The following is a 72,089-nucleotide window of genomic DNA, read 5'->3' on the forward strand; positions in this document are numbered from 1 at the left end:
CATGTCCCAAAAGTTCCTTTTCAAATTATTCTATGTACATTCGATGCACATTATATGCACGTCATGCACATGTCATGCTCATGAAATGTACATTTATCCAGAAATTCATAATTAATTATTGGGAAATTAGGGCTTTCAAATTAGAGTAAGTACATATACGGTAAATTAGGGCTTTCAAATTGCAAGCCTTGTCACATATATAGGGTTTAATTAATAATATAAAAATAGGGGTGTGTGTACATTAATGTACATGAACAACTACTAAACTTATTATTACCACAAAATGGCACAAACCAAAAGAAATAATTATAAAATAAAAAATAAAAAATAAAAACTAAACCATGCAAGCAACACCATCAGTCATAATTGCCCACCAAACCCTAGCATTGGGTTTAGCAAAATCTGACAACCCAACCGATGCACATTATATGCACATCATGCACGTCATGCGCACCATGCACATGGCTTGCACTTGATATGTACAATTTCTCCATAATTTTCTAATTAATTATCTTAACATAGGGCTTTTAAATTGGACTAACTAAAGTTTTGATATTTTGTTGTGCTATTTTGAGCGTAACTAAAAGCATATAGTCGGTGTTTGATCATGCATTTGTGGAGTGCGTACTGTCAAACGTGTGCTTTTAATAGGTGAAGTAATGCATGAGTGGCAAAAATGGCAACAGAAAGGACATGAGTGGGACTATCTGATGTGGGCTTAGGGAATCTCTTAAACACTTGGCGCCAAAATGACTTCATAAGATTTAGTGACAAGACAGGTAGAATAGTGTTTAGTGATAAGACAAGGTAGATATAGGTTCTCAATTATTTGATCGGATTTGATTTCCACACTTGCATGGTAATGATGACACCTTGGGTGCCGTCCATTACTACCATAAATTTTGGTTTTTTTGCAATTATGGCTAATTTTTTAGGGTCCTTAAAGGTTTTTTGCCAAAATGAAGAATAGAAAGGCCATATAATTAGGAAGAAAAATGTACATGAGAAAAGTAAAGGACAAGAAAAAGCTGTGTTGGAATTTAAGTGCTACTATTACAAGAAAATTAAATGAAAATAAACAAATTTGGTCTAGCTATCTTTACCACACAATTTATCACAAAATGTATTTACTTCGTGATATCATTTGCAGGAATTATAGTTACTGAATTTTTCATTGTCAAAGAAATCACAATGTGATCAAATTGTGAAAGGACTCTAAGGACTTCCCACAATCGCTACATGTTTTCATGACAACATTGTCATTGTGAAATTTTAGAATTTTAGCTTTTACTTCCCTATCTACTCAAAGACTCGACAAAGATCGAAGAGCCATCTCTCTACATTCCATTACGCTCAATCGTCCTGATTTGCGATGGTTGAGAGAATACGGAAGCTTGAGGCCTTCATGCTTTGAATTCCCCTCTGTGAAGTCAAGACTTTTAGGTTTGGCTTTCCTTGTCAAATATTGTAATTGAACCTCACACATGCTCAATCTAGCTTTAAGATATAATCTAAGTATGAGTTGTTGTTGCTGGAGTAAATGTTCAAGATATGGCACATTCCACCTTAAAAGGTTTGTTCATACATGTACATTTCATATCTTATTTGTATTGCATTGTATCTAGTTTGATTGTCTAGTCAGTTTATGCGCTAACTTCCAACTGTCTAGGCACACAAATTAAGACAGCCCATATGGGCTAACTGACACCTTTTTTATGGTGGTTAGTTTCTAGCCATTGATCTGCCTAGATCTCTTTTGCAGCTGACAAGCGTCTTTGGCATAAGTTGGCTGATGGAAATCAAATTTCCTTGGGTATATTTGTTCCCTAAGGTTTAGAAATTATTTTTAGAGTGAGAGAGTTACATTAAAAGCTTTGAGATTGCCTCGTCTTCATTTATGAAACCCTAACTGTCAAACCTTCTTCAAGCATTGAACACCAATAATTAAGAAGTAAGTTTGCATTGTTTTCATGGTCTTGCATTACGTTTCTAATCCTTATATAGACCTGTTTTAGGATTGTCATCAATTTCTTCCTTCAAATGTTTAACTGGAGAAACTGAATGATCATTGAATCCAAATTTCACATAACCATCATTGTCATATCATTTGCATTCGTTCTGTTGGTTCTCGATGCCAGAAGGTGATGAGCTCAAGAGGAGCTTCCACTTTGTGAAGACTGAAAGAGTTCATCCTGTGTAAGGTAAGGTTGCACAAAGGTAAAGCTGCTCCGTAGATAGGGATCTAGGAATTGAGCTTGTGGGATCTTTGTATGCACCTTTGTTTACACTAGTGGATTGGACTCAATGGTAAGTCCCCGATTTTTTAACCCAGAGGTGGTTTTTCGGTCAAAAACTCTTTGTGTTGATTATTGTTATTCTTGTTCACATATATTGTTAATTTGCGTGTAACCCATTGACTTTAAGGTTTGCAAATAGATATGTTCTTTCAACTAAGCTGAACCTTTGTTAACTAGGGTTAAGTTAGTAAACCATATATTATTGTGTATTCTTGGTTTTGGAAAACTGACAAATCTGATCTTAGTTCACTGGGAATGCTAACTAGTCAGTTAAGCATACATCGAATTTTACAATATAGAATTTTCTGCCTGAAACCATGATATACTGTTAAGTGTCACTCACAGTTTGTGGAAGCCTTAAAGGTGTATAATCACTAAAGGGAGAATTCAAAGTACGTTTCAATTCACAATCGATTTGAAGAATTCTGATCGCCCACTGCCTCGCTGAAAGGAACCTATCGGATCATACACCGAGTAAGGTAGAGATTGAAGAAATAACAGAGATAAGCAAGGATAATTAAATGGTTTAATTATTTATGGCAATGATTAATTAATATGATGATTAATCAAACGAATAAGTTTGTTTTAGACCTCGGGTTAGTTTTGGGCAGCAAAGCCCAATGGGAGTTGAATTGAAGGAAAAAAATTGTCTTAACTAAGAACATCTGAGAACGTTTGAACACATAAGTAAACTAATAACACTTTAAATTAGGCATGCATTCAAAAACAATTCTAAAACCCATGACTTTCAAAGACTAGTGAATGGTGAACCACAAAACTCTTTAACAACATTAAAGAGAATGAATGATTTTGAGATTCATTACCCTTGAAGCTCATCCTTGTTTACACAAAGGATTCACCCAAGTGGAGAGCCTTCAAGTCACCTCCTACCTCCTTAGATTTTCCTTGTGATTTTCTTCCTTTTGATTCTCCTTTGCTCCTTGAGGATGTGAGGAAAGGATCTCTAAGAACACCAAAGGTTTGGTGTCTCTAAGTCTCCACACCAAGGATAAGGTGTGAAGATGAAATGGATGACTTAGAGGAAGAAAGATTGCTAGCTATCCCTCCCCTAAGTGGCCAGCCTCTACAGAGAAAATGAGAGAAAATGTTTCTCTTCTTTGACCCAAGAAAACCCTACTGAGAGAATGGCTATAAAGTTGCCTTTATACCACCTCACATGTGAGTGGCAAACTTGCAATTAAGTCAAGTTTGCATCCACTCACCCTATGGCCGGTTTTTGACTTAGTTATTGGGCTAATTTCCATTTAGTTTTAGTTGTCACACAACTTAAACTCAATGGGCCTTGTGGACCAAAAATTCTTTTGGGCCCCAAAACCAAAACCAACTTAAAAGCCCAATACGAACCTTTCGTAACATTAATTAACTAATTAATTAATGACCATTATCAATTAAACTATTTAATTGCTTACCCATCTCATTTATATTTCTTCATTTTCATCCTTACTCAGTGTACGATCCATTAGGTTCCAGTTAGCGAGGCAATGGGCGATTGTTACTCTTAACAATCGATTGTGAATTGAAACTACATTTCAATTCTCCCTTTGATGAAGATTAGTGTTTGCTAATCCTCAGGGCTTCCACAAACCATGAGTGACACCTAGCAGTATGTCATGGCTACCCAAGCTAAGTAGAAGTGGTTGGAAAACCTATCCAATTACAATTACAACACAATACGGTCATTCTCTAATACAATACTCTTAATCACATTCTTTGAGTAATAGTTTGTTTCATGTCTACTATCCAATGTGATACTTCTCTATATGATTCAATTGAATATGATTTGGAACAAACTTCCTAAGTCATAATTGTATGTTTTGGCCAAAGACTCCCGAATCATATCTCAAAGTATTCTCCCTCCACCATGGAAGGTTAAATATCCCTTGTTATGCATTCATATGCCTACATGACTAGATAGCTTGACCCCAACAATGCTGTGGACACTCTCAATGGAATGCCTTTGACATCAAAGATCAAGGACCTAACCATTAGACATCTATGATGCCTCAGGTCAAAGGACTACTTTGCATATTGCAACTTATGAGTTCTTACATGACATGTATGTTCGAACTCCTTTTTTATCGTTATTCAGTGTACTCAATTACCTTTTGAGCACCAATGTGTTTGTCTCGATGTCCAACACTAAATGACTTAAGACTAGTCATACTCACGCTTGAGTTAACATAACACATACTAACTTTAGCGGATTGTCAATGCCCAATTAGCAATCCTATGGCTAGGAAGGTTTTAGGAATGAACATAAAAGAAAGGTCTCATTAATCTAACTTACTTAGATCACTTCTCTCTTAGAATAAATACATTCCTTGGATTCCCTTATTGCTTAAACACATAATACAATAAATAGTGATTAACAATAAGCTTTGCCCTTTATTAAACATATAATAGTTTAACACAATAAGTATTCCAAAAGCTACTGCATCAAATGAGTGGCTTTGTGGGTATACTTCCAACATGAATGTCAAGTCCAATAACTCAAGTTGTATGACAACTTGAAAACACAAAAGGCTTGAAAGCCCAATAAACCCTTAAGGCCAACCATATAGAGAAGGGTAGTAAACTTGCCTTAATTGCAAGTTTGCCACTCCATTGTGAGGTGGTATAAAGGCAACTTTATAGCCATTTCATCCATAGGGTTTTCTTTGGAGAAAAGATGAGAACAAAAGCTCTCTTGACTCTCTAAGAGGCCGGCCACCCTAGGGGAACTTAGCCAGCAATCTTCCTTCCTCTAGGTCACTCATCTCTTCATCAATGCTCTCCTTGGTGTGGAGACTTAGAGGTTCTCTATTTTGGGAACTTGGCAAATCCATTCATCCATCCTCCTCCAAGAAATCCATAGAGCTAAGAAGTAAGGAATGAAGGCCCTCTCTTTTGGGTGATTAGCCTTTGCTTATGCAAAGAGGAATCAACACAGGTATAACATTTCTCAACTAACTTTGTTTTGAGTTGAGTCTTGGTTCACCATAACTACTAGGCTTTGAATTTCATGGCTATAGTTTTATTTTTGAGTGCATACAAGCATGATTCCGCCTTTTAATTGTTAATAGCATGCATAGATGTTGCTCAAATGAACTAGTTTTCACGAATATTTCCTTCAGTTTTGTACAATGTATTTGCTAACTATTATATGATAATAAACGTTAGGACTATGTATCCTTGTTATCTTCAGCGCCTACCATGTCCTAAACTACCTTAATGCGAAAAGTATTAAATATGTAAAATATGCACCATATACACTACAACACATGACATGCACATGATTGTTCCTATGATCTCGATCTCTGTCTCTACCTCGATCTCGGTCTCAATCAAAATTGGAGGTGGTTACGGGCAATGCAACGTCAGATGAGGGCGTGAGAAGAGGGAGAGAGAAAGAAGAGGGAGAAAAAAAATAAGTGGGAGAGGGAAGGAAGGTGGGGCTGCTTGGAAGAAAGGAAAGGAGATAAAAAAAATTAAAAAAAATAAAAAACGGAGAGAAGATGCGGTTGAGGAAGAAAGAAGAAATGAGGGAGAAATTTGTAGCAAGAAGACTTTTTGTATTATGGGCTTGAAGTTTAGCTTTTAACATATTTGGGTTTGGAAACCCCTAGCCGTCTAGAGAAAAACCAAAGGGAAACTCTCTAGCTCTGGCTCTTGCCTTTGGCTTTGGAGTCGGCGACAATCTTCTTGAAAATCATTCTTCGTCTCTTCCTTATCACTTTTCGCTTACTTTATTTGGTGTTGAATTGTCACCATGAAACGTTGTAGTCACCATAATAGTTGTCATCTTTTGACTCACGCACACAGCTAACACAAGGATTTGGATCCAGTTATCTCCATCAATGTGGGGTTGAAAAGGGAAGCCATGGAAGATGTCGAATTGTGTTGGGATCGAGTTTAGTCAGTAAGACATTTTGGGTTCATCTGGTATAGTGATATGCCTTTCGGATGTCTGGAAGATGTGGAGCGACGACATGAGTTTATCCTTTTATTTTGTTGCTAATTAATAATTTCCAGGAATTGTCTTGGAGTTTGGTTTTTATAGGAGAGTGCTTGATTTTAAGTTTCGTTTTGGTGTGCTACGCCTTTTGGATCTATGTGTGAAGGGTAGAGCTATTTAATTTGTTGGATCTACTACTTATTTGGTGTCCTGGGATCATGGCAGTGGTTAGGTATTACAATAGATCCATGGGCATCACACTCTCTATCCCAATTTATGGTTTAAGATTTTTGTTCTCACATAATCTCTTTGTAACACAAAGTTTAATAATTCTATTGATCTGTGTAATCGTGCAGTTCTCGATGACATCAGACAAGTGATTGAATTCTACTTGTTGCTTTGCGATTAGTGTTGCTTTATTGTAATATTTTAGATCTAGTTTGTAAGGATCCTTTTGGGACTGAGTTCTTCATGATATGTATATGTAATGCCCTTTTATCCATGAATGAAATATTGTACTCTTCAAAACAAAACAAAACAAAAAATTGGGTTTATAAATTAGGCTTGAAATTGGGTTTAACAAATAAAAACCCAACATAAATAACTAAATAATAAAATGAATATGTATTCGGTTCAGTTCAGTTTAATTTCTAGCCCACTACGAAACGTAACCAAATGATTTCAGTTCACTTTGATTTTTCAACTCAATTCGATTTTTTTCGATTTTCAATTTCTTGAACCCACCCCACCCCTACTAATCAAAGTATAAAGTTTGATACTTCTACTAACAAGTCTAATATTTAGCTCAAGCTCGGCTCATTTTTCTTACAAACTCGAACTCAAATTGCATTGAGCCGATTTATAACCCTACACAATATTTAGCGAAATTCTAGTGGAAGAATGCCATCGATGCCTCTGGTACTTCAAGAATGACTTTGGTCAAATTTTCATTTCAAAGACCACAGAGCCTCTCGGTGGCAATTCAAGGACCAATTGTGATAAAAACTCAAATTTTTATATCTTTTAGACCATACAGATCATATCATTTCTGAACCTTTTATATTTCTACTGAAAATATCACGTGCTAGAAGGAGAGGTAACAGGAAGACAATCAAAAGCCGACTTGAAATCAAGAAGAATGAGAATGTAAAAACAAATAATAAAACCATATCCCACTAAATTAGGTTGACTATATAAATCCAAAAAACGCCACTGCGTTTGGTTTATGCCATGAAGAATTGAGAATGTACATATGTGAATTTTTTTTTTTTTTTCGGTAAATGTAATCTGAAGAATTTCTAAAGATACAAACCGAGAAGCCAGTCATTATTTCCCAGCGTCCTCTGGTGGTGTTTTTTTTTCCTTTTTTTCCCTTTTTCCTTCCCTTTGATGGTACATTATTTAACACGGTCGACAGAAAAGAGTCGTAACCCAAAAGAAAAGGTCAGGGGAGTAATGTACATGAGATGGGGGTGAGGGGTTTAAGATCTGCAATATAATGCAATTGCATAAATGAAATTACTTCCGGCCCAACCTTGCCAAATGCTGCTGATGTTTTGCTGCAGCTGCCTTATCAGCCGCTTCCTGTTTGAGTGCCCGCTTTGCACGCCTCCCGGTCTTATCCATTGCCGCCTCTTTCTTCCTAGGCTCACGAGATGAACTAGCACCCGAATCCTGGGTACTTGATCTGTGAACAGGCCTTGCTTCTTGACGCCCACTCCTCACATATCCATTATCACCCCATCTTCGATTACCAATCCGGATAACCGATGAACTGCTGAAGTAAGCGTCATCTAGATCATCCTCCTCTTCATCCTCGTAGGGATAATAATAACAATCTTCATGGCCTTCATACACCTCTTCACGCTCCTCCACAACTAATGGCTCAAACCATTTGGCTCTAAGGAGTAGGCACACACTCTCCTCGAACATGTAATCTTGAATGCTGTCAAGGCACAAAAATGAAGATATGCTTTCTTTTCTTAGGAATGTCAAAAACAGCGTCCTACCGGGAGGTTCTCTCCTAATTCATAACCATGTTTCTCCCTTTCTAAATATGCGCATAAAGAGAAACAAGAAGACATTAGATACCTGCCATCAAGAGAACGATGGACATTCAGGAATTCAAAAGGATGTTTACACTGAGGGCACGTGGGTTTTTGGCTGTATGTCACCCAACGAAGAATACAGGTTGCACTGCACACAGGGAAAATGAAAAATCATGAATCCGACAGCCCAGATTTAAAAATAAATAAACAGACTCCGTGAAGCTTTCTTCCTATTTTATTTTTCATGTGAGACAAAGTATAAAAGAAAAGACTACTCGTTTAACTAAAGCCTGTCTTTCCATAACTCCAAAATAGTGCAGAGTATATCTAGCGTTCTGAGTTCTCAAACGTCAGCATTTACAGAAAAGTAAACATTCAGAGATTAGAGAGCAAGAGAACTTAAAAAAGAAAAATAAAGAACAAAGAAACACATAAAGCAAATAAATACCAGATTCTTATCCTACTTGTGAAAAAGAGAACTTTATAAAAGCAGGGGAAAGAGAGAATCTACCATATCAGGAACTGGAAAAAAAAAACAAAGAAAGGGCTGAAAGAAGGTTGGTATAAGTTAAAAGATTCACTATCATACGGACACTCAGTCTCAATATCATTTTCGACTACCACCTAGATAGAAGGACCATTATAGCTCATAAACGCAGACAGCAAACCCCAATAGCATATCTTGCTAACATAGAAACATGCAATCACAGAAAACTAAGTTCCTGTTAGATAACCTTTTCATTTTTAGTTTTAGTTTTCACTTTTTTGTTAGAAATAGAGGGGAAATGCAAGGGAGAAGATGGATAAGCAAAGGTGGAGGAGTGTGGTAAGGAAGTGAACGGACGGATCTAGAACAGTACACAGAGAAACAACTAAAAACTGAATATGATTTTTAGTAAGCTTTCTTTTCTAGTTTATTGTTTCATACTTCCTACTTCATTTGTCCCTCCTCTATTCTCTTTCCTCCCTCTTATCTTTATTACAAAAGCTGAAAACAACAAAACCTAAAAACAAAATGGTTATGACATGAAGCAAACAAATTATTTTTCATTAAGTGACACGGGACAAACATATCTCTTCTAAAAATTTTACAAAGAAAAAGCAACCTGATCAGTAAAAGTTAAGAGTCTGGTCTCAAAATGCAACACAAAATCTATGGAATTTATGTAGTTACTTCGAACAGTGATGTGTGTGCATTAGGATATAAGAAACACACCATCCTTTAAACCAAAAAGGAAAATGACAAATATGTCAAGACAATTATAAAATCCATTCAGAACATGATAACAAGCCTATAAATTTTCTATAGAGGAAAGTGATCTTCATTAATAAAATCATCAATAGATGAGAAAATTTGAACATTAAATCTTGAAGGTCTTTACAGCATATCAAGCTTACTCATGCATATGCCAATGATAGCAGTAAATTTACATCCACTAATTTTCTGATCTAATGTCTATAAAACATCTAAAACACTTATTTCATTGGTTCAAAACTGTTATGATCTCCCACCTTCTAATCAATACATCACTATGATCTACTATTTCAGGAAATTATACCAAAGTGCTATACATACATACCCAACCAGAATTAAAGGAACTTTATATGTAGGCATCTTCTGTCTTTTTACACGCTAAACTACAAACTTGTATTGGCATGCACCTTAAACACATGGCTTTTAACCTTGCCCCACAGTACAACAGGTGCTAATTGATTTCACTGCGTTGTCTCGGCTCACAAGTGGTCCAAGGAAACGCCTTTAACGAGACTTGAGACAACAAATCATTGTATGAAATGTTTATGGCACCACTGAACTTTGAAATGTCAGAAGCCTGGTGAGCATACAGTACAACCCCAGACAAAAACAAGCCGACGAGTAGCACTTTTAAGAAAAGTGAATTAAGGGATACGTTCATACGCATATTGCCAATGAGGCTAAACGAGTTACCATGGAAGTTGTACAAAACCAATACCAAATGAGTAAACGACTAGAGCAACATTACAAATACACAAAACAGTTCCGGCATCAAATGCACAAACCACATCTATGGTACCAAGAAAAATGCAGCAGAGCAATACTTTATATTCCGAAAAAAGCAGAAGTGTAAATAGAAGGATAAAGAGACTGATTAGACAAACCAGTAGGCATGCTCGCAACCTTTTACCAGAGCAGTTTCTTGAAGCACAATCTCATCCAAGCATATTGCGCACACCCCACCATGATTCCCACATTTCTTTTCAATATTTTCCTCTTCCCTCCGCAATTCCGACTGAAAATTTTGATCATCCCCAAAATTAACAAATTTAACAAAACCCCAGAATCCAAACAAACCGGAAACATTAACCAATCTTTCCAATCAGACAACCAATTTCAAAAATATTAGCGTTTGGTAGCCAAGAAAATGCAAGAAAACACACAAGGACACAAATTTCAGAAATCCCAATTTTACCCCAATAAAATTTTCATTGACGCTTTTCAGTTTCTAGGTAAACAGCATCTGGGTTACGATAAAAATAAACGGATCGGAAAACGAAGTTAGATCTGGCCGGAAGAAGAAGTACCTGATGGTGATGTTGCAGGGTGGATAAATCGGTAAGATCGTCGGAGAGTAGCTGATCATGACCGTCCATGATGATGACTGAAGTTATGGTGATAGAATTGAAAAATATGTTCTAGTGATCTAGCTTAATTTCTACGCTGCCTGAAAAAATGAAGAAATTGTATATGTTGTATATCTATGATTATGTAGATGCTGGAGAATTATTCTGATTCTTCTATCCTACATGGTATATAATACTACAGGGAAAAGGTTAGAGCGAGAGAGAGAGAGAGAGAGAGAGAGAGGTGGAGAGAGAGCGGGGGAGGCCCTCTTTTGGGAATGAATCGCCCTAGGAAGAAGAAGAGGAGATGATGAAGGTTGTGGATGACATAAATTGTTAGTCCGATTAAAATTAAAACAAAAATAAAAATAAAAAATGATTTTTAATGTTCCGATGATTTGGGAATGTGGACTTGTCAGATGGGCTCGTGATGAATGTGGGAGTGTATTGTGTTTACACGTTTTGCCTTTCGATGTACTTTTCAACTTTTTCTCAGCCAATAAACCTTCTCGCGTTCAACGTTTTACATTTTCAGCTCTCCTTCCCGTTTTGCAATACCATGTTTAGAAAATTTGGCAAAAAATCAATAAAAACTTTACGAATGAACCACATATCTATAGTCAATTTTTATTTTAGAAATAATCAATGAAATATTTTTATTAATTAAGCATAGGTCAATAAGAAAAGTTAAATGGGTTTCAAGCCCATATAAATAGTCATAAAATTACTTTTTTGCTCCAATTTAAATCATAAAAAGATCCATGATTATTTTTCTCAAAAATCCTCTTTCTCCAACACATGAAGATAACTCGAATGCCTCTCTTCTCTCTCTGTCGTTGATGAATCAATACAAGCTATGAATCCATACCTAAAAGCCTAGTAATAAAAATCTCTTCAGTTGTTGTACTGGGCACAAAAATATCATCGTTGCCACTAAATTTGTCTGTCGACTATTATATCTCATCAATCCACCACTCAATGTCATCAATCCATGGCTAATCTCATCGATTCTTCGTTGGACAAACGGTTGTCAATCGAGTTCATAATAGAAATGAGAAGCGACAGAGGAAGGAGAAAGAATATAAAAATTCAAATCAGTTTATTTTCAATTTAGGCCTTGTTTTTGGATCGTGCAAGTTTATTTTTGTTGGGTTAGAGGTTTGGAATGGAGGACAAAAGACAGATTGGATTTCGACATGTTTTAATTAAATCTCAAATCAGATACTGCATAAAAAAATTATATAAAAAAAAAAAAAAAAAAAAACCAGGAAACGAACACTGTGTTACATTGTCCTGAATCAAAATGTCAACAAAAAAAAAATTAAAAAAAAACAGAATCAGGAAATGGACACTATATTGTAGTTCTAAATCCAAATGTAAAAGTAATATAAAAACAGAACCAAGAAACGTGTATCAAAATGTAAAAAAGAAAACATAACCAAGAAATGGACACTGCATTGTAGTGTTTAAATCCAAATATAAAAATAATGAAAAAACAGAACCAAAAAAACCATTCATCTCCTTGGAAAGGCATTCAGGGTGCCAAAGATATCATCTCCAAGGGTATGAGATGGGTAGTCAGTGATGGCAAGGACATTTTGTTCTTGACCCATAACTGGGTTTTTCCTCACCGCCTATAGTGACATTATTAGCAAAATATTTGAAATCCCTATCTCTCTCGCTAGCTCAAAATACACTGTTGTTTGGGGCCTAAGTAACAATGGCAAGTTCTCAGTTAAATCTGCAACATGGCTACAAATGGAGGATTTGGGTTCCTCTTCAACGTAAAGGCTTATGAATAAGATCTGGAAGTAAGTAATTCCTCCAAAGATTAAGCTGTTAGCCTGGAGTCTTGTAAAGGACAAATTACAAACTAGAAAGAGGCTTAGCAAGTTTACAACAACTTTGGACAACATATGTCCTTTATGTAATAGCCATGAGGAGGATCAGGATCACTTTTTTCTCCATTGCTCATATGCGAAACAGGTATGGAACTACTCAAATGATGCTTTATTATTAAATATTGATAGTAGCCTCACAGTTAGTGAATGGTTGTGTGGCTTACCACACAATGATAAGAGGATAATGAATAGTTTAAGTAAATCTCTAGCTATCTGCTGGCAAATTTGGAATGACAGAAATGCTAGTATTTTTAAGAATGAGAAGCCTTTTCATTATAGATCTTTTACTCGTGCCATGAATATGGTTAATAATTACTTCAAGGAGAATTCAGGTCATTCAGAGAAAGCGGATGCAGTTGCTAAAGACAATTTGATTAAGTGGCAATGCCCAATGTCCTCTCATTTTAAAATAAATTTTGATGGCTCGGTTGCAAACTTTGTGGTAGCAGGGGGATTCGTGGTTAGAAGTTGGGAGAACAAACATATCCTAGCAGGGGCAATGAACCTACGTTCTGTGACCGTCAACGCTGTCGAGACTCTAGCTTTACGGGAAGCATTGATCTGGGCTAGGAGGAGGAACTTGAATCATGTGATTGTGGAGGGTGACTCAAAGCTAGTTATTGATGCAGTCCGTAGTGTTGCAGATGTCATAGCGTCTGTTGGGCTTAAGAGAACTGAGCTATGTATTTGGGATGTTTGCCTCCCAATAGAAGCTAATATGGCCTTTCTTTTTTACTGTAATGGCCATGGTTGTGTAAGGGGTTTGATGCGAAATAGATAAGCACACAAATTAAACCCTCTTTTTGTCAAATTGTAGTAAAGATGTAAGTAGGGATCGTTCTAGACCGGGGATTAGGAGGGATTGCTAAACACTTGGAAACTGACTTAAAAACTCAAAAACACGGTTTAAAACACTAAACTCGACTCAAAGAATGCAAAACTAAAAGTTAAAACACTTAAACAAACCTAAAACCCAAAACAGCAACTAGAAGACTCAAAACTGCCTAAAAACCACTTTCTGGGCAGTTTTGAGCACCTACACTAATTTGGACGAAATTGGGTGAAAACTTGAATCAAAATACTTAGAAACACAAATCAAAACACTTTCTAACTAATCTAAGACTTCAAATTAAGGGGGATTTGTTTTGGACGAAAATTTAACATAAAACAGAAACTTTAAACTAAACAGATTGTAGAATGTTTTTGGATAAAAAGGATGGATAGAAGGCTAGTTAGGAGGTTCTTCTCCACACATGTCACACTTGCAAACAAAACGATTTTCAGTTGTTCTTCCAATAAATTATAAATACTCAACACCCCAGATTAACCGTGAATTGCACTAATTAACCCTCAGTTTTTCCACAAGTTATTAAGTTGGATGATTGCATACGACAACCCAAAACATTCCCTACAAGTTCCCTACATGAATTGCATAATAGAGATACAAGCAAAAATCATTAAGTTCTATGAAAAACATAAGCATTGACGAAGCATTCGTTACTATGAATTGCATGAAACTTATGCTAAGAATTCATTCAACGCGATCATTTTCAAGCGACCTTCACTACTTGTGATTATAAGATTATAACTATTAGGTGAAACTCCCTCATAATCTAGCATCATATTCATGCATGAAAACTAAGCGTGCACTCTCAATCAACATACACAAATAAGTTATCAATCAAATAGATGAACAAATTGAATCCACAACTTATGAAATAACAACTGAATGTAATCAAATCATATTGCAAGCATGTACATGGTTTCGAATTCCCCCCTAACCAAGGGGGTTTAGTTCCTCATACTCACAACACAAAGAATATCAAAATTAAACGTGGAATTCAACGGAAAGACAACACCTAAAATGTTCCAGCAATCCTCAATAGAATGGCATGAACGTCCCAAGCTTTTTCTCCTCCTCTTGTCTGCGGCACAAGAACTAGGACAGGTTCTAGGGGTTATTTAGATGGATGAGTAGGTAAGGAATGATATGGTAGTGTTTAGGGGATATGGGGGTTGCGGCAAAGTGTGAAAATATGGCAGATTGGTGGAGGAAGGCTGCGGCAAGGGGGCTGAATATATTTTGACGAATTTCTGATTTGTGGAGAGGGTCTTCTTTTGCGGCATGGTGGTAAAACACATATATATAGGCAGCCAAACCCTAAAGAAATCAGGTTAGACAAATGGGCTAGGGTTTGGGTGCGGCAAGAGGTTGGAAATCCACCAGAAAATAGGGTTTCTAGAACATTAGGTGCGGCATGGGCTTAGGGTAGATGGATTAGGGTTTAACTTGGCAGAAATTAAATGATTAGGCCCTAGGGTGCGGCTGATTAAGTGGGCTAGGATTAGGGTTTAGGTGCGGCATGGGCTTATGGTCCACAAGGAGTTAGGGTTTAGGTCATCTAAAAGCCCAAAGCCAAGAATAGAAACTCACGACAATGGAAACCTCCAAGAATAGAAACTTCCAACTTTAGAAACTTTGGTTGCCAATTCCGACTTCTTTGCTCATCACTTTCATTTCTTCATTTCTTAAGCTCCTTTGACCTTCAACCTCGTCCATTCCTCGTGCTCCATTTGCATACACCACATTCCAGCTCAGTTTTGCTCCAAAAGCTCCAAATTGCATCATTTCATGTAATATGTCCTTTAAACCTGAAAACACATGAAAGTAGCTTAAAAGACTACTTTAACGAAGAAAACATAACAAAAATGCATAAGAACTAGCTAACTAAGGCGCATAAATATGCTCCTATCAGGGTTCTTCTCTTTAATGCATTCATTTTACTATTAAAATAAAATAAAATAAAATAAAATAAAATAAAATAAAAAAGAAGCAAAAAACAGACACTATATTGCAGTGTCTAAATCCAAATGCAAAAATCAAGAGTCGCACGATGAGTGAGGTAAAAAAAATGAAACCAAGAAAATGACACGACAACGCAACATTTGACTCTAAATATAAAAAAACATAATCAGGAAATAGACACTAAATGCAGTGTCTGAATCCATATTAACCTATTTCAAAATATAAAATATGAGAAATAGTGTGTCAGTTGAAGTGAATGACTACTGTAGTGGTATATTGTGTATTTTAAATGAATTGAAGTATCATAATGTATGATTGATCAATTTATAATTAACATAAATATTGTTGATATATTGTCGATAATTGTACCTTTTTATTGATTTTATACAAATCACTCATATTGTTTTATGATCAAAACTGTCTATTTTTTTAGATCTCATGTAATGCAATTCTACAAAAATATCCACTAAATCAGCAATTGATAACTTATATATTTCATACATGTATACCGTCCATTTCTAGTCTCTTGGTGATGTTTTTTGAGTTAAACTGGTTGCATTTTACCCTATTTTGTGTTAATGTGCAGTTACATGTGATTTAGGATCAATTTGAAGTCAAAAGAAGTGAAAACATACCATTTCTTGGAATTGGCCCTTATTCAAATGTTGAAAGAAGTTTGGTGGCCTGTTTTGAAGCCCAAATAATAAATCCAAAGCAAATTTGGCTTGTTAGAAGACCAAGAGCATAATGGGAAAGGAGTTGGAATCTCTAGCCTGATTTGGATGAGCCAAATAAAGAAAAACATTCAAAACCTTGGCTTAATGGTTCGGACCACCTTGCAATCTATTGCAGATTCATTTAGTATATAAATACTACAGTTTCACATCACCTTAACACAAGCCCTTATTGGGGACAACCAGAGCTCTCTCCCCTCTCTTTCTTTGGCCTTTCTTCCAAAAACAAAACCCTATTTCCCTTCACCATTTGCTGCCACCGAAGAAACCATGTAGTCACGCTATGCTTGCAGAAGTTCAACACCAGAATTGCTTCAGGGGGTTTCTTCTATGAATTTAATTTCACTCATGCTGTTCTTCATATCTATATATTATATGAACATGTTGCGTAATTAAGTTCATAGCTGGGGATTTTGATGTAGCTGCAAAATTATACTATGTTATTAAGTAAAAGCATTCAATTCATCAATCTGTTTTCTTGTTTCATTCACTAATTTTATAGTTTAATTTGTTTGTTTATCTTAATGTTTGATTACCGTTAGGGTTTCCTACATATTATTTGATCAAGGTTATAGTACGCATCATGCTTAATCTTGGTGGACATGTGAATGAATGAAAAAACTGTTATGCAAACATCCTGCCATATGATTTCTTTCTTTCTTTGAAGTTTTCTTGTTCTTAATGGATTCTTAATTGGTAATCTAAATTGAATAGCACAACTAGGTTGCAGATTAGGAGTACTTGATAACAACCCCACATCAAATGGATGATCATAAATAAGTAAAATGAACCATAGTTGCAGATTGGAGAGTTAAATACGTTTTGACTTAATTTTCACGGAATTGGCTTGTGATGGTGAATTGGTATCCCTAGTCCCATCCCAATGTTAATCAATTAGTCATGTTTATCTTTTCTTGCATTTTTAAATTATTGTAGTTTTCAAAACAAAAATCCAAATTCAGTTTGTGTTCTCATTGTTTGGTTAGGGTTCCTCTAAAGCTAGTCATTTGTAGAGGTATAATTAGGCTGTGTGATTCGACACCCTTACTTGTGCCATTATATTATCCTTATATCTGCACTTAAAAGGAATACAACAAAATTTTAGCGTCGTTGTCAAGGACTAATTTCAGTCCCCTATAATTGATTGCTTTATAAACCCTTTATGTTTCTATTTTCTTAGTTTAGGTTTTAATTTTCAATTTAGTTTGTTTTGATTTCAAGTGGTATAGCAAGATGCATGGTGCATGTCCTTTATGTGGTTAAGACCAACCATCACTTTCAATTATGTCCAAGGAGAAATGAATTTCATACATTTGTCCAAGAGCATTCAAACCTCATGAGTTTCTCTAACCAAAAGGCACTACAACCATTGTCAAAACAAATAACCCTCTTTGGAAGAACCCTTATCATGGCTCTTGGAACAACATAGAAGCTCGAAATCAAGCATTTGCACCTTCACCACAACAGACCTCCTCTTGACACTTCTTTGGAGGACACTTTGAAGCAACACACTCAAAACAATTTGCAATTTCAACAAGCAACTTGTAGCATTATTCAGAACCACTTCATAGCACTAACTAAGTTGGAAATTCAAGTGGGTCAGATTGTGACACGCCCCGAGTTAGATCCCACATCGTCCAGGGGAGTGATCTTTATATGTATATTCTCATCCCTACCTAGCACAAGGCCTTTTGGGAGCTCATTGGCTTCGAGTTCCATAGGAACTCCGAAGTTAAGCGAGTTGCGCGCGAGAGCACTCCCATGATGGGTGACCCACTGGGAAGTTCTCATGTGAGTTCTCAGAAACAAAACCATGAAGGTGTGGTAGGGGCCCAAAGCGGACAATATCGTGCTACGGTGGTGGAACGGGCCCGAGATATGGTGGACCCCCGGGGTGGGATATGACAATTTGGTATCAAAGCCTAACCTTGGCCGTAGTGTGCCGACGAAGACGTCGGGCCCCTAAGGGGGGTTGATTGTTAGATCCCACATCGTCGAGGGGAGTGATCCTTATATGTATATTCTCACCCCTACCTAGCACTTGGCCTTTTAAGAGCTCACTGGCTTCGGGTTCCGTGGGAACTCCGAAGTTAAGCGAGTTACGCTCGAGAGCACTCCCATGATGGGTGACCCACTCGGAAGTTCTCATGTGAGTTCCCAGAAACAAAACCATGAGGGTGTGGTAGGGGCCCAAAGCGGACAATATCGTGTTACGGTGGTGAAGCGAGCCCAACATGTGGTGGACCCCCAGGCCGGAATATGACAATTTGGTATCAGAGCTTAACCCTGGCCGTGGTGTGCTGACGAAGACATCGGCCTCTAAGGGGGGTGGATTGTTAGATCCTACATTGCTGAGGGGAGTGATCCTTATATGTATATTCTCATCCCTACCTAGCACGAGGCCTTTTGAGAGCTCACTGGCTTCGGGTTCCATGGGAACTCCGAAGTTAAGCAAGTTGCGTGCGAGAGCACTCTCATGATGTGTGACCCACTGGGAAGTTCTCGTGTGAGTTCCTAGAAATAAAACCGTGAAGGCGTGGTAAAGGCCCAAAGCGGACAATATCGTGCTACGGTGGTGAAGCGGGCCAGGGATATGGTAGACCCCCGAGCCGGGATGTGACAAATTATCCAAGCTTTAAATGAACAACAATCTGATGGTGATTATCAAGAAGAGAATGAGGAATAACCAAAGGAAGCTTCTCGTGCATATTTTCATAGTGATGTTCCTGAGTTTATAAAAATAAAAATAAAAAGAGCTTTACACTCCCCCCAAGCCATATTTTCCTCCAATTCCTTTTCTAGAGAGATTTTTCAAACAAAAGCATGATGAGACCCCCATGAATGTGCTTGGAGAAAATGTGTCAGACACAAAGTTTGAAGCTCTTTCTGAATCTTCCAATTTAATTGAATGTCTTTTAAAAGTTGCATTCGACTCTTAATGTTGTGTTATATCTTTGCAAGTGCCATCTTTGGAGTTTTGTGGAGATGATTTGCTGCAATATCAAGCAAAAAATGAATTGAAGTTGGATGACCAATGTGACAACTCGTCCTTAATTTTACGATTTTATAAATTTTAAAAGCGTGAATTGACGAAAATGTCCCAAAGGCGAGAATATTGACTTTCGTTGACCATTAGTTCGTGACAAGTATGAGCTATTACTTTACCATACTCCTGAAGTATTCACGGTACGAACTCGTAGGCACAACCAAAATCGAAATTAAAGCTACGATGAAGATTATACGGAACTACGAATCCGAGAAATACTTTTGTGGAAAATTACAATTTTATATATTTTTTGAAATTATTATATTATTATTTTAATATTTTCTGTTTGGTTATTTTAATATTTTAAGGGGAGATTTTCTCGCCTTTTCTGTCAGATAGGAACCCACCCATGTGGGACTCCCCACTCCTTTTTCCCATATCCCATGCTTCCCAATTAACTGGGACACACACACTCTCTCTCTCTTATATCTACCTTTTCCCTCATCGCTCTCTAACACTCTTAGCTCTCTCTCTCCCTTACTCGTAAACCCGAACACCTACATCGCTGTTCTTCCTCCGACGAACCACCCAGACCACCACCACAACCCAAACTTATCACCTCATTCCATCTCTTTCCCCAAGCCCAGAGATTCGAACTAAACCCCCAAGCCCGCACGAAAACCGAAGAAATAGATCATAGAGAACTACGGCGAGTTCTCGAATTTTTCGACCAAGGTAGGCCTCGGGAGCACTCTATTTCCCTTTCTTTTCGATGTTTGTGGAAGATCTTGGGGTTTGTATTTGTTTGGATAAGGTGTGGAGACTATAGGATCGAAGGACGAAAAATTCCTCTAATTTTCTGCCAGTTTTCGAGCCTTTTTTAAGCCAACTTCGGCCACAACTGAGGAAACCAAAGGTACATTTCGATTCCTTGCTATCTAAGCTTCGATTTGATATATTGGAAGCCTAGGTTTTGTTAAGTTTTTGGTGTGGTCAGAACTGCATAAAATCTGGTGGTTGCAGCAGCAACCGGTCGGAGAAGAAGAAGAAGAAGAAGAAGAAGAAAACAAACAAAAAAAAAATGGGGTCGAACTCCAAACTTGGCCTAAAACCCAGTCTAAGCCTCAAACCCAAATCCGACCCAAACCCATTTCTGAGTTGTGTTTGGAATATTCTCAGGAATATTCTTGCAATATTCTTTGCCCTTTCGGAAATTTTTCGATAACCCTCTTGGGCTAATTTCAACGCCCTAAGTTTGTTTTTGGCATCCATTTAGTGAAATTTCGAAGTTTTAACATAGTTGACCACCGAGGCGTCTTGATTGACCATTGATCTTTTGTTGACTTTTTTTACGAAAATTGCCTGGGACCCTCCCTAGTGTATTTCGATGCGCTGATTCTGAATCCGCTATTTGTTTCTCCAAATTCAAGTGTTTTAATTGAGTTTTACTAATGAGTCCCAATATTATGCTTAGGTGCGATTATTATCGGAGACTCCGACCTTCCTAGTCTAAACGAATATGATATCGCAAGTAACTGTGAGTGGGTCATTTCCTTTTTATAGTATATATATAATTGCTAGTTTCCATTTATACATTTCATAAAGATTTAGCACATCGATAGAAATTATGAAGTATGCTACGTCATATGGGATGCGCAGGTATGTGCATGATTATTGATGCCATAATTATACCTATGGCTATGAATAATATTATGTTAACTAGAATTATTGAATCACTATGGCATGATTATATTTATGTTATATGTTCATCATTTGCTGCACTGGTGTTAGTACTCGTCCGGGCCAAGACCAGGCTTTCAAGTGTATGTGCACATCACACCGTACGCTCATTTTGGATCCATTGTAGGTGCCAGTCCTGTCATATAGGTTGCAATAGGCAACGCTGACTCGTATGTGTTGCACATAGCGCCAGTCTTCACGTGATTGTAGTACTAGAACCTATATTATTATTACACCAGTCATGTTCATGTCAGAATATCTCTGCATGAACTCGTGTGTCAACATCTGTCGATAAGCATGCAATGTGATATGTTTATTTAGGCGAAAATATGTAATTACAGATGTCATGAACTCATTTATGAAAGTTGTGACGCATGGCATCCTTGAAATATTGCTGATTATGGTAAGCATTTTTATACTATACGTAGTATATATATTTTGAAAACTATACTTGTTTTACGATAAGGGGTTATAATGTTTTCAAAAGGTTTTTATCAAAACTTTATTTTCAAGCCCACTTACCCTTGTTATTCGCCCATCCAAGTTTTAGCATCTCAACTTTCGTATTGACGGGGATTCTTGGCAATCTTGGTGTAGACGATTACCTTTGATGGTATAATTCTCACCCTATTTTACTGTACTGTACTTATGCTCTGACATCATGTGTGACATGAGTTCATTCCCGCTCACATGCGCACTCTTGTATTTAGGCACTTTTAGGTTTAAATTTATTCACATTTTCCACATCAGTACACTTTATGGCTTCGTCACCTTCCACGTGTCGACCAGCACAGCTCGATTAGGAGTCCTAGTGGGCATTCCGGGTCGGGGTGTGTTAGTTTGGTATTAGAGCATAAGTTGGGCAGTATTGCGTTCATCACACTCATGATGTAAGCATTCATGGTTCTTGAATCTAATTGTTGAATCTTGCCACATTGCCGAATACTAAAAATGTGTTAAATTTTCCCTAAGTTTTGGGCATTTAAGACGACTTATCGTCATTCTAGAACTTCGTTTTGGCGGACGTCTCTAAATTTTAACAAAGAACCACGCTGCCAAGGAAAAATCCTGTTATGGATTGAGTTGATGATGGCCTTGACACAGGGCTAATGTATCGGTAGTTACGCATTACCCGAGATTTACAAGTCAATCTCATCATTATTCTCCCGCCATCATTACCAAATCTTTCGAGATAGGAAACCATAATTAGTTTTGATTCTTGGCAACAACAATTAGTATACCACCGATTAGAATTCCTACGAAGCTTTCTTTCGTCGAGATTCCAGAAATGTATCAAGCGATCACCTGGTGCTAAAATGGTAGCATTCGACAGAAGAACATCTGGGGGACAACCACTTTTGGTCTCCAATAGCACTAATATTTCTTAACGCACTAGTGATCATTTCGGACCTTCAGAAGGAAGATCGATTTACGTTTAAGTCCATTCTAAAGTAAACTATTGGAAAATTCCTTTTCCAACTTTAGAACATTCCAACTAATACTAGTTTCCAGAAATTCTTTTGGTGTTGTATTCGTCAATTCGGCAAGTATAGGCACAAGAGTAGGAGTTGTTACCTCTACGATTAGTATAAATCCCTGAAGCAGTAAGTATTTTCCCTAGAATTAATGAAACCACCTCACAAGACCAGTTATTTACCAATTATTCGAGACCATCTACCCGAGCAGGCTCTAATCTATAATCAGCCTACGGTGACGCTACTAATTGACAATATTGTCCAATATCGAGGGATTGTCAACTAGTATTCAGGCAATATGATTTCTGATACCAAACACAAGTACTAGTATCTGAGAGTGATACCCTTATGCCAGAACGTCGGTTCACAGTTTCAGGGTAACGAACAACATCAAAATATCAAAACTATCATATATAAGTTAATTAGCGGCACAACTGATATATTGATTAACAGGGACTACTTAAGCCGAAGAAACTAAATTGTGGAAACTTAAGAGCAAGTTTTGTTGGAGAACAGTAAACTTGTAGTTGTTCTAACCATATTTTCCACTTTGGTACCAAAACCTCTTCGATCAGTCACTTTTTCGATCACTTCCACATACAAGCATTAGAATTGAAGCATGAGTTGAATTCTTGATGTAAGAGCGAAATTGAGTAATGACAAAGCTGTGAAGACCTATTAACGTGTGGCGTAGTGAAAGGAAGTAGTATGGTACGTTTCGAGGACGCATGTCTCTAGCGTTATTTCTCAAAATTGTACCTGGGATATCACCAAATGTGAAGTGAAGTACACCATCTATCCACTTTCTTGTACCACACCAATTTTCCTTGTATCTTTTGAACAACTCCAACATCATTGAGAGAGCTTAGTTATAAAAGCTTATTGATTACGAATTATCCAACCCAACACTTCACCTTAGGGAACCTCAAACCTAACCACGAAGGAGAAAGACCGAACTTTAGGTTTGTATCTAGATTTTAGCAACTCAATCGGGCGACAATTGAAAATCGTTAACCCGAACTTCAAGATTGATGGTCATATTCTACAAACTTTTGGAACTCATAGTTTTCTCCCATAGCTTATCGATGTTCGTGGTAGTCTTACAGATGACTTTCTCAGCTATCCCAACGACGAGATTAAATTTCCTGAACACCGGCAGTCAGCTTTATACCAAAGTCCTCAACTGTTAACTTTGGTTAAATTGGTACTTTTCTTGGGAAACGTGGTCTCCGTAAACAATATTCTTTTCTTTTTCCAAAAAAGGTTTAGTTGAAGAAGGTTGAAATTCTCACAAGCGTTGTGGAATTCAAGATATCTTTGGTCTTGTCAATTTATCAACAATTTGTTAGCAATTTTTCGGCTATAGTCTTTCCTTACTTACGACTAAGGAAAATTAGTTTAGTCTGGGATGCTGAATATGAGTAAAGTTTCTAACAACCGAAGTGTTGTCTCACCGTACCTCTGTTTTACACTTTTCGATGACATTGATCATTTCGAAATGCATAGCGACGTTTTCCTCGGATGTTTTGGCTGTGTAGAGGCAGCATAGCGAAGTATCGCTTCTATTTCCCAACGTGTAAATCCGTTCAAAATGAACCATCTTATTCATGACCTAGAGTCAATAGTTGTCATCTTCATTTGAAATAAACCAAATTTCTGACAGCGACGATGGGAGAACTGGATCAACGTCTACAATTACACTATCGTGTATCACCCCAGTTGTACAAAATGCAGTTACGGATTACCGTTGCAAAAGAAATTTACTCTTGAACACTTTTAGCCTGTCCTACCTCATTTCAATTGGAATCCACTAGTATTGATATGACATTATTTACAAATCATCAAAAAATCGTGTGAGTGGTTATAATCATTTCCTGTATATGAATGGAGTTGGAAAAATCATCATAAACTCCCAGTATGAGGTATCTTGTACATGTGGAGATTATGATGATGTTTCAGATATTATAGATCAACTTGACAAATCAATCCACTTTCCATTGGTCCAGAGGGACTACATTTTTTATTCACTTGGTAAAATTGAACAATCTTGAATTTATCGAATTTTCTGGTAGCATCTACTTGACTGTGATTCCATATTCGCTTCTTGATGCTGGAAAGCATTTCTGGTCAACCTTGAATTCATGTTTACCCTACTGAACTTCGTATTGTTCTGAAGCAAATAATTGCTAAGGAAAGTCACTTGGAGATCTAATTTTTAGTTTTGGCCATTAATGCTTCAATCACCCAACAAATACTCTACTTAACGAATTTTACCGTTGGGGATTAAATCTTCTAGAAGCTACCGTTGTAATAAGGTGTTATGCATCCAATCCAGTTATCTTGTACTCTAGAATTAATAGACTTGTTTTGATCCTCAAATTCTTGAGTGTTCTTTTAGCCTTCTCGACACAATTTTTCACTAAATTCGAGGGAAATTTTCATAACGAATCTACTTGCTGAGGCATTGTGAATTACAATGTTCGATTGCATAATGTACTTGATACTACTGTATCTCACTGTGATGCGTATTTTGCATCCAAGTCTTGGAAAGTCTTCTTGACTGCCATGTATACTAAGCTTTTGTCTAACCCCACATTTCACCCTCAGACTAACGATTAGTCTGAATGAACTACACGGACCTTTGAGATCATATTGCTTTTGTATGTTTTATAGTTTTAGCCAGTTATGTTAGACACCTATCTCTGCTTATATTGCGTACGACGATAGTTATTATTCTGGTTTGGCTATGGTATTGTTTAAGCTGTGGTATAGAGATTTTACACTCAGTACATTATTGACAGATGAGTATTGCTAGCGTGTATTTGAATATTCAAGATTACAAATTTAGGAAGTTGTGTGCTATTTGCATTGTCACCCGAAAAGGTAGTACATGAATGTGGACGAGGCGTTAATCAGATTATTTATATGTATTTCCCAATGAGGGGCAAGATGGTAATATTGCATCCTCAGGAATTTGTTGTTTGCTTATCGAAACAACATTGAGATGTCAATATCGGGGTCTGCAAATCGTAATATCAATAACTTATTCGTTGTGTTCGTTAAGCAAGTGGACAAGTAGGTCCTTTTATGTTAGCATTTTTAGTTATTTATTTATTTTTTGGGCATGACCCAATGATACTACACACTTACCTTCGGAGTACGTGACGTGACAAGTGCGTAAGTGAAAAATATTTTATATTCAGTTTTAATTTCAGTACAATTATTTTAATTGTACGTTATATTATATACGTATTTTGACGATATGTTATTATATGTCTATTGTTGACTCGATGTTTTGATAAAGGATTTTATATTGTAGTATTGTATTGAAGGAGAAGGAAAGTTTGAGTTTGGAGGCATGAAAGAGAATTCAATGCAATCCGATCGCAACGGAATGTCATTCTCTTTTATGTAACCGCTCTAGCTTGATTTCTTCTTTATATATTTTATTTCTATTTTGAGTATTTTACATATAGCAAGTTATTTCAAATTTCGGGGACAAAAATTTTTTTAGGTAGGTAGATTGTGACAACCCGTCCCTAATTTTACAATTTTATAAATTTTAAAAGCGTGAATTGACGAAAATGCCCCAAAGGTGAGAATATTGACTTTCGTTGACCGTTAGTTGGTGACATGTATGAGCTATTACTTTACCATACTCCCGAATTACTCGACGGTACGAACATGTAGGCACAACCGGAATTGAAATTGGAGATACGATGAAGATTTTACGAAACTACAAATCTAAGAAATACTTTTGTGGAAACTTACTATCTTACATATTTTTCAAAATTATTATATTATTTTAATATTTTAAGGGAAGATTTTATCTCCTTTTCTGTCAGATGGGAACCCACCCACGTGGGATTCCCCATTCCTTTTTCCCCTAACTCGTGCCTCCCAATTAACTGGGACACTCTCTCTCTTCTCTCTACCTTCTCCCTCATCTCTCTCTAACAATCTTAGCTCTCTCTCTCCTACCTATAAACCCGAACACCCACATCGCCGTTCTTCCTCTAGCGAACCACCCAGACCACCACCATAACCCAAACTTTTCACCTCGTCCCATCTCTTTCCCGAGCCCTGATAGGAGCATATTCATGCGACTTAATTAGCTTGTTCTCGTGCATTTATGTTGTGTTTACTTAGCTATTTTAGTTTTTAAGGCTACTTTTGTGTATTTTCAGATTATAAGGCCAAAGTGTGCAAGAAGATGCAAATTGGAGTCTTTTGGAGCGAAAGAGGAATGAATGAGTTGAAGACTCGGAGAAATGACGAATTCCTACTCCAACGATGAATTCTTACCAAAACGAGGAATCCTACTCAAACAAGGTTTCCTATTTTAGGAAAGTTAATCCTAAGTTTCCCGTTTTGGTAACCTTTCCTAATCTTAAACGTTCGTATTTTCTAGCCACTTTGAAGTCCTTGTAGGCGCTTTAGGACACAAAACGAAGGCCCTAGTCACTTTGTAACCCTTTGCCGTGCCCTTTTATTTTCTCCCCTTCCCTTGCCGTGCAAGGGGGGGCATTTGTGTCCAAAATCATTCACTTAAACCCTATTTCCTTCACCCTAACCTAACCCTAGCCGTCACCCCACAACCATCTCAGATTTTCACCCTTTTATTTCACCCTAGCCGACCTAATTGATTCACTTTAATTAATATTTTCAGCCACCACCCTAATTCCTTCTCTAGCCGTCACATTCCCATCCATTTAATTGATCAAATCCATTTAGCCGCACCTTTTCCCATGTGCCGCAGCCACCATAAGCCAATCTCCCATTTTTCCACCATAAGCCGTGGCCCCCATTTATCATTTAACCTAAGAAACCACAAAGAAAATCTAGCCGCATCACCATATTCAATTGATTCATATTTTAAATCAGCCACTAACTCTAGGAGGACCCGTGCATTCCATAACCATTAGCCCATTATTAATTAAACCTAATAATCCCAAAACATACATCCTGTCGTGGCCATTATCACCCATATTGCATAATCATCAGTTTTTTTTCCCATCTTCACGCAGCCACCATCACGGATTTTCATCCCATATTCTTTCAAGCCGTGCCTTTTCCCATCCATTCCAGCAACCTCAACTCTCTGCCGTGCATTCATTATATCCACCCTATTTTTCCCTTAACAGCCACATTCTAATTCATACACCCTAACACACCATTCATCGAAGCCGCAGCCACCATCTCCCATAATTCATTCTCTCCTTCAGCCGCACCTTTTTCCCTACAACTCCAGCCACTTCCACACCTTGCCGTGGCTTCCCTCATCATTCCACCACCTTGCAGCACCACCATATCACCATAAATCCATCCCTAAACCAGAAAATCATCCAAAAACACAATAAACCTTCTCTGCCGCAGCAAGAAGAAAGGAGAAAGAGGACTTTAAAACGTGCAGAAATTCAAGTGGATTCCTTGGGCGTTCTAGGTGTAATCAATCCTTTGTTCATTATGTTTAAATTAAATTTTATTTTTCTTGTTGTGAACATGAGAGGCTAAATCCCTATTTAGTTAGGGGGTGATTCGAAACCATGATTATATATGTGAAATAAGTTGATTACTTCCAATTATCGTTGCATAAGTTTTGAATACAATTTGCTTAACCGTTTGATTTAAAACTTATTCTTGTATGTTGATTGAGAGTGCACGCTTAATTTGCATGCTTGAATTTGATGCTAGGATATAAGTTTGTTTCACCTAATCGTTATGAATTTATATTCACAAGTAGTGAAGGTTGCTAGTCACGATCATGTTAAGTAGATTCCTGGCAAGCGTATCATGCTTTTCATAGTTACAAATGCCTTGTCGATGCTTATGATTTCCAAAGAACGTAATGATTCTAACTTATATCTTTATCATGCTGTTCATATAGAGAATTTGTTAGGAATAATTTGTTTGCGATGCATATTCATCCAATTCAATGATTCTAGGGAAATCTGAAGGTTAATTTAAGCGGACCTAATTAACTTGGAGTGTCGAGGTTTATAACTTATTGGATTGATAATTGGAAATTGATTTACGTTGCATATATTTCATGTGTGGAGAAGAACCCCTTAGCTATCCCATCATCCATTGATTCATCACAATTTTGTCTTAAAATCTGTTTTCTTTACAATCTGCCCATTTAGTTTAAATTCGTCCAACCACAATCCCCCCATATTTTGTTGAGTCTTAGTCATTCGTATTTGTTTTATTTTGTGTTTTTAAGCATTTGGAGTCATAACACTTTCAAATTCGTCCCAATTAAGTTCTAGTTTCTGTTTGAGTCAATTCAAATTAGATTAGCACCCCTAGTTAATCCCCGGTTAGAACGATCCCTACTTACTTCATTACTACAATTGTCACAAATAGGGTTTAATTTGTGTGTCAACAAAAGTTTCACATCAAATTTTGGCGCCGTTGCCGGGGATTAGCAAAGTTGCTAATCCCTTGTCTTGAGTCTTGTTTAAATTGTTAGTTTCTGTTTTGTTTTAATTTTTTTTTGCACCGTGTGTGTGTGTTTTGTTTTTGTGCCGTGTGTGGCACCTTATTTCCTTACTTGTGCCGAGTCTATTAGGTTGATTGCTATCCTTGTTTGCTCTTGTGTACAGGTACTAGTTTATGACCCGTGGCTCACAACCTGTTCGTGAGCATATCTCCGACTTTGACGGTGATTTCGAGAGAACTTTGAGAAGGAAAAAGAAATCACAACCGTCTAATCCTCATAGTCCCGAACCTGAATTAGAAGAGCAAGAAGTTGAAGTTGAGGTTGAAGAGGAGGCCACGGATTGGGTTGAAGAGGAAGTACCAACCATGGCAGTGGACAATCGAACCATCAAGGAGCTTTCTGCCTCGGGTTTGGCCAATGCAGCACCTCTTTGCATCCAATACCCTAGGGCAGCCCCTGAGAAGACCGATGAATTTGAGTTGAAGTCCAGCTTGCTCCACCATATTCCGAAATACCATGGGTTGGCCATGGAAGATCCGAACAAGCATCTAAAGGAATTCGAGGTGGTGTGCTCAAGTATGACACCGGTGAACGTGGACAGCAACATATTGAAGATGAAGGCTTTTCCTTTTTCTTTGGTGGAGAAGGCCAAGGATTGGTTGTATGAGTTGGCTCCCGGAACTGTCACATCATGGGAGAGTATGAAGCGAGCCTTCTTAGAGAAGTTCTTTCCGACATCACGAGTCATTCTTCTTCGCAAGAAGATTAGTGGAATTCAGCAAAGCCAAGGTGAATCTTTTCCTACGTATTACGAACGTTTTAAATCTCTTGTTGCTTCATGTCCACAGCACCAGATGAAGGAGGAGCTACTTCTTCAATATTTTTACGAAGGCCTTTTACCACTTGAACGGCAAATGTTGGATGCATCCGCGGGAGGAGCTCTAGTGGACAAGACGCCTAGGGATGCCAAAACTCTCATTGCCAATCGAGCACTCAATGCACAACAATATGAAGGTGTTGGGCAGAGAGACACCCCACAGCCACAACATGTAAATGAGGTAAGTTCTATTTCTGAGTTACAATCCCAAATGGCTAACCTTACGTCTATGTTATCGCAGTTTGTTGAAGGCCCTAAGACGCAAGGAACTACAATCTGTGGTGTATGTTCCATTCAAGGACACCAATCTGATCAATGCCCTCAATTAATTGAGAACGGAGGGTGGGAATCTGCCAATGCCGTGGGCTATGGGAATCAGAACCAACCAAGAGGTGATCCTTTCTCCAACACATACAATCAGGGATGGCGTGACCACCCCAATTTCAGATGGAGAGATGCACCACAATATGCCCAACAAAGTGGATTCCGACAACCCCCGGGTTTCTTTCCAAGGCCAATGGCACCACAACCACCTCCTCAAGCACAATCATCCCAAACCAACTCAGGTACGTCTATGAATGACGATAAAACATATCAGTTACTAACCACAATGGCGCAGGGAATGCAGAACCAAGCAAAGGAGGTTAATGAGCTAAAGAAGCAAATGGGCCAAATGGCCGAATTTTTGGGACAATTCCGTGAAAATGGTAAGTTACCAAGTACTACGGTGGTCAATCCCAAGGGTGGTTTCGAAACGGCCAACGCAATCACCTTGAGAAGTGGAAAAGAAGTTGGCATTACATCCAAACCATCACCATCAAGCCCCGAAGAGGATGAAAAACGGAGAATTGAAGAAGAGGAGGCAAGCAAGCCCACGGCAAGGGTACAAACACCCTTGCCGCAACTACCGAGGGACATTAATGCACCCACCTCATCCCATTCGGCCACCAAAGGTAAGTTGGGTTCAAAATTGATTAATTCTAACTTTGTTCCACCCGATGTTCCTTTTCCTAGCAGGTTTATGCAAACAAAGAAGGAGGAGCAGGAAAAAGACATTCTGGAGACGTTTCGGAAAGTCCAAGTAAACATTCCTTTACTTGATGCCATTAAGCAAGTCCCGAGGTATGCAAAGTTTTTAAAAGAGTTATGCACAACTAGGAAAAGAATTGCAAACAAAGAAGTTGTGAAAGTAAGTGAAAATGTATCAGCGGTTTTGCAACGAAAGTTGCCTCCAAAATGTAAGGATCCAGGGAGCTTTACTATCCCATGCACAATTGGAAACACGAGATTTAAACAATGCATGTTAGATTTAGGTGCGTCTATTAATGTCATGCCATATTCCATTTATGCATCTATGAACCTTGGTGAGTTAAAACAAGATGGTGTTATAATTCAATTGGCCGATCGTTCTAATGTTTATCCCAAGGGAGTCCTTGAGGATGTTTTAGTGCAGGTCAATCATCTCATCTTTCCTGCAGATTTTTATGTCTTAGAGATGGAGGATTCGAGCGATGCTCCATCATTGCCACTATTGCTAGGCCGTCCGTTCATGAAAACGGCCCAAACAAAGATTGATGTGGCCAAAGGAGCACTAACAATGGAGTTTGGTGGTGATGTAATTAAATTTAATGTTTATGAATCTATTAAGAATCCTAACGATAGTCGTTCTTGCTTTGTCGTAGATGTGCATAAGGACAAAGGACCGAAAGGATCCACACTTACCACGAAGGATGTATCATGCACCACCATTGGAGAAGAACTTGGAGTGATTGGTCTACAACCACCCAATATGGCCGAAAGTAGCCATAGTAACATTGTTGAAAGGGCTGCCATTTTTGAGCCCTCACCACACTATGTTTGTAAGTCTTCAATTCCAATCTCAATTCCTATTTCAACTAATAGGTTGTTACCTTCGTTGGTGCAGGAGCCCAATCGATATAAAGGTGGTGGGAGCAGTTATATGGATTGTCGGAACCGAAACACCACCATCAGGGAGGATCATTATCCCCGCCCATTCAGTGAGCCATACTACGAGAAATTTCAAGAAGTATACCGTGGAGGACATACCCCTCCATGCCGTGAGCCAGAGTGAAGATTAAAAGAAGGTTTCGTCCGGCTGGAAGACGTTAAAGCAAGCGCTTCGTGGGAGGCAACCCATGCAATCAACAAAGGAAGAACTTGGGAATCGCTCCACACTCAGATTTGCGTCCCTAAACCCTTTCCTTTGTTGCTTACTTTATGTTATGTATAATGTGTTTAATTGTGTCTAAAACATTGAGGACAATGTTTAGTTTAAGTGTGGGGGGGTAACATTCTGTTTTGAGATATTTGTGCATGAAATTCGTAGGGTATTACCACCTAACATGTCTAAACTTGTTTCCCACTGTTCTTAAGTGTTTTTAAGCTATTTTAGAGTGTTTTAGTGTGTGTTGACTTAAAAATCCGAAAATACCATAAAAATTTGAAAAATTGCTTTGAAAAACCCAAAAAGAGTTGTTTTTGTGTGTTTGTTTGTGTCGTAGGTCACTTTCCAACGCAATGATGAGGATTTGGTTTTTAATTGCTTGATGGTTAAAGAAAGTTACAAACATGGATGGACGTTTGATATACTCTTTGGTTTATGCTTGGTTGTAGTTATAGTTTACGAATTCACATGTAATCACAAAGAAAAAATTAGTTTTTGTAACATGCTTGAAGGAAGGAACTCAAACTAACGCTACATCCCTGTGAGACTTGAGCCTAAACGTTATTTGGAGAGTTAAAATCTGTGCATTGTTGTTTTCTAAAGTCGTTGCATGATCTCATTATTCTTTGCTTGGTTACTACTTAGAAGGCGTTTCATCACTTAGTTCCAAATGCTAGAACTCATGCCCATTTTCATTCAAAGCATGTTGTTGATTTGCATAACACATATTCAAGATGAAGTTGTGTAGTGACCACCACTAAAAGCCAAACAGCCATGTGCCCTTCACTCATTTTGTGTTTAAGTTTAACCCCATTGAGCCGTGTTAGCCCATGTTCTTTGTTAACCCACATTATCCTCACCTAGCCTAGAATAGGACCATCCGTATCCTTGTTCTTGAAGCATAGTAAGCATGAATGAATTTCCTTTTGATTAATGTGCTGCAGGAAATAAGTGTGGGGGAAGGATAATGGATGTGAGTTTATGTGCCATAGGCATGGCTAGAAAAAGAAAAAGTAAAAAAAAAAAAAAAAAAAAAAAAAAAAAAAGAAAAAGAAGTGAAAAAGAGTTGAAAAGTATTGTTTGTTGAAGTAAGGGCCCAAAACAATGAATTAGGCCCTAAGAGTTGTTTGAATCTCCCCTATTTGTCTAAAAGTTGATTTCTGCATCTTAAGGGAATTCTAGGTCTTAATTTCATTACTTTACTTACTATTGCTTAAAGAACTTTTGTTTATCCCTACCTTTCCTTGTTAGCTAATACCCCAAGCCCCGTTACAACCCTTGACTTCTATCTTGAGTGTTGTGCATTTCAATTGTGGAGTTTGAATTTGGTATGAGCATATGGTGTCACTGGTTCTCGCATCTAAGTAGTAGCATTCCATTCATGAGATCATATCTAAACACGTTTAATTACTCCAGAAATTGCGTTCCTTGTTATAACATATGTGAGTACTAGTCTTTCATGTTTACATCTATCTTCTCACATATAACTAGTGTAGGGTGTGTAGTCAGAAAATCTGAGTGAAAATTGAGTGCATAACTAGTGAGGAATTGAGGGAATTCTCTAAGGCATGTGACTACATTCAAAATATGTTTTAATTGATTAAATGCGAACTAGTGAATGGTCACTATGATTAAGTATATGCTTGAGGGGAGGGAAGACTAAAAGCTATGTGAGTAATGATCTTTGATATGTCATGTTTCATTGGAAATCCCTGAGGCAAACGTTGGAAGGTTTAGGTTATGTTTTGTTTGTTTTGTTTCGTTTTGTTTAGTTTAGTTGTTTTGTTTTGCTCGAGGACTAGCAAAAGTTAAGTGTGGGGGAATTTGATAGGAGCATATTCATGCGACTTAATTAGCTTGTTCTCGTGCATTTATGTTGTGTTTACTTAGCTATTTTAGTTTTTAAGGCTACTTTTGTGTATTTTCAGATTATAAGGCCAAAGTGTGCAAGAAGATGCAAATTGGAGTCTTTTGGAGCGAAAGAGGAATGAATGAGTTGAAGACTCGGAGAAATGACGAATTCCTACTCCAACGATGAATTCTTACCAAAACGAGGAATCCTACTCAAACAAGGTTTCCTATTTTAGGAAAGTTAATCCTAAGTTTCCCGTTTTGGTAACCTTTCCTAATCTTAAACGTTCGTATTTTCTAGCCACTTTGAAGTCCTTGTAGGCGCTTTAGGACACAAAACGAAGGCCCTAGTCACTTTGTAACCCTTTGCCGTGCCCTTTTATTTTCTCCCCTTCCCTTGCCGTGCAAGGGGGGGCATTTGTGTCCAAAATCATTCACTTAAACCCTATTTCCTTCACCCTAACCTAACCCTAGCCGTCACCCCACAACCATCTCAGATTTTCACCCTTTTATTTCACCCTAGCCGACCTAATTGATTCACTTTAATTAATATTTTCAGCCACCACCCTAATTCCTTCTCTAGCCGTCACATTCCCATCCATTTAATTGATCAAATCCATTTAGCCGCACCTTTTCCCTTGTGCCGCAGCCACCATAAGCCAATCTCCCATTTTTCCACCATAAGCCGTGGCCCCCATTTATCATTTAACCTAAGAAACCACAAAGAAAATCTAGCCGCATCACCATATTCAATTGATTCATATTTTAAATCAGCCACTAACTCTAGGAGGACCCGTGCATTCCATAACCATTAGCCCATTATTAATTAAACCTAATAATCCCAAAACATACATCCTGTCGTGGCCATTATCACCCATATTGCATAATCATCAGTTTTTTTTCCCATCTTCACGCAGCCACCATCACGGATTTTCATCCCATATTCTTTCAAGCCGTGCCTTTTCCCATCCATTCCAGCAACCTCAACTCTCTGCCGTGCATTCATTATATCCACCCTATTTTTCCCTTAACAGCCACATTCTAATTCATACACCCTAACACACCATTCATCGAAGCCGCAGCCACCATCTCCCATAATTCATTCTCTCCTTCAGCCGCACCTTTTTCCCTACAACTCCAGCCACTTCCACACCTTGCCGTGGCTTCCCTCATCATTCCACCACCTTGCAGCACCACCATATCACCATAAATCCATCCCTAAACCAGAAAATCATCCAAAAACACAATAAACCTTCTCTGCCGCAGCAAGAAGAAAGGAGAAAGAGGACTTTAAAACGTGCAGAAATTCAAGTGGATTCCTTGGGCGTTCTAGGTGTAATCAATCCTTTGTTCATTATGTTTAAATTAAATTTTATTTTTCTTGTTGTGAACATGAGAGGCTAAATCCCTATTTAGTTAGGGGGTGATTCGAAACCATGATTATATATGTGAAATAAGTTGATTACTTCCAATTATCGTTGCATAAGTTTTGAATACAATTTGCTTAACCGTTTGATTTAAAACTTATTCTTGTATGTTGATTGAGAGTGCACGCTTAATTTGCATGCTTGAATTTGATGCTAGGATATAAGTTTGTTTCACCTAATCGTTATGAATTTATATTCACAAGTAGTGAAGGTTGCTAGTCACGATCATGTTAAGTAGATTCCTGGCAAGCGTATCATGCTTTTCATAGTTACAAATGCCTTGTCGATGCTTATGATTTCCAAAGAACGTAATGATTCTAACTTATATCTTTATCATGCTGTTCATATAGAGAATTTGTTAGGAATAATTTGTTTGCGATGCATATTCATCCAATTCAATGATTCTAGGGAAATCTGAAGGTTAATTTAAGCGGACCTAATTAACTTGGAGTGTCGAGGTTTATAACTTATTGGATTGATAATTGGAAATTGATTTACGTTGCATATATTTCATGTGTGGAGAAGAACCCCTTAGCTATCCCATCATCCATTGATTCATCACAATTTTGTCTTAAAATCTGTTTTCTTTACAATCTGCCCATTTAGTTTAAATTCGTCCAACCACAATCCCCCCATATTTTGTTGAGTCTTAGTCATTCGTATTTGTTTTATTTTGTGTTTTTAAGCATTTGGAGTCATAACACTTTCAAATTCGTCCCAATTAAGTTCTAGTTTCTGTTTGAGTCAATTCAAATTAGATTAGCACCCCTAGTTAATCCCCGGTTAGAACGATCCCTACTTACTTCATTACTACAATTGTCACAAATAGGGTTTAATTTGTGTGTCAACAAAAGTTTCACATCAAGCCCAGAGATTCGAACTAAACCCCATGGCCCGCACGAAAACCGAAGAAACAGAGAATGAAGAACTCCGACAAGTTCTCAAATTTTCCGACCAAGGTAGGTCTCGAGAGCACTCTATTTCTTTTCTTTTTCGATGTTTGTGGAAGATCTTAGGGTTTGTATTTGTTTGGATAGGGTGTGGAGACTATAGGATCGAAGAAGGGAAAACTCCTCCAATTTTCCGACGGTCTTCGAGCCTTTTTCCAGCTAACTCCGACCACGGCTGAGGAAACCAAATGTACATTTTGATTCCTTATTATTTGAGCTTCGATTTGATATATTGGAAGGCTAGGTTTAGTTAAGTTTTTTGTGTGGTCGGAACTGCATAAAATCTGGCGGCTACAATGGCAACTGGCCGGAGAAGAAGAAAAAAAAAATGAGGATCAAAGCCCAAACTTGGCCCAAAACATGGCCCAGGTCTCAAGCCCAGATTCGTGGGCCACATCCGGTCCAGACCCATTTCTAAGTTGGATTTGGAATATTCTTGGAATATTCCTTATGTTGGCATTTTTGAAAATTTTTCGAAAACCTTTCAAGGCTAATTTCGTTGCCCTAAGTCTGTTTTTGGCATCCATTTAGTGAAATTCCAAAGTTTTAACATAGTTAACCATTGGGACGTCTCGGTTGACCATTGATTTTTCGTTTTTTTTTTTTACAGAAATTGCCCAGGACCCTCCTTAGTGTATTTCGACATGTTGATTTCGAATCCGATGTCCGTTTCTCCAAATTCAAGCATTTTAATTGAGTTTTACTAATGGGTCTCAATATTATGTTTAGGTACAATTATTATCAGAGACTCTGGCCTTCCAAGCCCGAACAGATGTGATATCGCAAGTAACTATGAGTGTATCTTTTTCTTTTTATAGTATATATATATAGTTGTTAGTTTCCATTTATACATTTCATAAAGAGTTTTCTACAATACGCCTAGATTAGCGTGACATTTATAAGATTTAGCACATTGATAGAAATTATAAGTATGCTACATCCTATAGGATGCACAAGTATGCGTATGATTATTGATGCCATAATAATATCTACACCAATGAATAATATTATGTTGACGAGAATTATCGAATCACTATGGCATGATTATATTTATGTTATCTGCTCATCATTCGCTGCACTAGTGTTAGTACTCACCCAAGCCAAGGTCAAGCTTTCACGTGTATGTGCATATCGCACGGTACACTCACTTTGGATCCATTATAGGTGCCAATCCTGTCGTACATGTTACAATAGGCAACTCTGACTCTTATGTGCTGCGCATAGTGTCAATCTTCACGTGATTGTAGTACTAAAGCGTATATCATTATTACACCCGTCATGTTCATGTCAAAATATCCTTGTATGAACTCGTGTGTCAGCATATGTCGATGAGCATGCGATGTGATATACTTATTTAGGCACAAATATGTGATTACTGTTGATGTATAATTCCTTCCTAATGCTAGAATATATTTAGTATAATGGCACAAGCAAGGGTGTCGAATCCGCAGGGACTAATTGGACCTATGTAACTACTTGTTTTGCAAGAACTCTAAGAAATGAATCAAACTAAACAAACTAGGCAGATTTGGAAATGAATCAAACTAGTCTAAATAGACAGATTTGTTGTTGTAACTTGAAAGCATGAGAAAATGAAGTAAACACAAATAAATGAATCAACAACTAATGTAATAGGATAGTATCAATGGAAATGAAGCTAGGGATTCGGTTTCACCATTGCTCAACTAAGTCCATGTTTGTCAAGTTAGTTTGTACTCATTCATCTACCTATTTCTTGAGTTTGTTTCACTTGGATATGATCAACCATATGATGTATGGATTTGATCAAATGTCTCTAATCATGAACCTAATTGTGATGTGCAACTTTGGTTCATAATCAAGATTATGTAATGTACAAGAAACTTTCATAAAACCAAAGGGAATAACTCGGCAGGATGTGTGCTAAACACTCCCTTCATTCATTCACATATCTACCAAGATTATGCATGATGTGTGCTCTAATCTTGGCAACACAACTTTGTGATTAATTCAAATGATGATCAAACATTAAAATCAACACACTAAGTCACCATTAAAACAGAAAATGAAACAAGAAATAGATGGACAAACTGAGCATTCTAACTTAATTACATGGCAAACTTTGCAAGGTTACATCGAATCCCTAGAGGAAGATAGTTACACTTCATGTTTACAAAGGTTTAACATAAAAATAAATAACATGAGTGAACATAAGATTAAGAAGGAGAAACCCTTGAAGCAAAACTGGTGTTGAAGTCCTTGAAGAGTTCCTTGGTGTTGCTTCTCCAAATGTGGTGCGGATGAAGGTAGAATGGCTTAGTTGAATGGTTTCTGCCCTTGGGACAGAAAATGGACAGAGAATGGAGTGAAATGGGAGAGGTTATGGGTGTGTAATGGACTGGTTGAAGAAGAAAACTTGTGGATGGTAGAGAAAATGGACAGTTTCTGTGAAAGGAAAAGAATGCCGAATGCAATGGAATGGAGAGGGAGAATGAGTGTGGATGATAATCAGAAGTGGTGCCAAATAGGGTGTGTGTGATGGAATAATTCCGAGAGAGAAATGAGTTGCGGACCCTTTCTTATGTCCAATGAGACTTGTTTTATCAAAAAGAATGTGTCTCCAACAATCAGATTGGATCTTGCATTTGTTTAACTCAGATGGCTGAGCATAAATCAGATGGAATGATGGGTTTCTGAGGTAGTGGACGCATGGCATGGACAAGGTCTGCAAGCATGTGGTTTGTTTAATCAAAATGCATGTGCCCTTGCTGCAACAAGTGAGTGGAACCTGCAAAGGTGAATTGGAGCACCAGAAAATGTTTATACAAATCTGGAAATGGGAAAAACACACGGCATGGACAAAGGGATGGGTTGGATTTCTGAAATGATGGCTGCAAGGAGTTACTTGTTTAATCACAATGCATGTGAATTTCTGTAAAGATGAAGTGTAGAAATGTAATGGAGTGCACGGAATGGATGTTTGTGTTTGTTGGTGTCAAAATGGCTGAAATGAATTAAGTGATGGAAATGGGATTGTGAGGAATCTGATTTGGTGCTAGAATTGCATCAAATGATGGGATGATATGGGAACACACGGCCAAGGTTGTGACATGCATGTGAATGCATGTTTTGATGTTGGAACCACATAGGTGACTTCCATGTTTTTGCTTTGTTTAGAATCACCCAATATGGCCGAATTGCATCTCTTAACACTTCACATCTTTTCTGGAATGTTTTTACTTCATTTGCCTTCCCATTGATCCAAGTTCACCCTTGGCTGCACACTAACACCAAATAATGTAAAATGCAACTAGTTTAATCCAAAACAATCACAAAGACGCCAAATAAGGAAGATAAAAATGCATGCAGAATGTGACTTATCAAATACCCCCAAACCTGGTTTTTGCTAGTCCTCGAGCAAAACAAAACAACAAAAGAACACGAAACTAGACAAAACGAACAAAACACCACCTACACCTTCCAACAATCGTCTCACGGATTTCCAAAGCACATGACAAGTTAAAAAAAATCATTAGTCCCATAGATTTTAGTCATCTTCACACTTAAGTACATTCTTAATCATAGTCACCACATACTATTTCACAATTAAGCATTTTAAAACCATGTTTTGAATGTAGTAACATGCCTTAGAGAATTTGCTCAGATCATTACAAGATATGTACTCGTTTTTCACACAGATTTTCTGACTACACACCCTAAACTAGTTATATGTGAGAAGATTGATGTAATCATAAAAACGAACACTCACATATATGTATTTCAAATGAAGCAATTTCTGGAGTTAATAAGCATGTTTAGATATGATCTCATGAATGGAATGCTACTACTTAGATGCGAGAACCAGTGACACCATAAGCTCATATCAAATTCAAACTCCACAATTGAAATACATAACACTCAAGATAGAAGTCAAGGGTTGTAACGGGGCTTGGGGTAATTGGCTAAAAATGAAAGGTAAGGATAACAAACGTTCTTTAAGCAATAGTGAGCAAAGTATTGAATTAGGCACTTAGAATTGCCTTTAGAATGCAGAAGTCAACTTTGATCACCCAAGGGAAAGTCACACAATACTTAGGGCCATATTCAACTTTTTGGACCCTTTCTTCAACCATCAACGCTCGTGAGTTCATTCTCACTTATTTTCACTCCTTTTCTTTCTTTTCTTCTTCTTTTTCTTTTGAATCTCAAAACATACATATAAACGTAAGAACAAACTTTTACTCCCCCACACTCATTTTCTTGCATAATGTAACTCAAAAAAAAGGAATTCATTTAAGTCATGCTCACTATACTTTAAGAACAAGGGTATAGGAAAGTCCTACTCTAGGCTAGGTAAGGGGTGATGTGGTTAGCAAAGAAAATAGGCTAAACGAGGCTCAACGGGGTTAAAACTAATAACAAATACGAAATATGGGAAGTAAGGCTATTTGGTTATGGTGGCAACTACACAACTTCATCTTGATATATGTTATGCAATTCAATGTCATGCTTTGAATGAAACGGATATAAGTTCTAGCATTTAGTTCTATCATGATACAATTGCATTCTAAGTAGCAACCAAGCAAGGAATAATGAGATCATGCAACAACTTTAGAAAATAAAGAATCACAGAAAATAACTCTCCAAAGAAGGTAATGGCTCGAGTCTCACAGGGTTGTAGCGTTTGTTTAAGTTCCTTCCTTCAAGCATGTTACAAAAACGAATTTTTCTTTTATTATTGCATGTGAAGTCATACATTATAACCATAACCAAGCATATACCAAGAGTAAATCAAACTTTTCTCTATGTTTATAACTCTTTTTAACCGTCATGCAATTACAAACCAAATCCTTATCATTGTGTTGGAAGGTACCCTAAGACACAAACACACACACAAAAACAACTTTAAAACAACTCTTTTTGGGTTTTTCAAAACAATTTTTCAAATTTTTATGGGATTTTCGAATTATAAAACAAAACACACTAAAACACTCTAAAACAACTTAAAAAACACCTTAAAACAGCAAGGAACAACATTAGAAGTTATGGTGGATAAAACCCTACGAATTTGCATCAAAACACTTTAGTTACCCCCCCCCCCACACTTAAATCAAACATTGTCCTCAATGTTTTAGGCATAGATTCACACAAAACATAAGTAAACACACAAAAAGCAACTAAACATATTAAACATGGCAGAATGTAATTAACAAAGAGAAGAGTTTAGGGACGCAAATCTGGTTATGGAGTGTAAATTCCCTCTTCTCCTTGGTGATTGCATTGAGGCTTTGATCTTTGTGATTCCACAGGCTTACTCTTGAACTGATTTCCGCCCATCGTTGATTTTCCTTTGTGCTACTCTTGAACTGGGCAGCAGGATTCCTTTTAGGGTCTCCCCCGAAGGTCTGAGCTTCCTCCTGTTATCTGTTTCTTTGTTCAATCTTTGCAGGAGTGGTCCCTTCTCTGGAAGTGTATCAACCGTTGAAGATGACTACTCGAGAGCAACGCTAGGTAAGCAATCAGGAATAGATTCCAAGCAGTTAGCTCCAGATCGGTAGACTGACTCCAAGTGCCGGCTGATTGCTTCTTTTACTTTGCCATGCAAGTAAGAACAAGGACAAAGAAAAAGACAGGGAAAGAGCATGATATGAGATACTTTTGCTTTTGACCTTGATGATATGAGATACCTTTGCTTTGAAGAAGCGGTGAATGAATCAGCACATGCTTCAATCCGCCGTTTTCGCCTGGGTCATATGTACTCCAGGCATCTGGTATCATCTTTGGGGAAGAAGAAAGAATTGTGTATTTCGAAAGGCTTTGCTGGGAGTGCGCCCTCAGAGGTGAGGGAGAGTTGGGCATTTTTCTTCAGGTTTGCCTTGCCATAAAAGACGAAGGTCGACATATATAGAGATAATATCAAGTGGTGGTATTGTTCTTTTACCTTTGTCGACAAACGTTTTGATCCCGCAAATCCGGCTTTTTGAAATAGTGGCGCCTCTTCGATCTTTGAAAACGCCTCTTCGATTTCTGAGCAGACGCCTCTTCGATCTCTGAACGACGCGTAGTAGTGCGGATGCGGCTCTTTTGACAAAGCTACACGCGTTTTCTGAAAAGCAGAGAAAGCATCGCCGAACTTTGCGCTTGTCGGCTAAAGATGTGTAGTTGCGATGATGGCCTCCACGTGTTGTCTGAAAAGAAGAAATCTTTTGACAAAGTTGAACGCGTCTTCAGAAAAGCCGAGAAAGCGTCGCCTAAATTACGCCGGAAATTCCGGCTTTTTGAATTGGTGGACGCGTCGCCTTGGCTTCTTATAGAGCTATCGATCACCACAACAAACACACTCTGAAGAATTCCCAATCTTGAAAATCGACTCCGACCCTTTGAGAATTAACTCCATCCACCCCATCTCTTTGAACACTTTTGAAAAATGGCAAACCCATCGAACCTTAGCTTAGAATTGAGTCTCAGCAGTGATACGAGCGCGCCGCGTCAAGGTAACGTATGGCGCCCTTCTTTCTTATCTTCTAACGGTCCTCTCACAAGTGAAGACTCCGTGATGCAGGACGCCACAACAGCTACAATAGTAGCTAGGAACCTCCTCACTCCAAAAGATAGTAGGCTGCTGTCAGGACGGTCCGATGAGTTGGCCGTTCAAGAGTCCCTCGCACTTAGTGTTCAGTGTGCGAGTTCTGTGTCCAACATGGGCCAACGCCTGCTTGCCCGCTCCCGTCAGGTGGAATCATTGATGGCAGAGGTGGAAAGTCTTAAGCAGGAGATCAAACTGCTTAAGCATGAGAATAGAAGTTTGCGCGTGCTTGCCAACAACTATTCGACGGGCATGAAGAGGAAGCTTGATGAACTGCAGGAGTCTGAAGGTCGGATTCAAAGTAACCGTCAAAGGTTTTCGTCTTTCCTCCAGAGGCACCTTTTTCCTGGATCATCCAGCGTTTGGCCAAGTATTGAGGCCTCGAATGCTCTATCTTCGATGCCTCCAGCTCCGATGCCTTCCGTTCCTATATCTTCTGCACCGATGCCTTCCGTCTCGATGCCTTCCACTTCAAGAGTTTTGCCACGTAGTGGGTCTTTAAGTAAACAACCTTTGTGAAGCCTCCATCGTTCTGCCATGTTTTTTTTTTTTTTTTTTTTTTTTTTTTTTTTTTTGAACATGCTTTGTTTTATTCGGTGCATTGGGTTGCCTCCCAAGTAGCGCTTTCTTTTACGTCTTGCAGCCGGACGAAGAACCCAATCACTCCAGGATATGTTCATGAATCGGATGAGAACTCCGTGTCATGAACTAGTACTCCTTGTTGAACTAGGTGAATTCCCTTCCTCTTCCTCACGGATAATGGATGAACTTGATGGCACAAAGTTGTCCAAAGTGTGGCCCTTCAACCGTTCAATTCTTTGGCCTAACTCAACAAGTCTATTTGACATATACTACCTGAAATAAAATACACAAGTGTGAATGAAAATCAACTAGCAAACAACAATGAAATGAATAAAAATAAACTTAAAAACGTTTGAAAGGACTCAAGGGACTCAAAACAGATTCACAAGACTCAAAACAAGCTAAAAACTCTCAAAATTGCCTAAAAACACAAACTGGGCAGTTTTGACACTAAACTCAATTTTGGACGAAAATTAGGTTTGAGCTTGACTCAAAATGCTTCAAAACACAAGATAAGACAGATTCTAAGCCTAAAACTTAACAAAATATGGGGAGAAATTGTATTTGGACGAAATGCAATTAAATGGACAAATTATAACGAAAGCAGATTGTAAAGCAAATTGATGTAAACCAATGGATAATGGAATGGCTAAGGGATTCTTTTCCACACATGAAATGTATGCAACTTAAATCAACTTCCAGTTATCAATTTGACAAGTTATGAACCTTGACACTAATCAAAATAGCAAACAAGCAAACAAGCAATTACAAGGGACTGAAATCAGTCCCCGGCAACGGCGCCATTTTTGTTGATGTATAATTCCTTCCTAATGCTAGAATATATTTAGTATAATGGCACAAGCAAGGGTGTCGAATCCGCAGGGACTAATTGGACCTATGTAACTACTTGTTTTGCAAGAACTCTAAGAAATGAATCAAACTAAACAAACTAGGCAGATTTGGAAATGAATCAAACTAGTCTAAATAGACAGATTTGTTGTTGTAACTTGAAAGCATGAGAAAATGAAGTAAACACAAATAAATGAATCAACAACTAATGTAATAGGATAGTATCAATGGAAATGAAGCTAGGGATTCGGTTTCACCATTGCTCAACTAAGTCCATGTTTGTCAAGTTAGTTTGTACTCATTCATCTACCTATTTCTTGAGTTTGTTTCACTTGGATATGATCAACCATATGATGTGTGGATTTGATCAAATGTCTCTAATCATGAACCTAATTGTGATGTGCAACTTTGGTTCATAATCAAGATTATGTAATGTACAAGAAACTTTCATAAAACCAAAGGGAATAACTCGGCAGGATGTGTGCTAAACACTCCCTTCATTCATTCACATATCTACCAAGATTATGCATGATGTGTGCTCTAATCTTGGCTACACAACTTTGTGATTAATTCAAATGATGATCAAACATTAAAATCAACACACTAAGTCACCATTAAAACAGAAAATGAAACAAGAAATAGATGGACAAACTGAGCATTCTAACTTAATTACATGGCAAACTTTGCAAGGTTACATCGAATCCCTAGAGGAAGATTAGTTACACTTCATGTTTACAAAGGTTTAACATAAAAATAAATAACATGAGTGAACATAAGATTAAGAAGGAGAAACCCTTGAAGCAAAACTGGTGTTGAAGTCCTTGAAGAGTTCCTTGGTGTTGCTTCTCCAAATGTGGTGCGGATGAAGGTAGAATGGCTTAGTTGAATGGTTTCTGCCCTTGGGACAGAAAATGGACAGAGAATGGAGTGAAATGGGAGAGGTTATGGGTGTGTAATGGACTGGTTGAAGAAGAAAACTTGTGGATGGTAGAGAAAATGGACAGTTTCTGTGAAAGGAAAAGAATGCCGAATGCAATGGAATGGAGAGGGAGAATGAGTGTGGATGATAATCAGAAGTGGTGCCAAATAGGGTGTGTGTGATGGAATAATTCCGAGAGAGAAATGAGTTGCGGACCCTTTCTTATGTCCAATGAGACTTGTTTTATCAAAAAGAATGTGTCTCCAACAATCAGATTGGATCTTGCATTTGTTTAACTCAGATGGCTGAGCATAAATCAGATGGAATGATGGGTTTCTGAGGTAGTGGACGCATGGCATGGACAAGGTCTGCAAGCATGTGGTTTGTTTAATCAAAATGCATGTGCCCTTGCTGCAACAAGTGAGTGGAACCTGCAAAGGTGAATTTGAGCACCAGAAAATGTTTATACAAATCTGGAAATGGGAAAAACACACGGCATGGACAAAGGGATGGGTTGGATTTCTGAAATGATGGCTGCAAGGAGTTACTTGTTTAATCACAATGCATGTGAATTTCTGTAAAGATGAAGTGTAGAAATGTAATGGAGTGCACGGAATGGATGTTTGTGTTTGTTGGTGTCAAAATGGCTGAAATGAATTAAGTGATGGAAATGGGATTGTGAGGAATCTGATTTGGTGCTAGAATTGCATCAAATGATGGGATGATATGGGAACACACGGCCAAGGTTGTGACATGCATGTGAATGCATGTTTTGATGTTGGAACCACATAGGTGACTTCCATGTTTTTGCTTTGTTTAGAATCACCCAATATGGCCGAATTGCATCTCTTAACACTTCACATCTTTTCTGGAATGTTTTTACTTCATTTGCCTTCCCATTGATCCAAGTTCACCCTTGGCTGCACACTAACACCAAATAATGTAAAATGCAACTAGTTTAATCCAAAACAATCACAAAGACGCCAAATAAGGAAGATAAAAATGCATGCAGAATGTGACTTATCAATTACGGACGTCATGAACTTATTTACGAAAGTTGTGACGTATGGCATCCTTGAAATATTGTTGGTTATGGTAAGCATTTTTATACTATACTTAATATGTATATTTTGGAAACTATACTTGTTTTACGGCGAGAGGTTATAACGTTTTCAAAAGGTTTTTATTTAAACTTTATTTTCAGGCCCACTCACCCTTATTTTTCGCCCCCCAGGTTTTAGCAGCTCAACTTTCATATCGACGAGGATTCTTGGAAAATCTTGGTGTAGACGATTATCTTTGATGGTATAATTCTCACCCTATTTTACTGTACTGTACTTATGATGTGACATCACGTGTGATATGGGTTCATTCCCGCTCACATGCGCACTCTTGTATTTAGGCACTTTTAGGTTTAAATTTATTCACATTTTCCACATCACTACACTTTATGGCTTCATCACCTTCCAGGTGTCAGTCAGCACAGCTCGATTCGAAGTCCTATGAAGGAAATATTTGTGAAAGCTAGTTCATTTGAGCAACATCTATACATGCAATTAACAATTAAAAGGTGGAATCATGCTTGTATGCACTCAAAAACAAAACTTTACCCATGAAATTCAAGGCCTAGTGAGTGTGAAATGTCCGTAAAATGTCATCCTACGATTGGTTTTAGGGCACATTTCCAACATCCTGGTGGACATTCTGGGTCGAGGTGTGTCAACGAATCATTGCTACCCATTCACCATAAAAGAGAAGATTCGGAGCTAGATGATAAGATTGTTAACCTGAATGTATTGCATTCATCCTTAACAGCCATCAACTCATCTATTGAACACATTGTTGTCACCACCTCTTCATCTTATTTCGAGGAAATGGTCTCACAATTTATTTACAAGGAGAGACGAAAAATGCCATCATAATCGAGTCCTTGTGGAAATTCAACGCACCATATTTAAAGTCCATTGACAGAAACCACTTCTTCTAACCAAGGTTCAAAGGTACCTTGATTTCCTGCCACCCTAGGCATTCGTCTATCATGGTACCATGTCTCACCTATACATAAAATAAAGCACTTGCTAGGAGGCAACCTAGTTGGGTTTGTGTTCTTTTCTTTTATTTGTTTTCTTTTATTGCATTCCATTCATTTTTTAGGCATCAAAGACAACGCTTAGTTTAGGTTTGGGGGTGTGGGATTGAAATTTTCTATTTGCTTTTAATTTTGGCTAAAGTTTGTTTTTGCTTATTATTGTGAATGTATATGAGGACTATGTTTACAATCAAGACTATGGTGTTGTCATGAAAATGCTTCGTATCATGATTTCTTCACAAAGCTAGTACTCTTTGACTTGTTATAGTGATAAAACTATCATGCTCAAAATTCTGGAAGAAGGATAGTGGAGACTACCCTAGCGAGCTATTTTGAGCCTATGTGCTTCTTTGAGATGGTTTAAAATGTCTTGAATCCTATCTTTTTCTTTCAGACTCAATTCAAATGATCTCATTTTTTCTCTTTGATTGAATGCTAAGAATAATCATATGTTGCATATACCATATGCTTGTTATCACTAATGAATGAACTCATTGAGGTGATGTTATGCTTTGCATGTTTTAACCACTAAAAGGCTTAATTAGCATCCCTTTGTGTGCTCCATTCACCCTTGTTGCAGCCAAACACTTTTAGCCTGATTCTTTCATCACCCCCACCAAACTCTACCCATCTTAGCCCATTATAGCTATACCTTACAGTTGGGGGAATACTGAAGTGATGAAAACAAAGATAGATTGAGCTCTAGATCAAGAATGTCACGTGTACAGAGGTAACATGTGCTGGAATTGCAAAACAAGAAACAAAGTTTTAGAAATAAAAAAGAAAAAAAATGAAAAGATAGATCAAAGAAGTTGCAATTTTCAAATCTTTATCACACATGGGTCCTGAACGCCAAAAACAAACAACGAAGACCATTTCAAGAGGAGAGCTTGCTGGTATTACAAGGAAGACACTTTCATATGTCCCAAGCTATAGTATTTCCTATCCGTTCTTTCATTGCCTTAGCCTAAGGCTTACATTACAACCTTATGAAAGACCTAGCTGGTCTTTGAGGATGTATTCATGGGTGCTGGTAAGTATGTGTGTTATCCATATTCTTAGTATTTGATTCCTTTCATGAGATTTGTTCAAAAATCATGTTTTTATCTCATATTTCATATGTGAGCATTTTGATTCCATTTCACATAATTCCACTCATATATGTTTGTTTAGAGACTAACTCTACTCACATATGTTTATTTAGAGAGACTACACATTAATTAGGATCTGTGTGAAAATTTGAGTGATATCTATGAGGACTAGAGTCGAGACGAATTCTAGCTTTGGCATTTAAGTATGGTGTCTTTGATGTCATGAGTCATGGAGTAATAATTTTCACTATACACATGATACGATTCATTGAAGTGGCAAACTTTTGGTTTGAATGTATGACTAAGCTTTCATTGGTTCTTATTAATATGTTTTAAGTATGCTTTAACCAATTTGTTTGCAAAGTCTGTAGATGTTTATGGGCGCCATCGTTGTAAACCCTCAGGAGACACAACTCCTCCTACTAGGGACATCTAGAGGTTTAAAAGCTTGTTGCACATGCTCAATGCAATTGTTTAGCCAGTGAAAGTGGTCTAGTTAAACTTTTCTTTGTTTTGTTTGTTTTTAGTTTTAGTTTTGCTTGAGGACTAGCAAAAATCAGGTTTGGGGGTATTTGATAACTTATATATTTCATACATTTATACCATCCATTTCTAGTCTCTTTGTGATGTTTTAGAGTTAAACTAGTTGTGTTTTACTCTATTTTGTGTTAATATATAGTTACATATACTTTAGGATCAATTTGAAATCGAAAGAAGTGAAAACATGTTATTTTTGGAGTTGACCCCTTATTCAAACATGGAATGAAGTTTAGTGGTTGTTTTGAAGCCTGAATAATGAATCCAAAACAAATATGGCTTGTTAGAAGACCAAGAGCATAATGAGAAAGGAATTGAAATCTCTAGCCTTCAGGGAAAGTACTAAGTACTAAGAACCGGTCAACTTCATACCTTCAGGGACCCACTGAAAGAGTCATGTTGAGGCACCCCTGTCGCAGCACAAGAGTTTCTCCAACCAGAAGCCAAATCACATCGTGACACATGTCAATATCAGACTAAAGCTCCTAGAGTCCCACATCAACTGCGAATGGAAGCGAGCGACTCTCCCCAACTATAAAAGAAGACCATTCTCCTACAATTTGGGGTTAATGTCATTACTGTACTTCAACTCATCGTTAGAACCCCCTAATGATGATTATGCTTGAACCTATGTATTGTGTAAACCCTTCATTATTAATGAGAACTCATCTACCCCTTGGACGCAGCCAAACTTAAAGTGAACCACGTACATCTTGTGTTAATTCCGTATTTGTTTCTCTTTACATATTATCATCACTAGGTGACCAAAGTAACTGGGCGAAGGTCACAAACTCGACACTTTACATTGTTCCAAAGTCTCACTAATTTAGTGCATCAACACAAGGAGCAAATGAAAGAAATGTAAGGAATGGAAAATCATCTTTCTTATATAGTTCAACATGAGGAAAGGAATTCAAACTCAACTCATGAAAAAGCCCCACATGTCAAGCTTTGGCAGTTCCACACAAGCTAGGAAAATTCAAAGAAAAAAAAAATCCGAACCAATTAATTAACAAACTAATAATTATTTCGATAACTATTAATCAATTAATTAATTGCTAATTACTAATTAGTTATTTATTAATCAACCAATTAATCGATTAATAATCATTAATTAATTTCAAACATGTGGAGGTCAATAAAAGTTTCAACACATAGGAAGCAACTACAACATGTCAAAAGCTTCAAACGTTCTTGATCAAGTGAGTGCGAAGCAAAATCAATTTATATGGTTCTTTGAACCTTCAAGACTCCAACATGTAGGAAGCTTCACACACTCTTGAGACTGTGCCAACTAAAATCAATTTATGGTGTCCTACGACTAGCTTCAACCACTCAAGATATGTGCCTAAGCAAAAAGCTTCAACCAAAAAGCTTCAACACTACAACATGTAGAAAGCTTCATGCACTCTTGATCAAGACTATGCAAATAAAAATCAATTTATGGTGTACTACGACTAGCTTCAACCATTGAACCTATGTGCCTAAACAAAAAGCTTCAACCTAAAAGTTTCAACCTAAAAGGTTAAACACTACAACATGTAGAAAGCTTCACACTCTTGATCAAGACTGTGCGAAGCAAAACTAATTTATAGGGTCTTATGAACAGCTTCAACTATTCAAGCTATGTGCCCAAACAAAAAACCTACAATCAAAAATCTACAATCAATAAACCTTCACTCATCAAACCACAATAGATTAGCCAGTGATGATGAAGTATATACTATGTAAAAGTATTTGTACATAGTTTCAGACATATTATATAAATAGAGGTTTGACTAACAAATCATATTCTAAGTTTGAACTAAGCTAAACACAGTTTGGAATAAAAAATGCAAACAAATGATGGACAAAAACACAATAGATTAGCCAGTGATGAAGAAGCTACTAAATTTTGAATCTTCCTCAAACTTTTGAGCCTCAATGACAGCAACAAAATGCCCAAATCATATCGTGATTGGGAGAGAAAACCCAGCAACTTGTAGAGCCACGACTCGCAGAACCACTCCTCTTCTATAAATCACCAGCACAACCCAGCTACAGCCACCCACTTGCAACCTGCACAACACAACTCAGCTTCTGCAACCCCTGCTAAGCAGCAGTCTCAGAGCAAAACTTGCAAACTCCTTTTGCAAATACTACAGGCATGCGCCCTCAACCTGTTCGTGCTCTTCTCTGTGTCTCAACCCAATCGCGTGAGGGAGGTGCAGAAGCTAGGTTTTTACTTCAAAGCAGCAGCTGCCAACAATTTGTGTTCTGAAGCTACGACACAACGAGAATTTATCATAAATAGCAAAAAATTAACCCTTAATTTCAAATATGTCAATTTTTATAAAAACTTTCAAATATATCTAAAATCTCACTTAAATAGACACAAATACCCCATAATTTATATGAATAACTAGTTAACTAAAAAACTTCTTGTGTTATAATCAAGTGTTGTTGACCTATGAAATTAAGGACTATGGTGGTGATTGATTCTCCTGGCAAATACGTCATATAGAAACTAGCCTGATCATGCTCAGCTTGCAGTAAGAAAATTCATAAACATGACTAAATTGTCATCATCACTATATGTGTTCAACTTGAAACTAAATTATGTGTCCTTGTAACAAATTTATGAGAAGAAGATAGACCCACACAATGTCTACATATAAGTTGACTCGAGCAGTACCATAACAGATTTATGATTCCCAACAAAAAGGAATTCATGTACACTGCAGATATAAAAAAAAAAATATCCAAGAATTGTCTTTTTTGTCAAATTTAAATGATTGTTTTAAATGATTGTACGTACAACGAAAATAAATAATAAGATCATCAAAAGAAAATATTTATCCACTACACCTAAATTTAATAAAAGTCTACAAAGTAGGATGAAGTGGAACGGGATTCCTACAAGTTTGTTTATAATGGCCATTTGAACCACATTTTGAACACTTTCGAGTTGATTTTTCTTCTCCACATGATGGGATTCTCTTTTCTTTGCGCCTACCACATCTTCGGGTAATTGGTGGTAGGACAATTATTTCACGCATATCATCAATTACTATCCAATTAGTCTGATCACCAACAAGCCCTATGGTTTTTGCATGCACAATGACCAGAGAGTTTGTAGTATAATAATGGGAACACATAGGATAACACAAAATTTGTCGGTGCCTACATTCAGCACAAGCATGTGAGCAAGGTAATCAGTCAAGATCAAATTGACAGCAAGTGCAACTCTTTTCCTCTAAATTCACAACTTCAATACGAGATCCATCGTATACATGAAACGAGTAAGCTGCAATAGGCGATATTGCATATTCACATACATATATTACTTAAACAAAAGAACCACTGATCAACAATAACTCTTTGGCAATCATCGTATCCTGATGATCAACAACTATTTTGTTCTAAGAAAAAATAAAAGCTATAAGAGTTGTAAACATGTTTGCCAGATTTTGTTTGCATTAGGTCCGCAAATATATGACTACATTGATTAACAATAATTCTTGCTAAAATGATATGTTGATTGAGATTAAAAACCCAAAACAAGTAAGATGAAAGGTAAGGTCTAGTATGTGCCAAAATTAAATAGGCAACTTAAAAAAAATTCTATGTAAGTGAATGAAGTAAAATACCTGGAATGATAATCATTGCTTGTTATTTTCTCGCACCAACTTGTCTGCCCAATCTGTTAAATGTGTATTCATTTTGGCTGCCTTGGTTTGGCTCTCATAAAACCACTTCTGAAGAATATTCATTCTTAAATACTCAAGAAAATGATTGATAGGTAGTTTACGAGCATCTCTGGTGATTGCATTGTGACATTCAGCAATATTTGTTGTCATGATGTTGTACCGCTTTAGGCACGCGTCCACTTTTCATATCCAGCTAAATGGAGATAATTATCCACCTCAAAATCAACTTTATATATTTCAACCATTAGACGATTAAATTCAGGAACACGATATGCCTTAGCAGCTATAAAATACAATTTGCGTGCTTTCTCATGCTTAAAATAATGCCTAAGGTTTTGACTTATATGGAATATGCATGCACAAATTGTTTTGTATAAAAGGTTCTTAATATGTGATGAACTACTCCAAACAATACAAAAATCAAACTATCGTATTAAGCAAAACAAAATGCAAGAAAAATCTACTTTAACCATGTAAACAAAATCTGGGATACGATACTGCTGCGTTAACCATGTAAAAAAAGCCAATAGGTCCCTTTTGTAGGTACTTAATATAATACGATCTAGTTCACTATTGTACCAAAAATCTGCTTTAAAAATGTTTGCCAAATTATGTTTGCATTCAGAAGGAAGAAACTATAAGATCAAAGAGACCACGTAGACAAGGAAAAATGCAAGAAAATTAACCATCTACACTCACCGTTGTTTAGGGTTGCACGTCTCCATAGTTTTCTCTTAGCAGTCGATGCCTTCACTCTCTTATGCACAGGTCTCCACCGTTTCTTACGTCTAGGGTTTTGCCGTCAGGTTTTCTAATTCCTCGTCTAATAGGGTTTTGGTTTTTAATTTTTTTGGTTTTTAAAATTGAGGGGTATTTGTGTATATTTAAGTGAGATTTTGGATATATTTGAAGGTTTTTATAAAACTTGACATATTGGAAATTAAGGGCTAAGTTTTTACTATTTATGATAAATTCTCCGAAACAACAGAGAAATTAAAGAGCAATTTCCTTTAGGTTTTGGTGCGTCTACATAAGGAACACCGAAGAGAAAGGGCACAAGGAAATGTTATGCTGATACAAACAACAGAGTCATTGGCAGAAGAATAAGAGCTACAACTATCTACCCTGATGCGTTGGGAAAATGATCCTCGCCCGATCCTTTCCCTAGGGATCCTAGGGATCCCGCAATCATGACCGCTCATTGTACATTGTGCGATCAGTTTTCATTAAGTACTATTTATATTTAATTTTAAATTTTAAATTTTGAAATGATTTCTAACCGCGCGATGTACGATGAACGGTCACTATAACGGGATCCCTAGGAAAAGGATCCTCACCGGATCCTTTTCCAATGCGTTGGGCTGCTGAACAAAAAAATAAATAAAAAGAAGAGACTCAAGATGATGGGGAGCTGCACAAAAAAAAAAAAAAAAAAAAAAAAAAAAAAAAAAAGAGGGTGTGGGAAGAATGATGAGGCTAGGGTTGAAAGTCTAAAAAAAAACAAAAACAATAAAAAAATAAGGGCTCGTTTGGATATGCTTTTAAAATTACAGAAAGCAATTTTAGAAAAAATATTTTTTGGTTCCAAAAGCACTTAAAGTGCTTCCGAGAAGAAGCACATAACTTGTACTTCTTCCAGAAAGCACTTTAAGTGATTTTTCATAATTTACTTGCATTTATACTAAGAATTGGTTCAAAAATATAAGGTAGAGCTTTGTTATTTTGACAACTTGGCTACAAGCAAAGCACCTCTTTCAGCAATCTTCCTAGCTGAGGGACTCTTACTCTATGCAACTACACTTTGGTACACATAAGTTTTGTGATTACTCCGCCACTTGGATTTGTGCAAGTCCCCAACCAAAAAACTTTCCTCACTCAGGGACTTGGGGAGCAATGATTGTACCATAATTCACCAATTCTGTAACTACCAAATATCGGTCAACTTCATACCTTCAAGGATCCACTGAAGGAGTCGTGTTGAGGCACCCATGTCGAAGCACAAAAGTTTCTCTCCAACCAGGAGCCCAATCACAACAAGACACGTGTCAACATCATAATAAAACTCCTAAAGTCCCACATCAACCGCAAATGGAAGCGAGCGACTCTCTTCAACTGTAAAAGAAGATTATTCTCCTACAATTAGGGCTAATGTCATTACTGTACTTAAACTCGTCATTAGAACCCTCCAATGATGATTATGCTTAAACCTATGTATTAAGTAAACGCTTCACTATTAATGAGAAACTCATCTACCTCGTGGACGTAGCCAAATTTAGGGTAAATCAGGTACATACTTCCATGTCTCTATCTCTTCACATATTACCATCACGAGGTGACCGGAGAAACCGAGCGAAGATCACAAACTCGACACTTTACATTGTTCTAATGTCTCACTGATTTTTTGCATCACAACACGTCATGCTCAATCTTGGTGGACATGTGAATGAATGAAGAAACTACCATGTAAACATCCTGCCATGGGATTTCTTTGGTTCTTTGAAGTCTTCTTGTTCTTAATGGATTCTTAATTGGTAATCTAAGTTGAATATCACAACTAGGTTGCAAATTATGAGTACTTGACCCCAACCGCACATCAAATGGATGATCATAAATAAGTAAAATGAACCCTACTTACAAATTGGAGAGTTGAATATGTTTTGAATTAATTTTCATGGAATTGGCTTGTAATGGTCAACCGGTATCCCTAGTGTCATCCCAACGTTAATCAATCAGTCATCTTTATCTTGTCTTGCATTTTTAAATTAATTTAGTTTTCAAAACAAAAATCTAAATTCAGTTTGTGTTTTCATTGTTTAGCTAGGGTTCCTATAAAGCTAAAATTTGTAGAGGTCTAATCAGTCCCTGTGGTTCGACACCCTTATTTGACCCATTATACTATCTTATATTTGCACTTAGAAGGAATCCAACAACAATCGTATAATCGCTCAAAAGGAATCCAACAATAATCGTATCATCGCTCAAATAACTTTTTAAATTTTAGTGTTTAAGTGAGAGAAACATAGTTTGTTTATTTATTGAATAATCTTATATGACTAAGGGTTAGTTTCTGTTGTGCTGTAAAAATAATGAACTATGAAATAAAGAGTAAGGTATTTGGTAAATTAGACTTACAAACGTATTTTGAGTTTTAAGCAGTATCAAAGTTTTTGGTATATAAAGGTGTTGTGAATACTATAATGACAAAAAAGACAAGATATTCATCTATATTTTTTAATATTTTATTATTTTCTACAAACTCTACGCGTGTTCTCTCTCATCTCCCTCATTTTCTCCATCCTCTCTCCCCATACCCATCATCTCTCTCTCTCTTCGCTTTCTATCATCAAGATTCTTTGCAATCATAATTTTGATTTTTGAAGCAACAATTGGAAAGCAATAAATTGAAATCAAGCAAAAGTTTGTATGAAAGAGCAACTTTTGCAGTGTAATCTAGGCAAGTCGACGACTCCAAGACCGAATCCAAATACAAATTTCTCGCCATAAAAGATGGTGGTTGTTAATGATGTTGCACAATAAAAACAAGAACAATATTACTAGAGAATGAAGAACATAAAAATGAAAATCTGTCTTGGGTTGAGTCGCGGATAATGTTGCTTTCTTTAAGAGGTTTTGCGGCTCAACCCAATGTGTGCAAGAAATTCAAACAACATCACGCCGTCCCCAGGATAAAACAGCCCAGAATCCTTATGTCTAGACTCTCCTTTGCATTGAGGAAAGTCCGAAAACTATCACCCTCAAACTGCTCATAATGCTCAGTGTTTTGAGCCAGTTTTTTTTCAGCTTTTTGTCCCTTATACTTCAACTAAAGAGAGGTACTGTTTTAGTCGGTAAGCTTTTCTCTCCGTGGGGTGAGAGTTCTTGCTCCTTGTGAGATCCGTCTGTGTGCGTGTGGATTGCAGGTTTGTCTTGATCGCGAGACTTGTGTTTTCTTGGTCTCTGCTCTTGTATCTCTTTTATGAAGGTTGTTGGCTGATTGTGGGACTGGGTAGTCGATGGGTTGTGAGGGTAGAGTTAGGGCAACAGTAAGGGGGTGGGGTTTGGTCTATTCGGTCTGATCTTTGTGTGGAGGGTTGGTGGGGTGTTATGTTGACTGGGTGGGGGATTTAATTTTGTCCAATTTGGGTTTTGTGTGGGTAGGGTTAGGGTGAGGGTACGAATTTGGGGCTTTTCAAAGCTGACAGAGGTTCTCTTCGAGGGTTGAGGGGTGTTGGTGAGGATCTGGTAGGGGGTATTAATTTCACTCATTTAGCTTGGGGTGGGGTAAGGTGAGTCTGAAATGAGTGTTTGGTGGGTGGGGAGTAATGGGGAAACTGCCAAGGGGTCGAAATGATCTTAAATATGATCTCGACTGTTTCATAGTAGCTGTGCAGATAGGTGGCCTCTCCCAAAAAATCTGGCATACCAGAGTTCATTATGGGCGACTGATAGCATTTATGAGGGTAGCTTTGATGAGCTGCTTACTCGGCCAAGTCGACAAAAGTTTTCAGAAGGCAAACCGAGTGGGATACCTGTGCTGTCTGAGGAAGTGTGCAGGAATTGAAAGATACTCTGCGATTCAGACTGGGAGAGATCGAAAGTTGGATTCCAACCGTATGGCGAATAGGGGGGTGGAGGAGCTAGTAGTTCAACTGAATCAGACGCTGGAGTTATCGTCTATGGAGCAGGGAATCAAATTGGTTGGGAAAGTGCTCACGCAGAAACCAGTGAATAAATGGGAAGTCAGGAATATTCTTAGAGCAGCTTGGCAAGACTTGGGTGAGGTTGAAATAAAATAGGTAAGGGTGAATGTCTTTATCATATCGGCCAAGGATGAAAATGTAGCTACTAAAATCCTTAAGCAGGTACCATGGGCAGTGATGAAAAAGGTATTCTCTGTGGTGAGGTGGCCGCCGGAGCTCGCTCTAGAGGAACTGGAACTGGATGCCGTCCCATTTTGGATTCAAATTAGGGGAATTCCTCTGGGTTTAGCTTCTGCAGATAATATCCATCGATTAACCAAAGAGGCTGGAAGGTTCTTAGCCATGGAGGATCCCGGACTTGCTCGGGGATTTCTGCGAGTTCGAATCCTTGTGGATACGGAGAAGCCGCTATTCAAGGGATGTTGGATTAGGAGGGATTCTAACAGGGATACTTGGGTTGAATTTCGATATGAACGGCTACAGGATTTCTGCTACCGGTGTGGTCGGATATGAAGGAAGATTTGTGAAAAACAAGTTCATTTGAGCAACATCAACAACATGCAATTAACAATTAAAAGGCGGAATCATGTTTATATGCACTCAAAAACAAAACTTAACCCATGAACTTCAAAGCCTAGTAGATAGGTGAACCAAGACTCAACTCAAAACAAAGTGAGTTGAGAAATCAATACCTTTGTAGATTCCTCTTTGCATAAGCAAAGGCTAATCACCCAAAGAGAGGGCCTTCATTCCTTGCATCTTAGATCCATGGATTTGGATGGATGAAAAGGTTTCTCCAAGTTCCCAAAATTGAAAACCTCTAAGTCTCCACACCAAGGCATATTGTAGAAGAAATGAGTGACCTTGGAGGAGTTTGATTGCTAGATGATCCCTCCAAGGTGGCTGAAATTTTAGAGAGAAATGAGAGCTTGTGTTCTCATCCTTTCCCCAAAAATTACCCTTAATGAATTTAGGCTATAAAGTCATACTTATTCCTTAATTCATTTGAGTGGCAAACTTGTAAATAAGTCCAAAACCACTCCTTCTTTAACATGGGATTTATTGGGCTATTTGGGCCTTTGTGAATCATTATTCATTAAGTTGTCACACAACTTAAGTCAATGGACTTGACGTTCGAAGCCCATTGGGCCTTAAGGTCCAAAACTATCCCATGGTCTTTTAACGAACATATTCGTTTGATTAATAATCATATTAATTAATCCTTGCCATAAATAATTAAACCATTTAATTATTCTTACTCATCTCCGTTGAATCTTCAATCTCTACCTTACACGGTGTACGATCCATTAGGTTCCTTTTAGCGAGGCAGTGGGCGATTCAAACTCTTTCAAATCGATTGTGAATTGAAACTTACTTTCAATTCTCCCGTTAGTGATAATACACTTTTAGGGCTTCCACAAACCATGGTTGACGCCTAGCAGCATGTCATGGTTACCCAAGCTAATTAGAAGAGGTGGAGAACCTATTCAGTTTTAGGATTACAAATGCAATACGGTCTTTCTCTAATACAATACTCTTGACCACATTGTTTGGTTTGATAGTTTATTCATGTCTACTATCCAATGTGAGTCTTGTGCTTATATGATTACCTTGAATGTCATTTGGAACACATTCCTAAATCTCATTCATACTCTGGCCAGAGATTCTAAATCATATCATAGAGTATTCTCCCTCAAACAGTTTGAAGGTTAGAGATCCCTTGTTGCGCATTCACTTGTCTCCATGGCTAAGTGGCTTAACCCCAACGATGCCGTGGACACCCTCCTGATGGAGTGACTTTGACATAATCAAAGATTAAGGACCTAACCACAAGACAACTGTGATGCCTCAGGTCAAAAGACTAATTTGCATTATCCCAACCATGAGTTCTCATGTGACATGAATATGAGAACTCTTCGTTGATCGTGTTCAGTGAACTCATTCTCTATTGAGCACCTACGTACTTGTCTTGATGTCACACACACCAATGACTCGAGACTAGTCACTCTCCCTGAGAGAAGACATAGCACGTACTGATCTTAACGGACTGTCAATGCCCAATTGACAATCCTATGATCAGGAACGTTTAGGATGTGTCAACGAAAGAATGGTCTCATGAATCTAACTTCTTTAGATCGCATTCTTCCAATCACATATTCCTTGGACTTATCGTTTAAGCATATAACATTTATATGAGATGGCTCAACAATAATCTTTGCCCTTTACATTAAACTAGATTAGTTTTAACATGTGAAATGTCCATAAAGTATCATCATATGATTGGTTTTAGGGCACATTTCCAACAATCTCCCACTTGCACTAGAGCCAATCAGCTTAGTCATCAGTGATGATACCTCTTCTGTAGTCATTTCATAAATGGCTGAGTAGTAGGCCTAGACAATGGATATCTATATGTTATCCATAGAAGCAACCTTGAGAATAACGACGTCACCATTATACATGATTCTCAATCATGTGGTTCAGTCTCTCATTTGAGTTCGGACCTTGATGAGACCTTGATTCCCTGGCTTGAGCTATCGCCCCATTAGTGTCATACACTTTCTGGTTGGAACCGAATGGAGAGTTCATAAATGAACTTTCCCATCCAAACAACAATGTTGTAAGCTTCTATATGGCAATATATTTTGCATACATGATGGAACACATTAAAGTCATTACTTTTAACGTTTCCACCCAAATATCTCTTTAGTCATAATAAAGAGATATCTCATTATCACTTCATTCATAATGAAGAGATATTCTATGATGGATTAGATTCATAATCTAATACATTTACGCTTCCATTACGTTACTCTAATTCTTCCTCATTCTTGAGGAATCCATCCTTAGTATTTCTTAAATACCTAATGATTCACTTGACAGTTGCCATGGTTCTGATCCTGGGCTTGCACTGATATCATCTTGTACCGTTCTAGGTACAACTTATATCAATGTTTTCATACAATATGAAATACATAAATCACCTTTCTGCGTACGCATAAAGGATTCTATTTACGCATTATTTCTTTGGGAGTCAAAGGGTACATTCCCTTTGATAAGAACAACTTCCTAGTCTCACTAGAATTGTCATTCTAATTGAAGTTTATCATCATATGAGAAACTTCCTAGCATCTCTTGTCTATTTTAGGGATTGATATAATCCAATTATATCTTGAAATATATCTTTATAGATTTCCATCCCATAGACTTTATCTCCCATATACATTCTATCATTATAGAATGTTTAAAGTCATAACTTTAACGATGAAGAATTACTTTCATTTTCAAAATTAATATATATCATGTATATATATATATTCAAATTTAGGAATATGATTAACTCCCACTAATCTTTTGTAAACCTAGTAAACAAAAGATTCATTTACATCTTTATGGGAAATCAAACGATTTGATCCTTTTTCTCATAAGATGCTTATAGCTCCCACTAACTTGCTGAGATTCATGATGGATGGATCTCTACAACTTATATGTCTTGAGACGATTTATAAATCCTTCTCGACTACCTGGGAGCTTGTGGTGTAGGAACTAGGTTGTTATATTTGTTGATCATATCAAACAAATATTGCTTATTAGCACACAACCCCAAATCTTAACATGTTTAAGATTTGTCTTTCTTTCCAACTACATCTTATGGAGTTATGAAAATTTTGGAAGATCTTCTAATTGACAATCATATTGTTTTAGAAGTATATATATCCTATATATGGGTAATAGATAACATCCAACGAACTAAATTTTATTCAAGTTCGTTCTTCTCCTAATGGAGAAATTCATTATCTTATGATGCTATTTTCCTTGATATCTTTCAAGGAAACTCATCTAAAGTGTTATCTTTCCTTGGATCAAATCTAAGGAGGTAAATACTTTAGACGTCTTACTCATCTACTTACATTTCTTGAATTCTTTGAAACCTTTTGCAAAGTATTCGGACTTGTGTTTATTCAAAATAAACTATAGTCCAACCGAGAGTGATCTTCGGTGAATGTCATACAGCATGAGTAGTATTATGTTGTGGACAAGTGCCACTAATATCTAAGTGAATTAACCTCAACAACTTTGTGATTCTTTCTTCTTTCCAAAAGAATAAAGATTCGAACATTTCGCCTCTATACAATTTTAACAAGAAGGTATTGGATCCGGATCTAACGATCCAAAGCATCCATCTATGACCAACTCGTAACTTATGTTTTAGAGGTATCACAACTCAGTTGGGATTAGTCACTACCTTGCAACCTTTTGGGTTTTAAGCATCATCGTATTCTAAACAGTTAAACTACCACATCATCTCTACTATAGAGACAACCAATTAAATTACAATAATCTAATTATTGATTAATAAAGAACAATGTTTTGTCAAACAAAACATTTATCCATCTCTACTATAGTGACGGATTTAAGTTCCTTAAAATTGGAATGTAAAGACAATCTTTAGTGTTTTCCAATTTCTTTGGTAGTTCATATGAGGAAGTAAGTACAATCCGCTTTCGCAGAGATCTATATTTTATTCACTTTCCGAATGTGAAGTACTTTCTCTGGAGGTTAACATTATATTTTCGTCAAAGCATATCATTGATGCTGTTATGAGAGGTGATGGGCAAACCTACTGGAGTCGAATTACGGGGGTGTACGGAACCTCGTATAGAAATGAGAAATCTGTGTTCTGGATTGGATGGGTAATCACTTTACCCCCACGGATATCCCTTGGATTTGTGGCGGGGATTTTAATGAATATATTTGGGATCATGAGAAGTCTGGAGGTGTTGAGGTGTTGTATAATAGGCCCAGGTTCTTAGAAGAGTTTATGTCTTCCTCTCAGCTGTTGGACTTGGGCTTTCATGGGTCGGCCTTCACTTGGAGAGGTTTGAGAAGGGGGGTTTGGGTGGAGGAGCGCCTAGACCGGGTTCTTGCAAACGAGCGGTGGCAGGAGTGCTGGCCGAATTCTCATGTTTTGCATGGAATGGATTTAGCCTCGGATCATTGCCCAATTGCCCTTAACTCGAATCTTGAGGAGCCGAAAGGGAGGAAAATGTTCAGGTTTGAGGCTTACTGGGTGGCGGAGGAGGAATGTAAGGAGCTGGTGAAAAGTTGCTGGGAAGGGCGGCAGCATGGTAGTTCTGTGATTAGATGGGTGAGAAAAATTAAAGAGTGTCGTGCTCGACTAAGCAGATGGAACCAATCAAAATTTAAGGGGCGAAACGACAAAATCTAGGAGCTTATCTCCCAGTTAGATACTCTCCAGCGTGATTGGGGTCCGAATTATGAAGAGATAAGAGAGAAAGCTCGGCTGATTGATGATCTAAGGCTTCAAGAGGAGAGCTATTGGTGCCAGCGCTCAAGGGTTAAATGGTTGAAGGAGGGGGATGCCAATACTAAGTTCTTTCACTCTTCCACCCTTCAGAGGCGTCGGAGAAACAAAGTTGTGAAGCTTAGGAATGAGAATGGAAGTTGGGTTGATCGCCCGTTTCAAGTCCGCCAGTTGGTGGAAAATCATTTCACTTCGGTTTTTTGCTCGGCCGGGGATCGTGATTGGGGAGCGCTGTTGGATTGCTTGACTCCCTCGGTCTCTAACGAGATGAATGAGGCACTAATTGCGCCTGTGTCGGAGGAGGAAATTAAGGAGGCAGCTTTGCAAATGGGCGGTTTAAAGGCTCCGGGCCCTGATGGTTTCCAGGGGATTTTTTATCAAACGTACTGGGAGATTGTGAAGGAGGATATTTTTGCTCTGGTCAGAGACTTGCTTCAGGATTCTGGGGGTACGGGGCATCTAAACCTAACCCATATTGTTTTGATTCCCAAGGTTCCAAACCCGGAGTATGTGTCGCAATTTAGGCCTATCAGCTTGTGCAACTACTCGTACAAAATTCTCTCTAAGATTCTCGCCAACCGATTGAAGGTCTTATTACCATCAATTATTTCTCAGACTCAGAATGCTTTTGTGGCGGGGAGACAAATTCAGGACAGCATTGGTATCGCCCATGAGATGTTTCATTTTCTGAAGGGGAGAAAAGCAAGGAACAAGTTTAAGATGGGTATTAAGCTGGATATGCAGAAGGCTTATGACCGGGTGGAATGGGATTTTTTGGATGCAGTTATGGATAGAATGGGGTTCTGTAGTAGATGGAGATCGCTGATTAGTGGTTGTTTATCGTCTGTACAATTCGCTGTTCTCCTAAATGGGCAGGCAGGGAAGTCTTTTGTTCCCTCTCGGGGTATCCGTCAGGGGGATCCCCTTTCTCCTTATTTATTTATTCTGGTGGGGGAGGTTTTGTCCAAACTGATTCAGGATGCGGTTGTTCAGGGTCGTTTGGAGGGTGTCAAGATGGGCGGCTCAGGTCCTGTGATTTCTCACCTTTTCTTTGCCGATGATACTCTCTTGTTTCTGCGTGCTGATCAGAAAAACTGCCGTAACCTGAGACATTTGCTTGACAGTTTCTGTGTAGCTTCTGGACAGAAGGTGAATTTAATGAAGTCTAGTGTTTTCTTTGGGGTAAATGTGCCGACGGGGATCGCTGATCAGTTGGGGAGGTCTCTTGGCATGGTTGTGGTTAACAATCCGGGGACCTACTTGGGGGTTCCTGCTATTTGGGGTCGGTCGAAGCAGCGTGGTCTTGCTTATGTGAAGGGAAGAATTATGGAAAAGCTTCAAGGGTGGAAACAAAGCTCGTTATCCCGTGCCGGCAAAGAGGTTTTGATTAAGGCAGTAATCCAAGCTATTCCGACGTATCCTATGAGTATCTTCAAATTCCCCGCAGTTGTGTGTAATGAATTAGATGCGTTAGTGGCTGGTTTTTGGTGGGGATGTAAGGAGGGAGTCCATAAAATTCATTGGGTCTCAAAGGAGGTTCTGGGTATTCCTAAAGATCAGGGAGGTTTAGGATTCAGAAATTTTCAGGAATTTAATGATGCTCTGCTTGCAAAGCAGTGCTGGAGATTAATTACTGAACCAGAATCGTTATGGGCTCAGGTCATTAAGGCTAGGTATTTTCCCCATTGCTCGATATGGGACGCGAATAAGGGTGGTCGGGCGTCTTGGGCGTGGAGTAGCCTTCTTTGTGGCAGGGACTTGATTAGGGAGGGTTCTCATTGGCAGATTATGGGGGGTCAGGAGGTTCGGGTATGGCAGGACAGATGGCTGCCATCCTTGGCCCTTGGTCATCCGGTGCCGGTTGGTCCGGTCGCTATTACTCCTGGCTTACGAGTTAGTGCACTTATTTGTCTGGAGGCGGGGCGGTGGAACCTTGGTTTTTTGCAGCCCGTCATTTCGGGGGAAGATATGCAGGCTATTGAGGAGACGCCTCTGGGGGATCTAAGTCGTAAAGATCGGCTTGTCTGGGAGTTTAATAAGAATGGGTGTTACTCGGTAAAGTCGGGGTATAGATGGCTGCAAGATAGATCGATAGAGTTGAGGGATACTCGTCGGCCTTCTGTTCGCGAAGTTCCCAGGGATTTATGGAAAGGTATCTGGAAGTTGGAGGTACCTCCTAAGTTGCGGCATTTTTTGTGGCTCACGGTGCATGGGTGTCTTCCTACTCGGGATGCTCTATTCCGCCGGAGATCCTCTCAGACCTCTACTTGCCCTATCTGTGGACACCACGATGAAACCTTGGAGCATATGTTCCTCTCCTGTTCATGGGTGGAACCTATATGGTTTGGAGGGGCGTTGGGTTACAAAGTGGATCGGCTTTCTCTCCCAACTTGGGTGGAATGGATTCTGGCGGTCTTCTCTCTGAACATGTGCACCACGGGTGACATGAATTGGAGGCGATCTTACATTGTTTTCACATGTTGGTGTATTTGGAAGGCCCGCTGTGATTTCGTGTTCAATGGGGTGCCATTATGTCTTCCTAAAGTTTTGGCTGCAATCTCTGTGGCGGTGAGCTCTTTCTTTAGTTCAAAGGCAGCGGTTGGGTGTAGAAACGTGGGCGTTGGGAGGAAGGAAATTTTGAATGTGCGATGGTGTGCTCTGGTTCATCCCTTTGTGAAGATTAACGTGGATGCTAGCTGGTCCAAAGCCTCAAATTTGGGTTTTGCTGGAGTGATTGCGCGGGGACAGGACAGAAGGATGGTGGCTGCTGCGAGGTACGCTATCAGAGCTCCTTCGGCGGCTGCTGCGGAGGCCACCGCGCTGATGCATGGGTGCCAGTTAGGTGCGGCCTTGGGAGTCAGGTATGTCATCTTGGAATCTGACTCCCTTGAAGCTATAAAATGTCTATCTAGTTCGTTGTCTATGGGTAGTTGGGAGGCCTTTCCCGTGTTGGCTCGGGCTCAGCAATTGGGAAGGGAATTTCTGGACTGTCAATGGTCATGGGTGCCTAGAATAGCTAATAGTATGGCGCATGAGTTAGCGTCGGTTGATTTTCCGGAGATGTGTGATGTTGTTTGGGTCGATAGACCCCCATCTTCGTTGGTCTTTGTACTGAACAATGATGGGCTACCTTGTCCTCGTTAATTTGGGTGTGGTGGTGATGGGGGTAACACATCTACTAGGTGGGGGGTCTTTGTGGTCTATCCCTTGTCACTACTTGGTATTGTTTTGTTGTTTGCCTCCTGTAGGCTTCTATAAAATCGGCTCGTTGGGTTTCAAAAAAAAAAAAAAAAAAAAAAAAAAAAAAAAAAAAAAAAAAAAAAAAAAAAGAGGTCCTTATATTTATACAGAAAACCCAAAGTTAACGTTGAAGAGGTTGAAGAAAATGTGGCCTAAGAATCAGGCCAAAAAATCTAGAGGTGATCACCTAGTTAAGGAAGACTAAGTCTTTACTTTTATCTTCAAAAAAAAATCTGTATAATAGAAAAGAAGTGGTCATCCATAAGGGTAACACTTGGTTTTTAAATAAAAATAGGAGAGTTAATTTTTAAATGACATTATAACTAGTTTTTAAATAAACACAAGGTTCCAACAATCCCCCACTTGTTTATTAAAAACAAAACTTGTTCATTGAGCATTCACGTTATAAAGTTGTGCTTAAGCATAGGTGTTATTCAACTTGAACCAGTATATAGTGTCATTGCTTCAAAACAACAAGAGTAACACTTGGTTTTGAACTCTACCTCTGACAACAAAGCACACATAACTCTTCTAGGGTGAAATTTGAAGCCAACACATTCTGGCCTTGTGCTTGTATCCTGGTTTAGTGATAATGCTAAGAAGTTTGCCCTTAAACCTCATAGTAGGCGGTCTCACCTTCATCATCACATATGTGAAACTATCAATGACATTTCTACAACTAGATGTCTCACTCAATAGAGGAGTATAGTTCTCATTAAGAGTATTATAAACTCATAATTTCAATCGCTATAGGATGTCATGCTTCTGTAAAGAATTATAATAACATTTTCCAGTAACATAGCATGACTTGATGTCACTTCATGACTTGTTATTACCTTTTGAACCAATTTCTTGGGATCTCCAGTCCATTGGTTAGGTTACCACCACAAGTGACTCAACTATCCAAGGGTTTTAACCCCATTCCTTTAGAGGTTTTCCAAACTTTTTCACAAGCTAATCCTTTCGTCAAATCAGCAATATTATCCTCGGACCTTACATAATCCACTCTAACAGCTCCATTAGAGAGAAACCCTTTGATTGTGCTATGTTTTCGACTTATTTAACGTCTCTTACCATTGTAATATCGATTCTTAACCTTTGCAATAGCTGCAGTGTAATCACAATGAATGAGAACAGCTGGTATAGGTTTTTCCCATAAAGAAGTGTTGGAGAGTAAGTCTCTTAGCCACCCTTGCCTCTTCACTAGCAGTTGTTAATGCAATCATTTCTGATTCCATTGTAGACTGAGCTAATATAGTCTGTTTCTTGGACTTCCATGACACTACAGCTCCTGCTATCTTAAAGATGTAGCCACTTGTGGCTTTGGAGTCTTCTGACAGTGTGTTCCAATCAGCATCATTATATCCTTCAAGGACAGCGGGAAACTTCTCATAGTTTAAACCATGGTTAATGGTTCTTTTAAGGTATCTCATTACCCTTTCAACAGCCCGCCAATGCTCATCATTGGGACTGCTCGTAAATCTGCACAACACTCCCACAATATAGGCTATATTTGGTCTAGTGCAATCAGTAGTATAACGGAGGCTACCAGTAATGCTCGCATACTCAGGTTGTCTAACATTATCGCCAGTGTTCTTGAACAACTTCACACTAAAGTCATAAGGAGTGCATGCAGGTTTACAGTCAAAGTAGTTGTTTCTTCAGAACTTTTTCTATATAGTGAGATTGGTCTAAAGAGAAACCTTTCATAGACTTTGTAATCTTGATCCCAAGAATTACATTTGCCTTACCTAAGTCTTTCATATCAAAGTTATCACAAAGCATAGTTTTAACATTATTCACAACATGCAAATTAGACCCAAATATCAACAAATCATCAACATATAGACATATCAATGTGCACAGATTACTTTCAGACCTTGAATAGATGCATTTATCACTGTCATTAATTTTAAAACCTTTAGAGATAAGTAACCCATCAAATTTAGCATGCCATTGCTTTGGTGCCTGTTTTAAACTATAAAGAGACTTGTCTAACTTACATACTTTATGTTCATGGTTAGGTATTACAAAACCTTTAGGTTGTTCCATATATATCTCTTCTTCTAAGTCCCTATTTAAGAAAACAGTTTTAACGTCCATTTGATGCACAACAAGATCATGAATGGCAACTAAAGCAAACAAAACTCGAATTGATGTTATTCTAGTGACTGGTGAATAAGTGTCAAACAAGTCAACATTCTCTTTTTGCCTAAAACCTTTAGCTACTAACCTGGCTTTAAACTTATCCACTATACCATCAGCATTTAGTTTTCTCTTTAGCACCTATTTGCAACCGATTGCCTTACACCCTGAACGAAGATCTACTACGTGCCAAGTTTTATTTGATTCGAGAGAATCCATTTCATCATTCATGGCTTCTTGCCATAAGTCTGAATCCAATGAAGTCAGGGCTTCTTGGAGAGTTCTTGGATCTTCTTCCAAAGTATATGCATGAAAATCTGAACCAAAGTCCTTGGCTACATTGATTCTCTTACTTTTCCTTAGCTCAATATCAATTTCGACTGAATCAATTATGGCATGTTTTGTCCCATCTCAGTCCTGTTCTGCCGTAAAATGGTATTGTCAGCTTTGGGCCCAGCCCACACGGTTTTGTTCTTAGGAACTCGGCACAAGAACTTCCCAGTGGGTCACCCATCTTGGGACAGCTCTCGCCCAAACTCACTTAACTTCAGAGTTCCTACAGAATTCTAAGCCAGTGAGTTCCCAAAAGGTCTCGTGCTACAGGGAGGGGAGTATGTACATATAAGGCACATCACCCCCTTTCCGTTGGTCGATGTAGGATATCACAATCCACCCTACTTAAGGGGAACCCGGTGTCCTCAGCGGCACATCCGTACCAAACGGAAGAGTGGCTCTGATACCATTCTGTCACATCCTAGTCTAGATTCGCCATAGCATGATATTGTCCGTTTTAGGCCCAGCCTATATGGTTTTGTTCTTGGGAACTCGGCACGAGAACTTCCCAGTGGGTCACCCATCCTAAGACCGCTCTCGCTCAAACTTACTTAACTTCGGAGTTCATACGGAATCCGAAGCCAGTGAGTTCTCAAAAGGCATCATGCTATAGGGAGTGGAGTATGTATATATAAGGCACATCACCCCCTCTCCGTTGGTCGATGTGGGATCTCACATGTTCATTAACTCTAGGTACATCCATATTAATAGAACTTAAGCCCCCATTATTTCTTAACTTGAAAGGGAACTTATCTTCAAAGAAATCAGCATCATTAGATTCAATAACTAACATAGTTTTTCAAATAATAAAACCTATATGTTTTGCTATTATATGCATAACCAATGAACACACATTCAAAAGCTCTACTAGTTAGCTTTGATCTTTTAGGATCAGGTTTTCTCACATATGCCAAACAGCCCCAAGTTCTCAAGTATGATACATTTGGTTCCTTATTTTATCAAATTTCAAGGGTGGAATTTTGGTTTTCAAAGAAGGAACCCTACAATCAAAAGTATCTCACCCCACCAATATGAAGCACTCTTGAGTTAAGTAAAACAGCCACAGTCAGTTCACAAAGTGTCCTATTTTTTTTCTCAGCTTTGCTGTTCATTTCTAGGGAATATGGAGCTACTATCATGTATAATTCCTAGTTTCTTAAAAAAATCAGTGAAAGCTCCATATTCATACCCTTGTCCTCTATTACTTCATAGCCTTTTAATTCTTCGATTGAATTGGTTTTCTACTTCGCTTAAGAAAGATTTAAATATGTCTAGAGCTTCACTTTTATGTTTCATTAGGTAGACAAAACAGTAGTTTGAATGATCATCTGTAAAAGTTATGAAGTATCGTTTTCCATTTCTAGTTACTACACCATCAAATTCACAAATATCAGAATGTATTAGGTCTAGTAATTCAGTTTCTCTAAGAACTAACCTATATGGAGCTTTTGTTATTTTACTTGACTGCAAAACTCACATTTCTCAAAATTATTAAGTGACAATTCTGGTAATAAACCTAAGTTGCTCATTTGTTTTACTAGTCTTTTATTTACGTGACAAAGTCTTGCATACCAAACATTAAATGAACACAACATGTAAGCAGAAGAAACAACTTTATTCATAACATCAACATTCAATTTGAACATTCCATCAGTGGCATACCCCTTCCCCACAAAGACATCATTCTTTGTGAGAGTATACATATCAGCCCCAATAGTTTAAGGGAAACCTGCCTTGTTGAACAAATAACTTGAGCCTAGGTTCTTCCTTATTTCTGGAATATGAAGTACATCCTTCAAAATCACAGTCTTCCCCGAGGTGAACTTCAGCTCCACTTCACCAGTTCTAGCAACATTTGTTGAGTGAGAGTCACCCAACAAAACCCTTCTGTCCTCAGCTTTAGTGTAAGACTTGAAAAGTCTGCGATTATAGCAGACATAGCGCGAAGCTCCAGTGTCTACCCACCACCCATCAGATCCGTCAACTAGGTTGACTTTTGATATCATGGCAATGAGTTGATCCTCAATCAGATTGGCTTGAGGAGTAACCCAACGTTTGTTGCGACAATTCCTAGCCAAGTGCCCAGGTTTGTCACAGTTGTAGCATAAAAATGGTACAGCAGCTTCATCATGTGAGGAAGGAACCTTCCTATTCTGATTTCGTTGAGGATTCTGGAAATTTGGAGGGTTTTTGTCGTTGCCGCGATTCTTGGTGGAATACTTCATATTCTTACTAGTGGGTTTGAGCACTACTGTTGCATGAGTCCTTGTATGAGCCTTCCTGAGATTGTTGTTGTTTGAAACAACCAGCACTTCCTCCCCCATATCATGTTTCCTAGCTTCTTCCTCAATTCGAAGTCGAGTGATCAGACTTTCCAATGAGAATTCCTTTGTTTTATGCCGCATATCTTTCTTGAACTCCTTCCAACTTAGTGGAAGCTTGTCTATGGTCACAGCAACCTGGAACTGTTCATCCAGATTCATGGCTTTAGTGATAGTCTCATGAGCAATCTTCTGCAACTCATGTAATTGCACTTCTATCAACTTGTCATCCACCATTTGAAACTTCATGTAGCGGCTAACTGTAAATTTCTTCTCCTACTTCTTCGATATCGTACTTCTTCTGGAGAGCATCTCATAGTTCTTTAGCTGTCTTACAAGAAGAGTAATAATCAGATAGGTCATCACACAAGCCATTCAAGACATAATTCTTGCAAAGAAAGTCATTGTCAGTCCATGATTGAAACAATTTGAATTGTTCAGCAGTGGGTTGATTAGGAAGTGATGGCATTTCATATGTGCAGTGAGTGGCAAGTTTCTTGGTAGTTAAGAAAAACAACATCTTTTGCCTCCAATGTTTGAAGTGGAGTCCCTCAAACTTGATAGGTTTGTTCAGATCATTAGTGAATGTGTTGTTTTCATTCTCCATTGCAGAAACAAAATGTCTTAAAATTGTTAATGATGCTGCACAATAAAAACAAGTACAATATTACCAAAGAATGAAGAACATAAAAATGAAAATCTGTCTTGGGTTGAGTCGCGAACAATGTCACATTGTTTAAGACTTCGTGGCTCTGCCTAATGTGTGCAAGCAGTTCAAGCAACACCGCGTCATCCCCAGGATAAAACGGCCTAGAATCCTTCTGTCTAGACTCTCCCTTGCATTGAGGAAAGTCCGAAAACTGTCACCCTCAAATTGCTTAGAATGCTCAGTGTTTTTAGCTAGTTTTTTTCCAGCTTTTTGTCCCTTATACTTCGACTAAAGAGAGGTCCTTATATTTATACATAAAACCCAAAGTTAAAGTTGAAGAGGTTGAAGAAAATGTGGCCTAAGAATCAGGCCAAAAAATCTGGAAGTGATCACCTAGTTGAGGAAGACTAGGTCTTTACTTTTGTCTTCAATACAAAAATCTGTTTAATAGAAAAGAAGTGGTCATCCATAAAAATAGGAGAGCTAGTTTCTGAATAAAATTATAACTAGTTTTTAAATGAACACAAGGTTCCAACAGTGGTGTTTCTCTACATGGTTTTGTTGGTGTGGGAGTGAGAGAGGACGAACTAGAAATAGGAGGAAAGACAAAGGCAGAAACAACCCAGCACCAATGGAAGAAGAAACAAAGCCAGCCGAGTTTACAGCTGCTGAAATCCTCCCAACCCCTCTTAAGCTCCAGCGAGGTTCGTCCTCAAGGGTAAGATCACTATCTTAAAATATTCATTAAAGGGTAGTGTTCATCCCTTACTTTGAAAAAA

General features: G+C 38.1%; 2 protein-coding genes across 2 annotated transcripts; one reads left to right on the top strand and one right to left on the bottom strand.

Annotated features, from left to right (window-relative positions):
* Positions 1-7,409: 7,409 nt before the first annotated feature.
* LOC148693033 (uncharacterized) lies at positions 7,410-11,312 on the bottom strand. The gene is made up of 4 exons (XM_088680366.1): positions 10,863-11,312; positions 10,440-10,570; positions 8,344-8,448; positions 7,410-8,197 (listed from the first exon to the last, which is right to left on the bottom strand). Exons 1-4 carry the CDS (start codon positions 10,929-10,931, stop codon positions 7,771-7,773), a joined length of 732 nt encoding a protein of 243 aa, XP_088536492.1. The 5' UTR covers positions 10,932-11,312; the 3' UTR covers positions 7,410-7,770.
* Positions 11,313-29,158: 17,846 nt separating this feature from the next.
* LOC148693034 (uncharacterized) lies at positions 29,159-56,643 on the top strand. The gene is made up of 2 exons (XM_088680291.1): positions 29,159-31,526; positions 56,579-56,643. The coding sequence occupies exons 1-2, from the start codon at positions 29,159-29,161 to the stop codon at positions 56,641-56,643; spliced, it is 2,433 nt and encodes an 810-aa protein (XP_088536417.1).
* Positions 56,644-72,089: the final 15,446 nt, after the last annotated feature.

Source organism: Pyrus communis, chromosome 11 (genome assembly GCF_041283825.1).
Source record: "Pyrus communis isolate YQ-2024b chromosome 11, ASM4128382v1, whole genome shotgun sequence".
Lineage (NCBI taxonomy): Eukaryota > Viridiplantae > Streptophyta > Magnoliopsida > Rosales > Rosaceae > Pyrus > Pyrus communis.

Coding starts and splice junctions, on each gene's coding strand:
- LOC148693033 (XM_088680366.1), bottom strand. CDS start 10,931: ATGGACGGTCATGATCAGCTACTCTCCGACGATCTTACCGATTTATCC. Junction 8,449..10,439: donor GGTTGCGAGCATGCCTACTG/GTTTGTCTAATC, acceptor CCCTGTGTGCAG/TGCAACCTGTATTCTTCGTT. Junction 8,198..8,343: donor CATCGTTCTCTTGATGGCAG/GTATCTAATGTC, acceptor GTGCCTTGACAG/CATTCAAGATTACATGTTCG.
- LOC148693034 (XM_088680291.1), top strand. CDS start 29,159: ATGACCCGTGGCTCACAACCTGTTCGTGAGCATATCTCCGACTTTGAC. Junction 31,527..56,578: donor TAAGAATCCTAACGATAGTC/GTTCTTGCTTTG, acceptor TCTTTTATGAAG/GTTGTTGGCTGATTGTGGGA.